Genomic DNA, 66,287 nt, shown 5'->3' with positions numbered 1-66,287 from the left:
CACTGGTTCTCATGTAATTTAAACTCTGTCTGTCTGTCTCTCCCACTCCAGTTAACCAAATATTATCAATATGCCTTTATTTGCCATTACTCCTTTTATAGTTTCCTTACCTAACTACATAAGAACTATACAGTGCATTAGTGGCACTGTCAGACTGGTCGAGTCAGTGTGAAAGGGCCACCAGCTGCCTTAAACATTGCCTGAAACCCTCTTCTGAAGGCATTTTCACACATGGCATCTAAGTCCCACTCACTAAGCTATTCTGCGCAGTAAGAGATGAAAACTTGATTAGCATTTACCAGAGAGATGTGTGTCTCTTTCAGCTGGCGCAAAATTATTGTCAGTGATGTTTGGGGTGTGGGTGAAAAGCAAATTCTGGATACATGTTCATTAAAAGAATAGATTTATTCTGTGGACAAGTAATTAGATTCTGTCCCTGGTGGGTCTCCTCTGTTGGGCCACTCTGTCCTGGTTATTAGGGACCTACGAGCTGAGGTGTCGGAGCTCACTGTGTACAATTACGTTGTGACGTGTGTATTCAGGAGAGGTATCTCAGAGAGGGCACTGGCCAGCCCAGCGTTAGTGGTCAGTAGCTTCAAGTCCAGCCACTTTGGAGACCTGCCTGTCATGGACAAGAGAGCCCAAGTGCAATATACAGTGCATTTACACAATGGGCATAGATATTAGGGGATACAATGACTGCCTATTGAGCTGTATAGAAATCCCACCCTAGAGGGTCACTCACTCTCCCCTGAATTAGTAAATCAGGATCTTACCTCTTTCGTGACACCAGATGGCTAGTATGCAGACTGGAAGCTGGTCAGTATTCTAAAATAGAAATAGAAATTCCTTTCTTATTGCTGCATGAAACTCTAGTGATAAACTGGAGACTGAAAATGTATAGATGCCTTGAAAAATGGATTTAAAAGCCCTGATGACAGAACCAATCCCTCCTGGAAATGAGTGCTAGCAGCAGCAGGAATGCAGTGGGATGTGTGGAATGCAGGGGTACTTTCTCCTCTCTGCAAGCCCAGATCCCCCCATACACCTACCTTGAAGCTTTCTGTGCAAGGACAAGGCAGATTCATCCTAGGGGCACTTTTATAGGGTCTTATCTGCACATGTAGCAGCCTCCTCCTCTTTCTTAGGTCAAGGCATTTTTGGCAAAGTATTGTTTGGCAAACTTGACTCAGAGCATGATTGTCATTCATATAAGACATGGATATATATAGAAAGATTTGTTGTCTTACCAGCTATGTGAATAAATCTCCTATAAATATTATGACGGGGAATTTGAAGAGGAAGTGCTCTGTAGTAGTTATAGCAGGGCACAGTTGGGACTGCTGGCTTCTAGTTCTGGCTGAGCCACTGACTTACTATGTGACACTTTAGATTTCTGTGTCATAGAGCTTGATAGAGATTAAATGGTTTATCATTATTAATTGTTATTATATTATTATTATTATTATTATTATTTTATTATAAAGACTTTTGGCAACTGTGGTCTGGGAAATCCTGCAATAAAGCAAGCAGAGAGAGGTTTGGAATAGTCCTGATCTCAGAAATGACAAACAGTATATCTACACTTGGAGCTACAAATTCCAACTCGAGGCAATATACCCACACTAGCTTGGCTAGCGCACTAATCAGAGCAGTGTTTAGCTGTAGCTAGGGCGGCCAAGTGGCGAGAAGGGCTAGCCACCCAAGTACATGCCTAGTGTCGCAAACAGATACTTACAGAAGAAGAAGAAGAAGAAGACTGTTTTGTGTAGATTTTGAGCTTTATAAACATTTTTGAATTTTTCAAAATACAATTTAAGAAAATTTTGAAACAAAAAAATGAAACCTTTTGTTTAGAAAAAATCAAATCAAAACATTTCCGATTTTTAAGGGTTTCTTTTGACCAAAACAATTCAGCAAAATCTTCATGAATTCACAAAATGTTTGGTATCAAAAAAGCTGTATTTTTGTGCCAAAAAATCCCCGTTTTGTTAGCAACATTTTGCCTAGCTGTATTTGGGAGCCACTTGCAAACACATTGAAGGGTGACAGTAACTTTATTTTTAATTCCACATTTTGTTCCTAACTTTTTAGGTGTCAGTCTCTGTAGTGAGTTGCATTGCAGAGACCAGCCATGGAACAGTATCACATCCCAGGTGCTCATATTACCCAGTAAAGGGGATGACATACAATTAACTCATCAGTCATGGCTAATCTCTTCTCCTGTCTTCATTCTGTCTTTCTGAAACTAAACTGAGAACGAAAGCAGTGCTCTTGTTCTCCCAAGACTTTCACCTCACTGCACATGGTGTGGCTCCGTTGTATCCAACTATGCCATCATGGCATCTCATGAGTTCTCTTGTGACTGTATAGTCTGATCTGTAGGGAGCAAGGTCATGAACAGATATCACACAGGAACGTGAAGGCTCCCACTGAAGACTTTGTATGATGCTTGGCCTTTTTTTCAATCAGTTTTTCATGTCTGTCTTTTTTAATCTGTTTACAACCTTTATTGATGGTTGTTTTCCATTCAGGCCTGGCCTTAGCTGTGTCTCTACAATTATCATGGACTCTACATGCACAATCCCCACATCACTCCATACTCTCCCTCCCAGGCCTGTCAGTATAGGCAGGGCTTTGGATGTGCCATCTTTCCTGTCAGCCACCACTGAGGAGGTATTGCTGTGAGCCACCCTGTTGCACTGGCCTGAAAGCTCATCTCAGCCATGCTGAAGCCTACAACCTGTACCACCTGTGCCCTCTTTCATCAACAGACATACCTGTTAATGCTGAAGGTCCAGAAATCTGGAGACTTCATGCAAATGACTAGTATATTAATTCACATATTTGGAGAATATGCTTGCGCTCTTTTACATAAACATCAGAAAGAATGCAGGTTATAACCCACCAGGGTTCAGAATACACTGCTGTCTATCTATCCTCAGATGTTTCTATCTCTCCGTCTCATTCATAAGCTTTTTCCTTACAATGGGAGTCATTCAAAAGTTCTGAGGAGGAAGCTACTGCTCAGTGAGGAGCTCATGTCCTCTCCTGCACCTGGCCAGTTTTGGGGTGGGAATTGTGGCTTGTTCAAAACACAACAAAACTGGATCGCAATTATACACCTCAAAAATATGTCTATGTTGCCAGATGAGACATAAAATTAAGATGCTATGCAGCTATGTGGGATGTTCAAAGATCTTGTGTGGCTTTTAGCTCCTTCCGTACAAAAATCAGGGCATGAACATAAGTGTCCCGGCCAAATCCCAGTCTCAGCGAGTCTTCCACATTCCCACATTTCCTTCAGATTTCCTCTGTGGTTAGAATAGTAGTTACCTTCCCCTTGCCCTCCTGCTGTGCCACGTCTGCTCTGAGTGACCACCATTTCCCTTCAAGCCACCCCTGTTGCACACCAGCTGACCTGCTTGGAATTGCTGATTTGCAGAAACCCTCTCCCACCAGTAGGGGCTGCTCTCCCTGTTTCCTCCCCCAGTATGTGTCTTTCCTGCTGCAGGGACTTTGCTGGGGTTGCTCTCTCCAAAATCAGTTGCTCTGTGGTTCCCTAAAGCCGCTCCCCATAATGGGAGTGAGGCCCCGGTGTGGGGCTGGCAGTCACTGAATGGTGTCCCGCAGGCAGTGCAATTACCTGTTACACTAATGGACAAGGAAGGGCAGCCCAATATGGGACCTAGTGAGCCTCGGCCTGATAAGATCCTGGAGGGACAGCCGTCACTTGGTCCATGCCATTGGCAGCCACCCAGTGGAGGCAGACTGGGACATCACCCTTTAGTGCTGCTTTTCAAGTTGCCATGTGACAGAAGAAGTCACTGCCTGCCAGTAGCAACGAGAGAGGCAGGCGTCTGACTGGGAGGCCTAGAGAGGGAGCCCAACCCCAGGAGTCTCCCAGGAAACCCAGACTCTTCGACTCCTCCCCTCCCCACCTGCCCTAGCCCACTTCCCACTTTGCTGTCAGACAGCAAGGTTCAAATAAGTCGATCTGAATACAGCCCCTGCCAGGCCACACTGCCTGGTGGTTGGAACCAGCATCACCACCTGAGCCCCTGCCCCCTGGCCAGACCCAGCGTCACCACCCGCCTGAGCCCCGCCCTATGGTCAGAACCAGCATCACCTGGTGCTGGTCACCTGGTGCGGGGGTCTCTATCTTATTCTTGACTGCTACATTGCATTAAAAGAAGCTAAAAATACATGACATTTTTTCTACTATTTCTCTTCCCTGTCAGCTATTGCTGTAGTTGCCACAAGACTGTTATGCAATTGCAAAGAGGAGACAGTACTTGTGGTTGTGAATGAAGAGGGAGGATTCCCTATGAGATCCTATTAATATATGGCTATGAAAAAGTTTAGCAACTCTTAGTCTAGGAGGAAGCTCTGGAGTGAATCAGAGAGAGAGGGAGGATATCAGGTTTTTTTCCTTATTCTAATTAAAATGTATTGTTCCGTGTTAAAAGAACAGGACTCTGTGTGATTCTTTGTCATTGTCACATGACAGTAACATTAAGTGGGCTTTGTAATTTCTTGTATAAACCCACATCTAGACTTTTGATCTAATTCCTGTTCAGGTCACATTAGAATTGAAATTCTCCAGCACTGCATGAAGACTGTAAGGAATAACTTCCACTCTGATTTTAATTTTGGTGAGGCGCACTGCAGTGCTTGTCTCTCCCCAAAAGCATCAGTATGATTTTGTTACAATGAGAGCACTAGTCTCCTCTTACACTCCTTCCTGGGTGAAACGGTTGTTAATCTGTGGAGCTCCAAAGATATATACTTTGGACTGCTAATCTGTACTCTACCTTTATGTTTAGTTTTAGCTAGAAACTATCTCTTATTTTTAAGCTTCACTTCTGGACTCCCTATGATAGACATAGTGTGTGTTAACTGAGGAGGATTATTCAGATTCCACTACACTGATTCAGAGATCCCACTTACATATCTTCTAGATCAATTTTAAATCTGATATGTAGCTTTACCTCCCAGGGCTAACTAAAATAATCAGGGAAGGCAACAGTTCCAAGAAGGAATGATGGATGCCTTGTCATTTTCTTGTGCTCCTACTCTCCTTCTGTGACACATGATAACAAAATGGGCATATTCTTGCTTGGAAGCCAGCACCTTGTGCATGTTCCTTGTACAGTGAGTGCATTAAAGAATTTGCTGGTAATTGAAGCTGGCTTACTACGCTGTGATCTGCAGGATGGATTTTTCTATGCTATCACATCTAGTCCTTTTCTGGCTCTGTGGTTAGGGTATTTGGCTATTCATAAGCTTTGACTTACATGCAGTGATGTATGTATGATTTAGGTATGACCCTGAGCAGATCAGCAATGACTACAGGGCTCTAGGATCGAGGGTGAAGGAATTGGGGGCACAGGTTGTGTTCTCATCCATCCTCCCAGTTCAAGAAAAGGGCGCAGGAAGGGATGTGTGCATCCTGGAAATTAATGTATGGCTGCGCAGATGGTGTTGACAGGAGGGCTTTGGCTTCCTCAACCATGGGATGCTGTGCCAGGAAGGATGACTGCTGGAAAGGAATGGGGTCCCCCTGACCAAGCAGTCGAAGATTTTTCATGCGCCAACTCACCAACCTACTGAGGAGGGCTTTTACTTAGGTTCAAAGGGGGCAGGTGATAAAAGCCCACTGGTAAGTGTAAAAAAGGCAACTTTAACAGACAGCTAGATGTTTGGGGAGAAATAGAAACTTACAGTAGGGTCATAGGAGCAACAAGAGTGAAATCAATGGGAAAATCTGCTCAACATCTTAGATGTCTGCACAAATGCAAGGCATATGGGGAATAAACAGGAAGAACTGGAAGTATTAGTATATAAGCTAAATTATGACTTAATTGGTGTCACTGAGACTTGGTGGGATCAATGTCATGACTGGAATATTGGTACAGAGGGGTATAACTTGTTCAAGAAGGACAGGAAGGGAGAAAAAGGGAAGAGGTGCTGCATTGTACATCAAGAATATATCCATATGTTCTGAGGTGCAGAAGGAGGTGAGAGGTAGACCAGTTGAAAATCTCTAGGTAAAGATAAAAGGGGGGAAAATAGGAATGATGTCACGGTAGACCACCAAATCAGGAAAAAGAAGTGGATGAGGCATTTCTAGAACAAATAACAGAAATATCCAAAACACAAGACCTGGTAGTAATGGGGGACTTCAGCTACCCAGCCATCTGTTGGGAACGTAATACGGCAAACCACAAAATGTCCAGTAAGTTCTTGGAAAGGATTGTGGACAATTTCTTCTTTCAGAAAGTGGAGGAAGTAACCAGAGGAACAGCTATTTTAAACTTGATCCTGACCAACAGGGTGGAATCGGTAGTGAATCTGAAGATGGAAGGCAATTTGGGTAAAAGTGATCATGAAATGATAGATTTCATGATTCTAAGGAAAAGAAGGAGTGAGAGCAGCAGAAAAAGAACAATGTACTTTAGAAAAATAGACTTTAACAAACTCAGAGAACTGGTAGGTAAGGTGCCATAGGAAGAAAGTCTAACAGATAAAGGAATTTAGGAGAGCTGGCAGTTTCTCAAGGGGACAATAGTTAAGGCACAACTGCTGAAAAAGACTTTGTGTGGATCGAAAGCTTGTCTCTCTCACTAACAGCAGTTGGCCCAATAAAAGATATTACCTCACCCAACTTGTCTCTCTAATATCCCGGGACCAACACAGCTACAACTACACTGCATACAACTATTTCGATGTTAAGGAAAGTTAGCAAGAATAGCAAGAGGCCAATCTGACTCCATCAGGAGCTATTTAATTACTTGAAAATAAAAAAAAAATCCTACAAAACGTGAAAACATGTACAAATTGCAAAGGAGGAGTACCAAAGAATAGCACAAGCTTGTAGGAACAAAATCAAAAGGCTATGCCACAAAATGAGTTATACTTAGCAAGGGACATAAAAGGCAATAAGATGTTCTTTAAATACATTAGGAGCAAGAGAATGACAAAGGAAGTGTAGGTTCTCTACTTAGCAGGTAGCAACGCTAACAACTGATGACATCAAGAAGGCTGATGTGTTTAATGCCTATTTTGCTTTAGTCTTCACTAAAAATGTTAATGGTAACCAGATACTCAGCACAGTTTAATGTTAACAACAAGGAGGAAGGAACGCAAGCCAAAATAGGCAAAAAACAGGTTAACCAATTTTTAGATAAGTTGTGTGTAGTCAGTCAGCGGGGCCTGATGAAATTCAATTTAGGGTAATTAAGGAACTAGCTGAAGCAACCTTGCAACCATTAATAATTATCTTTGTGAACTCCTGGAGGCCGGATGAAGTCACAGAGGAATGGAGAAGGACAAATATAGTACCTATCTTTAAGAAGGGTAACAAAGTATGCATCCGATGAAGTGAGCTGTAGCTCACGAAAGCTTATGCTCAAATAAACTGGTTAGTCTCTAAGGTGCCACAAGTACTCTTTTTCTTTTTGCGAATACAGACTAACACGGCTCTTACTCTGAAAAGAGGACCTGGGGAATTATAGATCAGTCAGCCTAACTTCAAGACCTGGAAAGATACTGGAACAAATTATTAAACAATCAATTTGTAAGCACCTAGAGGATAAACAGGGTTATGAGGAATAGCCAGCAAGGATTTGTCAAGAACAAATCATACCATACCAATCTGGTTTCCATTTTTGACAGGGTCACTGGCCTAGTGGATGGGGAGAAGCAGTATGCATGATGTATCTTGATTTTAGTTAGGCTTCTGTCACAGTCCCCAATGACATTCTCATAAGCAAACTAAGGAAATGTGGTCTAGATGAAATTACTATAACGTAGGTGCACAGCCGGATGAAAGATTGCACGCAAAGGGTACTTATCAATGGTTCAGTGTTAAACTGGGATGGTGTATCTATTGGAGTCAGTCTTGGGTTCAGTGCTAGTCAATATTTTCATTAATGACTTGGATAATAGAGTGGAGAGCATGCTTATAGAATTTGCCCATGACACCAAACTGGGAGGGGTTGCAAGATCTTTGGAGGACAGGATTAGAATTCAGCATTACCTTGACAAATTATATAATTGGTCTGGATTCAACTAGATGAAATTCAATAAAGGCAAGCACGAAGTACTTCACTTGGCAAGTAAAACTGAAAAATGGGGAATAACTGGCTAGGCAGATCTTCTGAAAAGGCTCTGGGGGTTCTTGTGGATCACAAATTGAATATGAGCCAACAATGTGATGCAGTTGAGAAAAAGGCTAATATTCTGGGGTGTATTAACAGATGTGTCATATGTAAGGGAGGTAATTGTCCCACTCTTCTTGGCACAGGTGAGGCCTCATCTGGAGTATTGTGTCCAATTCTGAGTGCCGCACTTTAGAAAAGATGAGGACAAATTGGAGAGAGTCCAGAGGAGAGCAACAAACATGATAAAAGATTTAGAAATCTGACCTATGGGGAAAGGTTAAAAACCTGGGCATGTTTGATCTTGAGAACTCCTGGAGGAGTGCTGGTCCCAGACTGTGGAACAAACTCCCCCATGAACTAAGCACCATCACACACAACCCCACCTTCCACTCCAAGTCCCAGAGGCACTTCTCCGGCCTGTTTTACCTAATGTAAAAACACCACCAACAAAAACCCTACCAAAAGTAAAGACTCCTCTGCAGAACAATTCCTTCCTGGAGAGAAGCTGAGAGAAAGAATAAACCACATGTGAGCAGAGTAAATCACATTGCTTAATACACTACTGGAAGATGCTCAGATACCATGTTGATGAGGATGGTATAAGAACCTGAATAGAATAGAATAGAATAGAATAGAATAGAATAGGGGTTTAGGCTGAACTTTCAACATTAACATTTGCAATTTCTTACTCTTGAGCACTCACTTTCTCAATCTTTGTGTCACATTTAACACTATTTGTCCTCTCAGCGAATAAAGTAATAATGTATAAGGGAGAAATACTATGTGATCAGGTAATTAAAGACTGTGTTGTAATGGATGCATGCAAAGGACAAGAGTTAAAATTAAGCATTCAATAATGCACAAACTTTAATAAGACCCCAAAGCTAATCTGTAAAAAACAAAAGCCCCGGCTAGTTCTTTGTATGCAAATATCTCTACAATCTTTATTTCCTAGACACTGAGGACAGAATAACCAATAAATACAACAAAGTGACAGAGAGATTCACATTTTGTGCATTTCTTCAGTCACTTTACAGCATGGTGACATCCTCACTCTTCTCCTTCAATCTTCCTGTGAATCTCGCGGCTCTTCACCCGCAGTTTGTTGACCTGGGACTCTGCAATGTCAGCCCGCTCCTCAGCCTCTTCCAGCTCATGCTGGATCTTGCGGAACTTGGTGAGGTTGACATTGGATAGTTCCTCCTGAGGATGGAGAGAGCCTCGTGAAAACCAAAGTGCTGACAGTTGCCCTTTGTCAGGAGTCAGGGTCTGCAGCAGACCCACTCTGGAAGCAGTGCCGGCAGTAGAGCCACTCTCTGGGCAACCTCAATGAATGCAGCTGGCCTAACGTAGGCTGCCTGATTGCCTACACACCCTGACTGGTTGGAAGGATCAGCAGACCTGCTCTTAAGCCCAGCAGCAGCAGCAGTTCAGCAGTTGCCCCCAGCATTCACATATATCTATGATATCTCCTGTTCGTTCCCAGCCCTGCTCCTGCCTTGCCTCACTCCAGGTAACCTGGACCCTTGGCTCTGATTTCTGACCTCTGACTCTGGCTCTGACCCTGGGCTCCAATTCCTGGCTATCAAATGCTGTTCTAATCTGACTCTTGCTCTGACCACTAGGCAGCGACTGCTCATATTCCAGTCACTGACCGTTTGAGCAGCCCAGCACAAAACAATACAAGAACTAGAGCTGTTGCAGGAAGCATGAATTCCACAAAGGCCAATATCTCTCTGAGCGGGAGAGTGGGAGCCCTATACCTTGCAGGCCCAAATTGCTACCCTGTAGGTTTAGCATGCAGTCCTGCAAGCTCAATCTGTGCTGTCTTCAGTTCCAACCCCCACTCCCCTTGAGAGCAACCTCCCCCTGCATGACAAGTTAAATGGCAATTGCAACAAATTTTGTGGATTTCTAAATCAGTGTCAGCTCCTATTTCTGCTATGCCCACAGTTGTACCCCACTGACAAAGCCTCTCACCTACACCAGGTGCACCAGGAGCTCAGAGAACATGTCCAGTCTGCCAATAAATATCATGCTGACTGAAGCCATCAGGGCCACCCCCAATCTGGTCATAGGGGGAAGGTGTGGTTCTCGGCCCAGAACTTTAAATTTAGCTGCCCATCTGCCAGACTACCAATTCCTGAGCCCCTTCAGTGTTATACAATGTGTGAATCCAATGCCTTTCAGGTTATGGCTGCCCAAGTCCTTGAAGATACACGCTTTCACATCACACTTTTAAACCTCTACACTGAGAACCCACACAGAGCAAACCGCTCTGACCTTCCACTGCCCACTCTCTGGACAGGAGGTGTACTTGGTCCACTGAATCCTCTGCTCTTGGCAAATTAGGGGAAGGCTCCAGAAAGGGGTGGACTGGGAAGGTTACAGAATGGACTAGCGGTCATGGGAATAAACATCCACACCCTGGCCCTATTGCAAGAGTTTTTCAGTAGTCCCCTGAGAAACCAGGCCCTGGGCCCGTAGGAGGTGCACTCGAAAGGGTGGTACTGTCAGGCATCAGGGCTTGTAGCAGCGCCAATCTGGAAGCAGGGCCCAAAGCAGAGCCAGTCTCTGGGCAACCTTAACGAGCACAGCTGGCCTACAGAAAGCTGCCTGATTGGTTGGCAGGTTCAGCAGCTTGGCTCTTAAACCCAGCAGCAGCAGCAGTTCAACAACCGCTCAAAGCACGTACCCAGAGCTGCAGTAGTGCCCGCTCCTGCCTTGTTCCCAGCCTTGCTCTTGCTTTGCTCCTGCCCTGGCTCCGGCCTTGTCCCTGCCTTACCTCACTCCAGGTAAGCCAGTTCTGCCCCTGGACTCCGACTCCTGACTGATGACTTTGTCCCTGACTCTTGACTCTGGCGTCTGGACTCTGGCTGCAGCTCCAACCCTGGGGGCTCCAATTTCTGGCTACCAACTAGGCTATCTAACCACTAGGTCTAACACCTGCTCTGACCACTAGATGTGACTGGGACTGACACCCTTTTCCTACATTTGGAACTTTAGGGGATACAACTGCTTGATAAGGAGAAGGCCCAGACTCTGTCACTCGCTTGCCATCTCTTATCTGAAAACCAAGTACAGACCTTCTCACACTCACCATTTTCTAAGTTAGAAAATGTATTAAAAGCGAGGTGAAATCCTTTTTAAATGTAGAATGATGCTGCACATGTAATTGCTACCAGAAGTCTATTCACTTAGGGACAGGGAAGTGACGAAAATCCAGAAGAGAAGTGCCATCCATTCTAGCTTGTGACCCTTTCAGGAGACAGTTTTAGGTCTGCAGTTTGTATTCTCCGAGTTCAGGATTGGACTATGAACAAACCACCTTTCATTACATCGTAGAACCAACAACAAGAGTGCATCCACCCTGAAGCTGAGTTCCAGGAGACACAGCCTTGATAACACAGTGTGTTTCGGTGAGCAGGACGGGGAGTTAGTGTTGCATCCGCACCATTAATCTACCATTTGAATACTGAGCTCCACAGAGTCAGATATGCCATGTATTGTGTGCACACAACTGAAATTTATGAAAGTGATATTTCGATTGGCAACCATATTCAAAGAGTCAGATTGCCCTGAACAGAATGAGAAAATGAGGAGCAGTTTCAAGAGAAAAGTAGGAATTTCTCATTCTGTCACAATCCTTTTCCTCCCTAAGAGCCTGATCCAAAGTCCACTGAAGTTAACTGGAGCCTTTCCAGTAATTCCAGTGAGGTTTGGATCAGGTCCTCACAGAGGAAGCACTTGCCTCCCACTCATTTTCCCTCTTCCCTCTCCCAGTCAGGCAGCATAGACTCAGATCAAGCAGCTCACTATTTCTTTCCTTCTCTCCAAGGCGGGCAGCTCCCTTTCAGTTGCTAACTATCCTCAGGCAGCTGCCTGGGGTCCCAAGGCAGCAGCATAACGCTCTTTCTTAGGAAGGATGGATCTTTGCGGAGGAAAATTAAATTTGATTCTTTGTTTAGAATGAAAGTTGAGAATTTGCATAAAATTGTGGAATGATGAAAAACATTCAGAGAGCTTAAATCATGGGATCCTCCATTCTGCTTAACCTTATTATCCTGCTGCCCCTGAGGTGAAGGCAGGGATTTGGAGGAGTTGGTGAGTAATGAGACATTCACAATCTCCCTCTAGTAAATTGTCCCATCAGCAGAGACTAGACATCCTTATCTGTACTGGGCCTGGGGCAGGCAACACAAGGAGCATGTTCACAGAGGCAAGGCCTCATCAGGCCAAGCTAACAACATTGGCAGTTGAGTTGCCAGCTGACTCAGGTGTGCACTTCCAATCATTTAGCACTTTTTGTTATTTTTAAACTTCCCTCCACAAACCCAACACGAAGAATCTGCCTCATGGTGGCCTAGGCACATGCTAAATCTGGAAGATTTTTTGTGCAACTGTGATTGAGTTATTAGTAGAGCTAAGCAAAGTATTCAGTAGAGTTGCTAGAATTTTTTGCATTTCAATGAAAAATAGTCTTTTTTCTAAACAAATTATTTCACAGATACCTTTCAAAGCACTTTTTCATTGAAACTGAAAATTTCAAAATTTTGAATTTCAAACTGTTTCACCCCACCCTATCCATTTTTCCCCCTTTTTCCCTTTTGCAAAATGAATGTGATCGAATGATGGATGTTTCATTTGTCTTTGTTTTTTTTTTCCTTTTGCCACTAGGTAACTTTTCAAAATGTTCTCAACTTTGGAAAAGTTGCACAACAGGAAAAGGGTAAAGGAGCTCGGAAACTTTGCAGTCTGTAACTTTTCCAAGGTTGAGAAGATTTTGAAAAGTTACGGAATAGCAAAAAGAAATTTTCAATGAGGTGAGAACTCTTCTGGGGATAGATGAAAAATGCATGTGCCTAGCACGTACGGTTTTCATCTGCACGAGTCAGTGAGCACTGATTTACGCACTGGTCCCTAACTGGCATGTACAAAAACCAGCAACATTTCTCCACTTTCAGCAAAAATGTAATTGCAAAATGCTGTAGAATTCTTATATTGCTCAGTTTTCTTATCATTTATTAAATCCTCTATATAATGTGCTATGAACTATGAACCTAAACACTGACAAATAAACTATGCTTATCAAATGTACTTATATATATTATTCTTTTATGATTTTTTATTGTTTCTTTGCTTACTCTTTCAGTAATTAGTTCCTCAGATATAAGCATGAACTATCAAGGTTCTGTTGATCTTTAAACCTTGTTCTCCTCAACAAATGCAACTTCATAATTTCTTAGATCCACTAGTTAGAATGGTTTCAGAGTACCATACGTGTTAGTCTGTATTCGCAAAAAGAAAAGGAGTACTAGTGGCACCTTAGAGACTAACAAATTTATTTGAGCATAAGCTTTCGTGAGCTACAGCTCACTTCATTGGAGTCCCGCCGCATCACCCAGCCCAGGCCACCGGCCACCCCATCCTGACCAGCCCGCCCCAAGTCCCAGGCTGCTTCGGGGAAGAGGAGCATCCTGGGCTGGGACCAGGGGGAAGAGTGGGAGGCAGGTGGGGGCCTTGGAGCGGAGCGTGGGCAGGGCCACGCCTGGCTGTTTGGGGAGGCTTAGCGTCCCCAGGCCTACAATACCCCCCACACATCCTATGCTAGTTAGTACAATTCCCACCTCGTTAGCAGGTAACTATCATTCCTCCTCCGACTGATACTTACAGACTCCTCGGCTTGTCTCTTGTAAGATTTCACTTTCAGTTGTAGTTTATCAACCAGATCTTGAAGCCTGAGAATATTCTTCCGGTCTTCCTCAGACTGAAAGCAGTTAATAAAGCAGGAAAGAGGTGAGTTCATTTGCCCATATGATAAAATAAAATTACCCCCTGCAGGTTCATATGTAAACAATTTGTGCTCCCCAGAGAAGGATGTGACAGCACAAGGGCCTCCCTCCTTACCTGATAGGTCAGTTCCTTTACTCTTCTCTCATACTTGCGAACACCCTTGATAGCATCAGCACTGCGTTTCTGCTCATTGTCAACCTCACCTTCCAGCTCACGCACCTGAAATAAGAAATGGATCATTGAGTTTCACTGCGACTGAACATAGGAAATGCTCCTAAATACACAAATATGGGGAATACATACTCTGGCCTCCAGTTTCTGGATTTGCTTCTTTCCACCCTTCAGTGCCAGCTGCTCTGCCTCATCCAGACGGAGCTGCAGGTCCTTCACCGTCTGGTCCAGGTTCTTCTTCATCCTCTCCAGGTGGGCGCTGGTGTCCTGTTCCTTCTTCAGCTCCTCCGCCATCATGGCCGCCTAGTGAGTAAAGAAAGGAAACTGGTCCAGAAAACCAGCCATTTCAGGTGCAAACACGGCCATGTTCTCCAAAGAAAGGTGCCTTCAACTCACATCAGTGATTGCCTTCTTGGCCTTCTCTTCTGCATTACGCGCTTCCTGAATTGTCTCCTCCATTTCACTCTGGATTTGGGAAATGTCTGTTTCCAGCTTCTTCTTCGTGTTGATCAGGCTGGTGTTCTGTTTAACAACAATAGATAAGACGTGGTTACAGTTAGTCCCAAAATATTGACTCTGGAGCATGAACTGAATATTTGTGTTTAATGTACAGGTTACTATTAACATTTTACTGCTGCAGAACTCTCCTCCAAATGTATCATCACTGCAGGACATTGACAGCTAGTCAGTGATGTCCTGTGAATATTTTAAAGGCACTCACTAATGTTACCCCCATAGCCTGTGACAAACCCTATGTGCCAATTGTTGTAAATCTGGTCCATTCCAAACAAAATAATCACTGTGTAGAAATACTTCCTGAATCACAGGGGATGGCAGAGATGACTTAAAAGTATCCAGTGATGGAAACTGTATAGGAGGCAGGAAAGCCACACCCAGAGCCTCTGAGACACTTGCCCCCCTCCATCACATCACTGCAATTATAACCTTCGTCATCCCTTGTCGCCTTCAACACAGCACCTAAGGAAACCAAAGATGGCCTTGAAGATTCTTGCTTTCTGTTTAACAAAGGTCCATCCTATGGACATTAGCGTAAAGGCCATTTCAAGAACAAAAATCTTCTAAACACCCCCTAGTGCTGCTCTTTGGAGCAGGATACCTACAGAGCAGTCTCCTGCTTAGGGATATGTGGGATTTCTTTTCACACTAGACCCTGACCTGGGTGTGCAGGAGCTGAACTCGTTCACTTGCATCCAGAAGCTCCTGTTCAGCCACTTTCCTGGCCCTCTCTGTCTGTTCCAGAGCTGCCCTCAGCTCCTCAATTTCGGCCAGCATCAGGTTAGCTCTGCGCTCAACCATGGCCACCTGCTCCTTCAGGTCTTCTTGGCTTCGGAGAGCATCATCCAAGTGAATCTGGGTATCCTGTAAAACAAGTGAGAGAAATTACCTGGAGGCGCAGACTCCTTTGGCATGCTGAAAAGACCAGCTGAGCTATCGCACTTGGCATGTGTGGCTTAGGGTACCTTGAGCACTCCTTGTGTGTTTCGCAGATTCTTCTGTGCCTCTGCAGCCAGGCGGCTGGCATGGCTCAGCTGGATCTCCATTTCATTCAGATCCCCCTCCATCTTCTTCTTTAGCCTCAGGGCTTCATTTCTGCTCCTGATCTCAGCATCCAGGGTGCTCTGCATGGACTCCACAACTCTGACATGGTTTCTCTTCAGCTGTTCAATTTCCTCATCTTTCTCAGCAATCTTCCTGTCAATTTCAGACTTTACCTGGTTCAGCTCAAGTTGGATGCGGAGGATTTTGCCCTCTTCATGTTCTAGGGAAGCCTTAACAAGAGCAAGTGAAGGGTCAATAAAGGGACAAAAATAGTTGTTTCCTTCCACATAATGTGTTAAATGCTCCCACAAACTGGAATGTAGTGCTGTGGGTAGCATGGGCACTGAGTACATAGCTTCCAGCACAGCATGTGCTGTCCTCCTGTCCCTGTGAATTATCCCACCATGTTTACAACAGGATACAGCTCCAAGGTTTTCTGACTCTCTCTTTGTAAAGCAGTGACTAATGGCATGTGTACCTCAGCTTCCTCCAGAGCGGACTGGATTTCTGATTTCTCTTGCTCAATCTGCTTCTTCACTTTCTCCAGCTCATGGATGGTCTTTCCCCCTTCTGCAATCTGCTCCGTGAGGTCAGAAATCTCCTCTGTTGGGTTACAGACAAATAACGCAATCAGACAAAGGGCCCAAAGAGAGAGAGGCTCCTTAGCAATGCCACAGGCACAGACAGATTCACTTTAGAGTGTTGACAAGCTTTCCAGAAGCCCCATGTTAGGAGAAGAAATCCGGGGACTTACGCTGCAAGTTCTTGTTCTCACGCTTCAGAGTTTCAAGTTGATCCAAGGTTTCCTCATAAGCATTCTTCATCTTAAACAGCTCCGTGCTGAGCGAGCGAGACTCCTTCTGGGAAGCTTCCAGTTCAGCCTGCGTTTCCTCGTATTTCTGCTTCCATTCTGCCAGAACCTAAAGAACAACAAGACCTTAGTCTAAGCAACGGAGATCACTAGCGGATGCTCCATCCAACACCCACAAGGCTGAAATACCTTATCGAAATTCTTCTGCTTCTTATCCAGAGCTGCGCAGGCAGCATTAGATCTTTCCACATCAATCATCAGGTCCTCCACTTCATTCTGCAGCCTCTGCTTCGTCTTTTCAAGGGAAGCACATTTGGAATTCACAGCTTCGACATGTTCTTCAGCATCCTGCAGACGCTGGGCAAGCTTCTTCCTGGAAGATTGTAAATACAGCTCCCACTTAGTGAGTAAATACGGCTCCCATTTAGTGAGCAATATTGGAAGAAATCTGTGTGCAGCTGCTCTGGGATTCACGAGAGCAGAAGTCACCTCTTCTGGGCTGTGACCCCAGTGCACACACAGATCAGGTCCTTTCTCAGTCGCTCTTATCCAATTCATATACAGTACATTGTCTCTGATAATCCGTCTGCCATCAGCTCACACCCATTAGCGACAGAGTACAGGGCCTCTCTCAGTCTTTCTAAACCTAATGAGCATGTTTGCCATTTTCCAACCCATACCACTAAATGGATATTCTGCATCTCCTCTAATCACCCTCCCCAAAGCACATCCTTGGCCTCTTCCAGTCCCTTCCTGAGCATATCACTAGCCTCTTCACATTTCCCCATTTAGTTTTTGGCCTCTTCCAGTCCTCCCCGCAGCACATACTTGGCCTCTTCCAGTTCCTCTGTGCGCTGAATGGCATCCGTCTCGTATTTGGTTCTCCACTGGGCAACTTCACTGTTGGCCTTGGACAGGGCACGTTGCAGCTCACCCTTGGCTTCCTGCTCCTCCTCATATTGCTCCCGGAGCAAGTCGCAGTCATGGCGAGCAGACTGCAAAGCGTGGGCCAGTGCGTTCTTAGCCTGGAGACACAACAGGAGTAGCACAGTGATGTAGCTAAATATCCTAGGGATCCTCCTGACAGTGAGTTCTGTCAGACTGTGGAACGCTATCCCGGGGAAGTGGTGCGAGATTCGATGGATGGTAAACTTTATGCTGGGTTTTGATAACTGCAGGTGCCTCAGGCATTAGCGCACCTCGATAACTCCTATTCTCAGCACACAATAGTTTAGTCTCTGGAGGCTTGTAACACTTCAGTCTAATTTTGGATGATGGGCTTAGTATGTGGTTGCTGATTTGTGTTGGGGGCCTTTAATATACAGGTCAGATTAAATGATCCAATGGTCATTTCAAGCCTGAAACTCTGTGACTCTATGAAAGCATTCATAAATATACTCTAGGGAACAATTCTGCATTGGCAGGGGCTGGGATAGGTGACCTAACAGGACCTTTCCCCCACTATTCTCTAGGGTGCTATGGTTTCATTTGAGGTTAAAGCATCTTGCTCACAACAAGAATCCAGCTTCACAGAAAAGGCTGTTGGAAAAATCCTTACCTTTATCTCCTCCTCTAGATGCCTCTTGAGTTCCTCAATCTGTTGGGTAAATGCCTGTTTGCCTCTTGAGAGCTGAGAAATCAAAGCATCTTTTTCCTCTACCTGGCGCGCAAATTCACCTAAGAAACATTCCAGATAGATTATATTAAATAGCAATTAAGTGAACATAATAAAGTCATTTATTATTTTAAAACAGATTAATTTAGGATGGTCTTCTCGAGGATGATAATCTGATATAATCAGTGCTAACAGCAGGTGTCAAATAGAAACTTTTTTTCATGAGAAACAGTCAAATGAAAAAAGTCTCATTCAATTACATCATGTCATGGGAGACAGCTAAAAAGTGACATGTTTTTAAAGTGCTTATATACCAATGCTAGAAGTCTAAATAATAAGATGGGTGAACTAGAGTGCCTTGTATTAAATGAGGATATTGATATAATAGGCATCACAGAAACATGATGGAATGAAGATAATCACTGGGACACATTAATACCAGAATACAAAATATATCAGAACCACAGAACAGGTTGTGCTGGTGGGGGAGTCGTACTCTATGTGAAAGAAAGTGTGGAATCAAATGAAGTAAAAATCTTAAATGAACCAAACTGTAACATAGAATCTCTATGGATAGTAAGTCCATGCTTGAACATTAAGAATATAGCGGTAGAGATACACTACCGACCACCTGACCAGGATGGTGATTAGAGATTAAAATATTATTAAAATAAAAATAAAAAATAAAATTAAAATTAAAATATTATTAAATAAAATATTAAAATATTAAAATAAATAAAATATTAAAATAAAAAATAAAATATTAATATTTTATTAATTTATTCTATTAAAATAAAAAACTCAGTAGTAACGGGGGATTTCAACTATCCCCAAATTGACTGGGTACATGTCACCGCAGGACAGGATGCAGAGATAAAGTTTCTTGACACTTTAAATGACTGCTTCTTGGAGCGGCTAGTCCTGGAACCCACAAGAGGAGAGGCAATTCTTGATTTAGTCCTAAGTGGAGCACAGGATCTGGTCCAAGAGGTGAATATAGCTGAACCGCATGGTAATAGTGACCATAATATAATTAAATTTAACATCCCTGTGGCGGGGAAAACACCACAGTGGCCCAACACTGTCGCATTTAATTTAGAAAGGGGAACTACACAAAAATGAGGAGTTAAACAGAAATTAAAAGGTACAGTTCCAAAAGTAAAATCCCTGCAAGCTGCATGGAAACCTTTTAAAGATACCATAATAGAGGCTCAACTTAAATGTATACACCAAATTAAAAAACATAATAAGAGAACCAAAAAAGAGTCACCTTGGCTAAACAACAAAGTAAGAGAAGCAGCAAGAGGCAAAAAGGTATCCTCTAAAAAGTGGAAGTTAAATCCTAGTGAGGACAATAGAAAGGAGCATAAACTCTGACAAATGAAGTGAAAAAATATAATTAGGAAGGCCAAAAAAGAATTAGCAAGTAATAGCAAAAAATTTTAAATACATCAGAAGCAGGAAGCCTGCTAAAGAATCAGTAGGGCCACTGAACAATCGATATGCTAAAGAAGAACTCAAGGACGATAAGGCTATTGCGGAGAAATTAAATGAATTCTTTGCATTGGTCTTCTCGGCTGAGAATGTGAGGGAGATTCCCAAACCTGAGCCATTCATTTTAGGTGACAAATCTGAGGAACTGTCCCAGATTGAGGTGTCATTAGACGAGGTTTTGGAACAAATTGATAAATTAAACAGTAATAAGTTGCTTGGACCAGATGGTATTCACCCAAGAGCTCTGAAGGAACTCAAATGTGAAATTGCAGGACTACTAACTGTAGTCTGTAACCTATCATTTAAACCAGCTGCTGTACCAGGTGACTGGAGGATAGCTAATGTGATGCCAATTTTTCAAAAGGGCTCCAGAGGCAATTACAGGCAAACCTGATTTCAGTACTGGGCAAACTGGCTGAAACTATAGTAAAGAACAAAATTGTCAGACACATAGATGAACATAATTTGTTGTGGACGAGTCAATATGTTTTTTGAAAAGGGAAATCATGCCTCACCAATCTACTAGAATTCTTTGAGGGGGTCAAGCATGTGGATATAGTGTACTTAGGTTTTCAGAAAGCCTTTGACGAGGTCCCTCACCAAAGGCTCTTAAACAAAGTAAGCTGTCATGGGATAAGAGGGAAGGTCCTCTCATGGATCAGTAACAGGTTAAAAGATAGGAAACAAAGGGTAGGAATAAATGGTCAGTTTTCAGAATGGAGAGAGGTAAATAGCGGTGTCCCCCAGGGGTCTGTACTGGGCCCAGTACTATTCAACATATTCATAAATGATCTGGAAAAAGGGGTAAATAGTGAGGTGGCAAAATATGCCGATGATACAAAACTACTCAAGATAGTTAAGTCCTAGGCAGACTGCGAAGAGCTACAAAAGGATCTCTCAAAACTGGGTGACTGGGCAACCAAATGGCAGATGAAATTCAATGTTAATAAATGGAAAGTAATGCACATTGGAAAACATAATCCCAACTATACATATAAAATGATGATGTCTAAATTAGCTGTTAGCACTCAAGAAAGAGATCTTGGAGTCATTGTGGATAGTTCTCTGAAAACATCTACTCAATGTGCAGCGGCAATCAAAAAAGCGAACAGAATGTTGGGCACCATTAAGAAAGCGATCGATAATAACACAGAAAATATCATACTGCCTCTATATAAATCCATAGTATGCCCAAATCTTGAATACTTCATGCAGATGTGGTCGCCATATCTCAAAAAAGATATATCGGATTGGAAGCGATTCAGAAAAGGGCAACAAAAATGATTAAGGGCATGGAATGGCTGCCATATGAGGAGAGATTAATAAGACTGGGACTTTTCAGCTTGGAAGAAAGATGACTAAGGGCAGATATGATTGAGGTCTATAAAATCATGACTGGTGTGGAGAAAGTAAATAAGGAAGTGTTATTTACTCCTTCTCATAACTTCTCAAGAACTAGGGGTCACCAAATGAAACTAATAAGCCGGAGGTTTAAAACAAACAAAAGGAAGTATTTTTTTACACAATGCACAGTCAACCTATGGAACTCCTTGCCAGAGGATGTTGAGAAGGCCAAGACTATAACAGTGTTCAAAAACTAACTAGATAAATTTATGGAGGATAGATCCATCAATGGCTATGATTCAAGATAGACAGGCAGGATAGGCTGTTTGCCAGAAGCTGAGAATGCGTGACAGGATGGATCACTTGAAGATTACCTGTTCTGTTCTTTCCCTCTGGGACACCTGGCATGGGCCACTGTCAGAATACAGCATACTGGCCTAGATGGACTTTTGGTCTGACCCAGTATGGCTGTTCTTACGTTCTTATGGTGGATCGGATGTTGTGCGTATGATGGAAATTTCCTCCTATCACAGCATCTCCTGTATGCGCTCACAGTTGTACAACATGTATGTTTTACCTGATTCTGTCTGTAGACGAGCTCTTTGAGCACTGAGGTCATTGATCATACGCTGATGCTCTTCTTCTTTTGTCTTAACCTCGCTAAGCTGATCTTCCAGAGTGCGGCACATCTTCTCAAGGTTTGCCTTTGTGTGAAATGGACAAAAAGAAAGAGGATTAAACACATGGGCTCTCCAGCATTCTGAGATCATTGGGATTTTTGTCATGACAAACTACATGTGGGCTCAATTAGTAAGGAAACCTCACCCTTCATAAAACTAAATATTATGCAAATAGTAAAATAAAAATCGTATTATATCTGTGACATAACAACAGCAATAACATCAGTGATTTTTTCTTCTTTATTATTATTTAAGACTACCTCTACAAAGTGCAAATCTGAAGGTGCAGTCTGTTTTCTGCAATAAACATATATATTTATATATATATATATATATATATATATATATATTGTTTCTGTACCTTGGCTTTGGAGACAGTCTCCAGGTTACTAGCCAGGTCGTCAATCTCCATCTTCAGTTCACTCTTCTCCTTCTCCAGCTTCTGCTTGACGCGTTGCAGGTTGTCGATTTGCTCCCCAAGCTCTGCCGTGCTGTCCGCGTGCTTCTTCCGGAGGGCGGCGGCTGTGGCTTCGTGCTGCAGAGTGGCCTCCTCAAGGTCTCGGCGCATTTTCTGGAATTCTGCCTCACGCTTCTTGTTCATCTCAATCTGAACTGCTGTGGCTCCACCAGCTTCTTCCAGACGCTCACTGATCTCCTCGAGTTCCCTGGAGAGATCACCCCGCTGCTTCTCTGCTTTCGCCCGAGAGGCACGTTCAGCCTCTATCTCCTCCTCCAGTTCCTCAATACGAGCCTGGAGAACAACAGGAAACACTAAGACTATGGCTTCAGTCTGGGGTCAACACCAGTATGGCTATCGGCAGAGTTCTGCTGGCATAACTCCGTAGAATAGATGCAGCTTACACTGACAACAGGGGTTCCGGTTGCAAAGAAACATCACCTCCCTGAACTGGGGTAGCTACATCCAAAGACCCATTGAGAGAAATTTGGGTCCCTGATACATCACGTTCACTAAGACCGATGCCTTCCTTTAAACTGAACTCCCTCTTGGGCTGGAACAAAGATAAACTATGACTTACCTGTAACTCTTTGATCTTCTTCTGCAGCTGGATGCCCAGGACTTGCTCATCCTCAATTTTGCTTAGGAACTGACTGATTTCAAAGTCTTTCCTTTTCATACGAACGGAAAAAAAAGAGTTAGTTCCTGAACAAAATGTATCTGCATGATACTCCCTGCAAACCATACCTACTTCTTCAATTTTTCCTCCAGCTGCTGTTTATCATTTTCTAAATCCATTGTGGATTCCTGGGCCAGCTTCAAATCTCCTTCAAGTTTCCTCTTCGCTCTTTCAAGGTCCATGCGAATCTTCTTCTCTTGCTCCAGCGACCCTTCAAGCTAAACAGAAAAAGGCCATAAATTCTCTGCGAACAAGAGCCTAATGTCACACTGGTTTTGTTCTCTCCATATGTTATTGTGCCTACATCGTCCACTTGCTGCTCCAGCTTGGTTTTAGCTTTAGTCAGTGAATTCACTTTGTCCTCTTCTGCCTGCAGGTCATCCAGGGTCTGCTGATGGGCCTCCTGGAGGGCTTTCTTTTCCTTTGTCAGTTTAGCAATGGTCTCATCCAGGACTGCCATCTCCTCAGTGAGGTTTTTCACCTTCAGAGTTGAATAAAGATGGTTAAAGAAAATGGATACAAAACATTATTGTTTGTGAAATGACAGTGTCATTTAAAACTTAGATTTATTAAATTTGATGTTTTTATCCAAAATTTTATAAGATTCAAGGAATAGATACTGGCTGCATGGAAATGTAATATAATAAGCAGAAAGAACTGTCATGTCTGAAGTCATAGCTACTTCATTATCTTTTCTCTGAGTGAACTCAGAAAAAACTGGGAAGAGATTCTCATGAAACTGTCATCACTTACAGCTGAAAACTCCCACCTCTGCCCTGCTAAGGTCTGGACTTGTCCCATTTCAGTCAGTTTGTTCCCTCAACAATAAGAGACCAAATAACAACTTAATTCCTGCGTTTCAAAAGAGGTCACGTCTCAATTTTTAGGCATTGAAATATATGTTCGTGTTCAAAAAAATATATTTTTAAAAATACTAAGTACTCAGCAACAACCTTTGTTCTGGGTTGACAGTTTAGAGTTATGAGGGCTTTAGAAATTTCTACTCCAATTGGGGTTCTGGGCAGTTTTGAAAATTTGTCTGTTTACCATTGAAATATAAATTAGAATGGCAGCTACTCAATTGGTGGCATATTATACCTCATAAATGCATTAATGTATTTATTATTCCTTACTTGGAAAGTAAATGATAAAGATAAATAAATACATTTATTATGTATTGATCTTTTTTATTAAATGAATGCAAAGTATAAACTAAATATGTAAATTAAGAAAGTGTGTGTGTATATATATAATTGTCTCACACACAAAAACAACGTTCAAAGAAAAGTAAGGTTTCAAAGTCAAGCACTCCAAGGTTAGGAAATTCCTGAATTAAGGTTGCCTGTGCAACATATCTATTATGATAGAGTTTTTAATTACGTGATTACATACTATTGTTTACCATAGGACCTCCTAGGACTCCTGCCTCATTCAGTACACAGAATAGATGGTGCACTGTCTCCTTGCCCAGCCAGTCCCATTTCTTCCCTTCCCAGTTCTTCATCTGATCTGTCTTTCCCTCACCCCCTTGTTCCTCCTGCCCACATTCCTCATCCTACTGGCTGCAAGTCCCAGTCTCCCTCCAGGCATACATGCACAGATCTCTCTCTCATTCATATATATATGGCCTTTACCTTGTTTTCTGTCGCATGTTTTTCCTTTTCAACCTTGGCCAATGTTAACTCAAGGTCATCAATGTCTTTCTTCAGCTCAGAACATTCATCCTCCAGTTTCCTCTTTTTGGCTGTCAGCTCAGCATTCATCTCCTCCTCATCCTCTGCTCTTTCAGTCACCTCCTTAATTTTAGCTTCAAGTTGGATTTTGGTTTTGATCAGCTGGTCACATCTTTCCTCAGCATCAGCCAAGCCTTCAGATTCCTGTTGGAGAAATGTAGTTTTTCCATTTATTTGTGTTTTGGTGACTTTTAGTTCTATCTTATATCACACTAAATAGTGGTATTGTAATAAAAGCTGAAAAAAAAAATATTTCATCTCAGCACAAAATATGATTGATTTTAATTGTTTACTTGTTGGTGAGAGGATAGGTCCATCAATGGCTATTAGCAAAGATGGTCAGGATTGCTATCCCATGTTCTAGGTGTCCCTAGCCTCTGATTGCCAGATGCTGGGACTGGATGACAGGGGATGGATCACTTGATGATTGCCCTGTTCTGTTCATTCCCTTTGAAGCACCTGGCAGTCACTGTAGAAAACAATATACCGGGCTAGGTGGACCACTGATCTGACTCAGTTTGACCATTTGTATGTTCTTATGAGATGTCTGATCATGAAAAACAGCAACTAGATTAATTTATTTTAGTCTATTAGATCATTAGACAAAAATTAAGGTAATAACTACATATGAATGTATATAATCTGTCCCTAAACCATTAAGGCCCAGATCCTGCAAACAATTTTGCATATGTTCAACCTGAAGTATGAGTATTCCTCCTGACTTTCCATTGCTTGTATGGCGGTTTATGTTAAGCATGTGAGCAGGGTCAGAGCCTAGACGTGCCTATAAACATCCTATATAATTGCATACGCTGACTTGTTTTTAATTTTATCTTCTCATCACTGGTTTCTTACCCCACTGTTGGTTGGTGTCACCTGTTGTATTTGCATATGATTTGGATTTTAATGGCCTAATTTTCTAAAATGCTGAGCACCCAGCAACATTGATTATTCTCAGTTAGAAGGTTGTCAGTTGAGAACAATGGGAACTGTTTTGAATACTGAGCTCTTTTGAAAATCTGGCTCTTTGTGTCACGGGTCTTGCATTTTTTTATATGTTTGTAAATTTCTTCACTCACATTTGAGCATTGTAACCATAAAAATTACAATTTTACCAATTAAAAAGAATGTAGACACTTTTTTGTGTGCTCAGCCACCTCAAAAACGGGTATGCTTTAAAATATCATACTTGACATATACTGTACATAGTATTATTTGAAGATGAAAGACTTTGTTATTTTTAAAAGAATTTAATTTAGAAATAACTAAATTACGGCTACATAAAATTACGACACTTGGTATCTGCAGTATTGTGGTAGCCCTGCAGGTCCTGGGATATTAGAGAGACAAGGTGGGTGAGGCAGTATCTTTTATTGGACCAAATTCTGTTGGTGAGAGAGACACGCTTTTGAGCTTACACAGAGCTCTTCTTTAGGACCCAAAGAAAAGCTTTGTGACCAGAAGTTGGTCCAATAAAAGATATTACTTCCCCCACCTGGTTTCTCTAACACACTTGAAATATGTGACTTTCTCTTTTAGCCACTTACTTATGTTTGATGCTCCCAATCTGTAGTTTTTATGGGACAGAGGTTGGGTTGAACTATGCATTTTCTTAATGCTGGGCATTTTGTTTAGTATTGTGCTGAGGCACCCCTTAAAGAGCTTGGCCGTCTCACTCATTGTGAACAAAGCAAATCATCTCTTCTTGTAAAAAAAACAAAAACAAAAACAAAAAAAACCCACCCTTCTTAGCTTTCAAAATGCTACCTGTCTCATGGTCTATAGAGTAGTACAACAAATAGAACTAACAGTGCAGCAGAAGTATAAAGATCTAGGATAGAGTCCCAAAAGTTACACCATCCAAAACAAAAATAGTTTAATTGGTCTGCATCAAGAAAATACAAAGGATTCAGAGGTCCCAAGTTCCAACCCCACAGATGACCCACAAAGGGGCATCATTATATATGCTTATGTATGTGTATACTCCAGTTATTTGGACCCATACATTTTGGATAATCCCCAAATGAACAAGCTTAAATTTGAAAATGTAACATTTAATCCTTGTATTTTAATTTGATTTGCAACATTTTTCTAGTGGAAGGTAACCGTCAGTTTATGATTCTCTTGCTGGGAAATTTGCATTTAGAAATTTCAGGTTTAGTTTCCCCTGTGCAATAAGGATTGAATGCATTGGTGATACTCACAGATTGCACTTGGAGCTGCAGGTCGTTTTTCTCTTGCATCAGGGTCACCATTTTTTCCTCCAGTTCTTTCCTTTTTGCCTCAGACTTAGCAAGCTCCTCCTTCGTTTTCTCAAACTCTTCCTTCATGTTGGCCATCTCCTTCTCAGCTTCAGCACTCCTCAGCAAGGGCTTGATCTTGAAGTACAGCTTCATCCAGGGCCAGTGCTTGACATTCATGAACGAGCGAACATTGTATTGGATACAGAAGATGGACTCTCTATGATGTAATTAAAATATATGTTAAGTGTTATGTGTGTGATGAATATAGATGCAATAGCCCAAACACAACGAGTCCCATGCAAGATGAGATATTGCTACCTCCTTTCCACCATTCTTTGATACTCCATTCTCATCAGGAAGCCACGACATCTGGCTTGTGTGCGGGTCATAATCTCTGCCAGTTTATCATCTCTCATCTCCTCTAGAAGACCCAGAAGTCCCGCTTTGAAGAACACCTTGAAAAAGGGAATATTACAAAACATCACTTTCATTCTGGACAAAATACAAATAGACGGTGTTTGAATCAAAGAGTGTCTGTACCTTAGTGTGACCAAATTTATACTGAGTGTGATCAATATCAATGGATCCAAGTAGTTTCTCAGAAGCCTTCTTGCTGTCCATGAACTGTCCCTCTGGAACAGCACTTGCATTTAAAATCCTGTATCTGTAGGAGAAACCCGAATATAAGGATGTTCCTATCACCAAAACCACCATCACCATTGACACTAATTGGGTCCCAGTAACTGGAAGCCAGAAAAAAGGCTGACTGGACCAGTTCTCATGCCTAGAGGCTGTCCATCTGTTTGGCTGAGGAACAATTTTAGGGTAGTCTGAGAAAGCTTGTACTGCAATTATATCCTACCACATATGTTCTCTGGAGACAGGACCTTAGACTCCGAAGATATCAATCTCATTGTTAACCCACAGTAAATTACTTTAATTTGGTATTTACAACAGAGTAAAGAAAATATATGCTAAATACTTCAGTGAATATAGTATTTGAAATAATTAGGAAATACAAGCTACTCAGCATAAACATAATGGGGCAGTATAGTAGAGCTCTCTGACCTCTGTTTAAAGTCTGCGTAAATAATTCTGCTGGGGAATCCTTTCCTGCAAATTCTGATCCCTTCCAGCACGCCGTTACACCTTAGCTGGTGTAGTACGAGTTCATGCTCCATGTCACCTTAACAAATCACAGCATGAATTAGTACCTTATTGTGCAGCCCAGAGGGAATGGCTGCATCTCACTAAGATCTCTGTACACTGGCGCTTCTTACCGGGTGTCTTCGTTTCATTGGGAATGATGCACCGCACAAAATGAGGATGAGTGCTTCTCAGATTGCTCATCAGCTTGTTTAAATTCTCCTGTGAGACCATAAACAAAGGTTTAGGTTAACCAATGTTACACTGCATATGCACTGATAGATGCAGTAAACTCATTATAATGGGATCGTGCACGTTTCTCCTGGGAAGAGATGTATTCTGTGCCAAAAAAATTTAAAATTCTGCCAATTTTATTTGTCAAAATAATGCAATATAAGCTTACCAGTTTTAATTATTTTAGTAAGTTATTTAAACTACAATACAGAAAAAAGTCACAATGACTATTCAACATTTCCTAAACACATGTAAGTTAAGTTACGAACACTTGGTAACTAATACCCTGCAGTCCAGTAATAATGCTGAATTTTCATTTAAATTACATTACAGAACACCAAACTGCAAAAAAAAAAAAAAAAGCAGAATGTCATTTTAAATTGCTCAGACTTTCACACATGAAAGTCATACAGTTTGTTAATCATTGTCCTGGACCTTTGGGAAGTGCTTGCTTCTAATTGTCCTGACATTTTATTGACTGCTTGGTAAATGTTTTATTTGCACTCAAAGTCCGGGTAAGTAAAATAAATCCTGAGCCGTAATCTAACCCCATTGTGCCTCTTTGGCACAGGAAAAAAGTGAGAGAGCGCATAGCTCTTCCTAGCAGATTCCCTTACTGTCATGCATGAGGCTTTACATCACTCTGGCAATGTAGGGGCCTTAAAACTTTTACAGGTTTTATGCTCCTGAGGGAATTGACTAAGAATGGGAACAGTTAACTAACAATAGAAACATTAACAATGTTACTATGCAGGCAGGCTGGTACATTTCTGTCTCAGGGAATGAGATCAATCAACAGCAACATTAACAAAATGTGTTTTTATTTATGAAAGCAATTTTTTTAAATTTAAAAACAGTTTTCACTAACATGACACTTATATTTAATTGGATGTTTTTTCGATTCTCAAGAAGTCACAGACATGTTACTCGGCAGGCAGGTTGCTGCATTTCTGCCTCAGAGAATGAGATCAATTAACTAACAGGGAGGCTGCTGCTTTTCTGCCTCAGGAACAGGGCTTTCCTCATGCATAATAAAAAGCCCTAACACCCCTCCCCCCCCGACCCCCGCCCATGCCCAGTGAGCCACAGTAGCAAGCGAGAGGGACAGAGTCTCTCTTGCTTGTTGGCCAGCCCTGCCCCCTGACAGTGATCAATGTCTCCCCCAGAGGCATGCATGCCCAGGCCCCCTTCCCCCACAGAGATTTGCATCTCTGAAGCTGCTCCAGGCATGCTGGAACAGATGTGCTGCTGGGGAAGAGGCGCATGTCCCCTGCAGAGTTCTTTTGCATTTTTCTGCACGGGGTGGGGAGCACAGAAATATGCAGACCATATGAATTCTGCGCTCCCACAGCAGTGCAGAATTCTGTCAGGAGTAGCACATAACCATTGTAGGTAGACTAGCTTGCAAAACATCCCAGCTAGAATCATTCTGACCTAAGTTCTCGTCTTCCTTTGGATCCTGAATGTGGTCCTTAAAGTGAGATATAAAACTGTAGAAATAGCGCTACCTAGAAGTGTGGAATGTAAAGTTCCCATCTCACAGTTTTATCATGAGTCTCACTATATTTGGTGTTTTTCTTATGCCCCAGTTCCTGGAATCAATTGATTTGGAGGGAATGTCAGTTTTTAACTGAAAAATAAAAGTAAGTTTCTGAACCTCAGGGTTGAGGAGAAAAGCTGGAAAATGTGACAAGTGTGTACTAAAGGCTCAGAGAGCAGAGGACAAGGAAAAAGCCAACACTGATTCTTTCTTGAAATCATATTTCACTCTCATGAGTTTTGGGGGCCCAACTCATGGCTTTTGAATGCCACAGGTTGGCAATACTGAAAATGTTCACCAAGACAGGACAGGAAACCAGTGTCAGAAAGGGCATCATATCCTGGGAGCCCTGGAGATCCTTTGTTTTTTTATGGGACATATGTGAAGGAAAACACAAAGAGTATAAGAATGGAAAGGGGCAGAGCAGTGGGGGAAGTGAGACATTTCTAAGTTTTCAGGTTTAAATGTAAGCAGTCTGGACCTGTAACAATAGGATGCTCCTGGGGCACATGCATGTGTCCAAGTATCCTGGTTCAAGACTTTGGCCAGCAGATGAGCCAATGTCATATGATGGTGGCTTGTGAGTGGTAATTAAGAGGGAGCGAGTTCGTAGAGAGGAGTGTGACCCAGAGCCAGGAGAAGGACCTGGCAGGAGATATCTTCAGGGAGAAGGAATAGAAGCCTTGGCTGGGAAAAGCTTTAGGAAAGGCCAGACAGCTGAGGCTGGCATTGGGAAGGAATTGTAAAGTCCGTGGGGAAGATTTGTCGTGAGTTGAGTTGAAATGATGTGTTATAAACCACACCTCAAGAAGGAGATGAATTTGAATCACATAAGTCTACATGCATTCTTCAGAGAGCAGAGTCAGGGAAACTAACCTACAAGATCTCTATCAAGCATTCTTCAAACTACAATACCCACCTGCTGAAATGAAAAAAACAGATTGACAGAGCCAGAAGAGTACCCAGAAGTCACCTGTTACAGGACAGGCCCAACAAAGAAAATAAAAGAACGCCACTAGCTGTCACCTTCAGCCCCCAACTAAAACCTCTCCAGGCATCATCAAATATTTACAACCTATCCTGAAAAATGATCCCTCACTCTCACAGATCTTGGGAGACAGACCAGTCCTCACTTACAGACAGCCCCCCAACCTGAAGCAAATACTCTCCAGCAACCACACACCACACACCGAAAACACTAACCCAGGAACCTGTCCTTGCAACAAAGCCCAATGCCAACTCTGTCCACATATTTATTCAAGTGACACCATCATAGGAACTAATCACATTAACCATGCCATCAGGGGCTTGTTCACCTGCACATTTACCTATGTGATATATGCCATCATGTGCCAGCAATGCCCCTCTGCTATGTACATTGGCCAAACTGGACAGTCTCTTTGCAAAAGAATAAATGGACACAAATCTGACATCAGGAATCATAACATTCAAAAATCAGTAGGAGAACCCTTCAACCTCTCTGGCCACTCAGTAAAAGATTTAAGGGTGGCAATTTTGCAACAGAAAAGGTTCAAAAACAGACTCCAATGAGAAACTGCTGAGCTTGAATTAATATGCAAACTAGATACCATTAACTTGGGTTTGAATAGAGACTGGAAGTGGGTGGGTCATTACACATATTGTATCTATTTCCCCATGTTAAGTATCCTCACACCTTCTTGTCAACTGTCTAACTGGGCCATCTTGATTATCACTACAAAAGTTTTTTTTCCTACTGATAATAGCTCATCTTAATTAATTAGCCTCTTACAGTTTGTATGGCAACTTCCACCTTCTCTGTATGTATATATATATCTTCTTACTATATGTTCCATTCTCTGCATCCGATGAAGCAGGCTGTAGCCCACGAAAGCTTACGCTCTAATAAATTTGTTAATCTCTAAGGTGCCACAAGTACTCCTGTTCTTTTTGCGGATACAGACTAACACAGCTGATACTCTTAAGCAGATGGGGGAAGTGAGCCCCATTACAGGGCCATATACAGCCCTGAATCCAGAGCTGGTGCAAGGAGGGCCTGTAACAATCTCCTAGCAGCATTTCTTAGAAACTACTTTTGTTTAACATCATTGTTTTTTATATCATCCTGGGGGAGGGAAAAAAGGACAGACTCTGCACTCAATGAAATGGAGATACAGCAGGTTAACTTCCCATAAGAATCAAGGGGCTTTTACCACAACTGAGCCAGCTGGAAAATAACCTTTTCAGATTTAAAGTGAGATTTCTCATTGTCTTCACAGACAACATGATAATGAACACTGTACTGTACCCTGAAAAGAGCAGAAACGGTCTGAAAAGAAGAACCCTTCTTCTTGCCTCCCTTCTTGCCACCACCGCCTTCTGCACAATGAAAGAGAAAGAAAACACGTTTTAGATTTTTTATGTTCCCTTTTGTGATTCTAGAAGAAGTATTTCTGTGTATATTGGATATTGTGGATGAATACAAATACCTGCATCTCCACCATACGAGGCAAAGAGAAAAGCCAGTGTTTTCATTGATGATTTCTGGTACAGCCCAATGACGGTTTCATTCAGGGGATCTTTGTTCTTCTCAAGCCAGCCAGTGATGTTGTAGTCCACAGTGCCAGCATAGTGCACCAGGGAGAAGTGGGCCTCAGCCTTTCCTTTGACAGGCTTGGGCTTCTGGAAGTTGTTGGACTTGCCAAGATGCTGGTCATAGAGCTTATTCTTGAAAGACACATCAGTTGCCTTGGGGAACATGCACTCCTCTTCCAGGATGGAGAAAATACCCATTGGCTGAAAGAAACAGCAACAAATAAGTAGAAAGAGGGAGAGATTGATTACAAACTGCCATCCTGGACAATGTGGCCATCTCTTGGTCAGAAGACTGACAATGTCCAGAGGTTGAGAAACAGGTGAGAAAAGGATGTACTCTAAGTATATCTCCTGACAAACTGGGAGATTAAATAAGCTAAATTTCATCTATTTCAGCTTTGAATGTAAAGTAATGGCTCATGGAAATTTTATTTTTTTGTAACAAACATTTTGACAGGTGCAACAGAATTGTCATGTTTACATAAAAGTCCTTACCCAAATGAGCTCACAGAACATGGAGATATCTTGCTAAAAGAGCCTGTTGTTCTCCAGAACTGTAGACTTTCAGCAAATGTTCTGAATTCTATGTGCCCTACATTCAAAAGCACCACCTCCTCATTGTTGCACTCAGAAGATGTATATATTAGAGAGAGAGAACATATTTGCCAAGAATTGTATTTTTCCATTTTCTATATTCACCATGCACAAAATTTCTTAGCTACAACTGTTGAAGATGACGTCAAAGTGATCAGAATATTATATTTCTGCCTTCCTCACCAGTCTACCCAGGAAATGATTAACTGGATATGACTGAGGGCCTGTAGAGCACAAATGTAGAACATTCTTTTAATGAAGTTATCATACTGATATAATCTTCATGTTACTGAGGCAATAACATCAAGAAACCAAAATATACTTCTTTTTCAGATTTCTCCATGGTTTGCTTTGAAGAATGAATTCTTTCAGTACTAAAGAATACAGAAGCATGCTTTAAATTGGAAACTGTGTCCAGGTTTCTGAAAAGGGTCCTGTTATAAGGTAATTTAGGTCATCTTTCCATTCTGGAGAAGGATAAACATACAACCCATCTTAAAAAGGGGACCAAAGAGGACCTGGGGAATTGCTGAACTGTCAGCCTAACTTCGACACCTGGAAAGATACTAGAACAAATTATTAAACAATCAATTTGTAAGCACCTAGAAGATAGAAGGGTAATGAGAAATAGCCAATATGGATTTGTCAAAAACCATCATGCCAAACCAACTTCATTTCCCTCTTTGACAGGGTTACTGGCCTAGTGGATCTCAAGGAAACTGTAGACAGGATATATCTTAATTTTAGTAAGGTTTTGACATTATCCCACCTGACATTCTCATAACCAAACTAGCGAAAAGTGGTCTAGATGAAATGACTATAAGATGGATGCAAAACTGGTTGAACAACCATTTTCAAAGAATAGTTATCAATTGTTCCTTGTCAAACTGGGAGTATGTATCTAGTGGGCTCCCATAGGTGTCAGTCCTGGGTCTGGTACTACTCAATATTTGCATTAATAACTTGGATAATGGCGTGTATAGTATGCTTATAAAATTAGTGGATGACACCAAGCTGGGAGGGGTTGCTAGCACTTTGGATGACAGGATTAGAACAAAAAATTACCTTGACAAATTGGAGACCTGGTCTGGAATCAACAAAATGAAATTCAATAAAGACAGATGCAAAATACTCCATTTAGGAATTAAAAATCAAATGCACAATTAAAAAATGGGGAATAACTGGCTAGGCAGTAGTACTGCTGAAAAGAATCTGGAGGTTATAATGGAACACAAATTGAATGCAAGTCAACAACATAATGCAGTTGCAAAAAAGGCTAATATTCTGGGATGTCATATGTACGACACAGGAGTATCATAAGTAAAATAGGAGTATCTTAAGTGGGAAGTAATTGTCTATTGTCTATGCCACTCTGTTCAGCATGGTGAGGCTTTAGCTGGAGGCCCACTTCTGGGCACCACACTTTAAGAAAGATATGGACAAATTGGAGAGAGTCCAGAGGAAAGCAACAATAATGATGACAGGTTTGGAAAATCTCACGTGTTTAGCCTTGAGAAAAGAAGATAAAGAAGAAACCTGAAAACAATCTTCAAATATGTTAAGGGCTGTTACAAAAAGGATGCTGATCAATACTTCTCCACGTATACTGAAGGTAGGACAAGAAGTAATGGGTTTAGTTTGCAACAAGGGAGATTTAGGTTAGATATTAGGGAAAACTTTCTAACTATAAAGGTAGTTAAACTCTGGAATAGGCTTCCAGGGGAGACTGTGTAATTCCCGTCATTGGTCCTGCCTCAGCGCAGGGAGCTGTACTAGATGACATCTCGAGGTCCCTCCCAGCCCTAAAGTTCTATGATTCTATGACTAATGTTTTTACCCCAAAATATATTCAATTGTGGGTCAAGGTATTTTTAATAACTAAGGCCGAATGTATCAACCTGAGCAGGGAAGAGTCCCTCTAAAATTTAATACGACCCCCAGCAACTAAAGAATTCTCAAATGAATCAGGCACTTGAATTGAAAAGATACCTTCTCAATGAGCTCAATGCAGGCAGCCAGGTCCATCCCAAAGTCAATGAATGTCCATTCAATCCCTTCCTTCTTGTACTCCTCCTGCTCCAGCACAAACATGTGGTGGTTGAAAAACTGTTGCAGTTTCTCATTGGTGAAGTTGATGCACAGCTGCTCCAGGCTGTTGTACTACACAAAGGGAAAGACAAGTGTACGTGTATTAAAGACGTTAAAGATGTAACAGCAACTGTGAAGCTGTGGTGGCACTTCTAATCCTAAAGTGGGCTTCCCAGTGTAAATGTAAAGAGTTTTATTGACAGGGCGCCACCAGCTCAGGCCCTGTGTGCAATTCCCTTTGTGGGATTTGTGCATGCATATGGGAGAGCAAAAAGACCTTGAATTCATTGTTCCCAGGAGAGCTCTTATTATCCTTTGAAGTCAATAGTAAGGTAAAATCTATTATTTACTATACTATCATATCTCCTGGGACATTTCAACATTTTCAGTGCCTGCCCACACCGGAATTTCTATGCTTTCAGATCAAGGCCATGCTTGTTTGTAGTCATATTTCTCTGAATTTTCACACCCCCTCAGAGTCCCTTCCAGGAACCTGCTGTCAAATCTTTGCTCCTTACATCAAAGATCTCAAAGCCAGCAATGTCCAGGACACCAATGAAGTACTGTCTGGGCTGCTTGGTATCCAGCTGCTGGTTGATACGAATGACCATCCAGAGAAACATCTTCTCATAGACCGCCTTTGCCAGAGCACCCACCGCATTGTGCACCTAAAACAGTGGGAGAAGGACTGGTGTTACCATACAAAGCAGAGAAAGAAACCTGGTGTGTTAATTCAAACCAGGAGTTCCAGATCACCAATTGTTACCTGCTGCACAGTTTGACCTTTGGTCACATATTCATTCCCAACCTTGACTCGGGGGCAACACAGAGCTTTGAGCAGGTCAGCTGAGTTCAGATTCATCAGGTAGGCTGCTTTGTCAGCCACTAAAAGGGCACAGTCAGAGGAATCAATTATTGGACAAATATAGAATGTGGTGTATGTGATATTCTCTCAAAAGCAACTGTAATGTTAAATGTTCTATTAATGCAGTTCTATTAATGTAATCTTATCGTAGAGATTTTGTAGGCATAAAAGACATGAAATTCAAAATCAGGCTTTTTTGAAAGTCAGTGAGAGTTAAGCATCCAGTGCCTTTGAAAATGTACCCCTAAGCCCCTAAAAATAAAGGATAGTTTTAAAAGAGACTCCTCAACCAGAACTGAAAGCTAAACCTTGACATTTTGACATAATTCACCTTCTATGGATTGATTTATTGCTTGCATTATTGAGAGTGTCATTTCTGCTAATACCTTCTGTGCCATCTGGCTCTGCCTGTTCCTCACGCTGCTTCTGCTTGAATTTCATGTTCCCATAGTGCAGTACTGCCCCTGTCAGCTTGTAAATGGCTGTTTTTTCCTCAGAACTGAAGCCCAAGATATCAATGGCGCTCTGTCAACAGAATAGTAAAGTAAAGATCTTATCTAGTAAAGTTAATACTTCACATAATAATTATCATGTGTGACTCACATCTGTGGCCATGAGTTCTTCCTGGTCATCGATGCTGGCTACACTGATCTCACCTTGACTCACAAAGGGGAAGTCATATGGGTTGGTGGAAATCAGAAGCATCTCTGAAAACAAGAATAGATCTCAATTTTTACCTGCTGCAGTTTGGTCTTTGGTCACGTATTTATTCCAAACCTTGCCTCAGGGTAACACAGGGCTTTAAGGGTATATCTACACGCCATTGTAAACCCTGGTCTGTGGGCCCCATGCCTACAGACTCAGTGTTTCCAAGCTTACGCATATGCATCATGCTGCATTGTAAACCCAGATTTACAATTGATGGACCCAGTTCTCAGAACCATGCTGATGCGTCCATACTGCTCGCAGACCCGAGTCTGACCTTCTGCTTCTGGGGACCCAGGCTTGTGCAGGGTCCACACTGCAAAATGATGGAGCTTGGTTCCCAATCAAAATAGGATTTGGGGTTGGACCTACCGCCCCATGTGGGTCCTAGGACCCTGGCCCTGAGGACTTACTGACCCGAGTCAGATAGATTTGAGCGTGAACTGTAGAGGAGGGGTTGGGCTCAAATCTGAGTCTGAGCCTGGGTTTACAATGCGTGTAGACATGCCCATAATCGCCCATGTAACAAAGCTCATCAGTTGGTGTTAGTCAGTGACCAGTTCCACCAAAAGAGTTAAAACGTTTCTTACCAATTAGTTCTGGCTTCTTGTTGGACATGATCTGATAAAATATGTGGTAGCTTCTTTCCGCCTTGAGCTGGAAAGTGACTCTAGATTTCTCCAGTAGATCTGGCAAGGCAGGTAAAGTACTATTAGCCACAAGAAAACACCATGAGAAAGAAAGAGAGACAGAGAATTGTGACCCTTAAAGGGTGGTCCCTTACATGTTTCAATGTCAGCAGAAGCCAGTTTCCCTGTGGTACCAAAGTGGATTCTGATGAATTTACCCTTTAAAGGAAAAAAAAGTTATTTCATTTAAACCCTCAGAGACAGACTAGGGATGAAATCCTGGCCCCACTGAAACAATGGGAGTTTTGCCTTTTACTTCAGAGGGGCCAAGGCTTAATAGGTAGTGAGATTTTTAGCCTATGTCACTGCTAAATATTTAGGTAAAGACCTATGCTAAATTATTAACATCCATAGTGACCAATATAGCCAAAATTGTACAGTTCATATAAGTTACATGCAGGGGAGGAAGGAAGGCCTGAATGCACAAAAGTACCCAGGCACCTAAGTCCCTTTTTTAGGCACTTAAGTCCTGGTTTCATCAGCACTATGACACACAAAACTCCTGCTGAACTCTGTTGGTGCCTAAACTCCCTTGACACCTTTGTTTTTTTCAGTAAAAGTTCCCTACATCTATGCTCTTGCCTCTGGGTGTGCACATTTCTGCCTCCCTCTAGCCATAGGTGTCTATCTCCTGCCTACGCCCCAGAACGATTGATGTACCTGGGAAGACAGGCATTCAGCCATTTAAATCGCATGGGGCCTGATCCTGCAGGCATGCTCAGAGGACTCCTCCTGGATCAGGCCCCTCAGCTGAGTTAACACAGAACAGCCAGGGATGAAGGACTTCCCTCATAATATTTAGCCCAGTGGTTAGGGTGCTCACCTGGGATGTAGGAGACCCTCCTCTTCCTGAGGGAAGAAGGGTTTTGAACAAGTACCTCCATTCAGGTGAGTATGTTAACCACTGGGCTGTGGCCTTTTCTGATGTGGAGCTTCGTCAGTCTCTCCTGTTGTCACTGTTGCACTCTGGATAAAATTAAAGAGTCACTAGAACAAGGGGACTGGATCCTGGGTCTCCCACCTCCTGGGTGAGTGCATGAACCACCAGGTTATAGAGTCATTCTCTCGCTTCCTCCTGCCCCACACAGAGAGCAGAAGCATGAGAATGACTCAATAGCTGGGTGATTACTGCACTCACATGAAAGGAGGGGAGACCCAGGGTCCCACTCCAATGACTCTTTAATTATTGATCCAGAATGAGACAGCTTCAACAGGAGAGACTGAAGGAGCCCCACATCAGAATAGCCCCAGGCTAAATGGTTAGGGCTCTCCCATGAGAGGTGGTAGGTCCTGTTCAGTTCCCTTGTCCTCATCCAACAGTGGTGGGACTTGAACTGGGGGTTGTAGTAGGAAAAGAGCATGAGACATAAGCCCTTGTATCATAAGCCTGGTATGTGACCTGAGGCCTGGGCTAAAGTAGTGGTCAAAGCTTTGGAGATATCAAGCAAAGTCAGGCTGTGAGCTAGAGGCAGGCCGTGCTTACAGAATCTGGCAAGAACAGGGCTCACATTGCAGAAACACGCATTCCTAAGAAGTGCTACACACAGGCCATGCACACAAACACATTCCAGAAGGTGGTACCAGAACACTTAGATACCAAACACATTCACCAAGATAACAGGAACATGCTGACCCATCCTAAAGATAACATCAGGATGTCAGCATGATGGATAGAGATGTTTTAATTGAACCAACAGGTACAAGGTGGTGGGTAGCTATGTCAGAGGGCAGTATCTAATCACGTCAGAGGGGCAATACGTAACTTGTATGTATTGGTGTATAAAATGGAGTCTCAGAGGGAGTGTCTTTGGCCAGTCTAGAGGGGAATGGAAAGTCCTGCCATTAACTGAGCTGCGTCCATTGCCACAGGCATATATGCACTGAGTGTACTTGTAGCAAGTATAGGGCACCAATACCGTGCTTTGTCGACAATAAACCTGGCTGGGTGCCTTCAGACCTTAACAGATCTTGTGGTCATTGGGCTGTTTGCTCAAGGTCTGCTGCCCCAGCTCTGTGCACTAACTGCCTCAATAATAACTATGTGGGTGAAACCAGACAATCACTACCTGTCAAATGAACACTCACAGGAAAATGATAAAAGACAAAAACACTCTATCACCTGTGAGTGAACAATTTTCACAGGGTGATCCCTCTATATCTGACCTCTCAGTGCTCATCCTCAAAGGAAACCTGCACAACACTTTCAAATGATGAGCCTGGGAGCTTAAATTCATCACTCCGCTAGACACTAAAAACCATGGACTGAACTATGGATTTATGGCTTATTACAACAATCTGTAACCCACTAACCTCTATCTTTTTCCTATGACTGCAGAGCTATTAATGGGCTACTCTACCTTGAATGGGTCCTTACAATATGTGTTAACTACTTATACTAAACAATTTGTTCCACCTTGCGTTTAGCTGTGATACTCAAAGTACCTTTCCGAGACCTGAAGAAGAGCTCTGTGTGACTGGAAAGCTTCTCTCTCTAACCAACAGAAGTTGGTCCAATAAAAGATATTACCTCATACACCTTGTCTCTCTACTATAATTTCTGTTATTTATATGTATGTTTAATCTGTCATTGTTTGAAAACCAGTAAAGACATGATAAAAAATTCTAATTATATGAACATAAATTGTCCCATCACTGCATTTGAGTGCGTGGCAGACACCGTACCCTCATGTTTGCCTAGAACTAAGAGCATTTCTGACAAAAAGACTTACAAAACGAGAGGAGTTATCATTCCTCACAGTCTTGGCATTACCAAAGGCCTCCAGCAGGGGGTTGGCGCTGATGATTTGATCTTCAAGGGTCCCCTACAAAGTAACAATTATTGTCAAATTAAGGTTGTTTTAAACATTATATACGTGGCAGTTTCAGAAAAGAGCATTTAATCCCATCTTTAGTGACCAACTTACTTGCATTTTGCCTGGCTCTTCCTTCTTCTTCTCCCCACTAGCTGCAATTGTTGCAAAGTACTGGATGACACGCTTTGTGTTCACAGTCTTTCCAGCACCAGACTCTCCACTGTCAAATCAAACAGAGAAGCAGAGAACACATAACCAAAGAGTTTCTTCCTGCAGCGCACAGCAAAGCCAGCAAAAACCAGGGCAAGGAAATATACATACGTGATGAGGATCGACTGATTCTCCCTATCTGTGAAAGAGACAGAACCAAAAAGACTTTTAAAAGAGTTACTGAGTAATATTGAACTGACTGAAATGTGTTTGAAGTAAATATGAGACTGTCAAAATTTTTATCTGAAATTTTTTCAACAAAAACTAGCCTTTTTTCAAAACTAGAAACTATCTTTAGTAGCTTCCGATTTCTTGACATTTTTTTTTTAATCAGAATTGGGAATTTTGGGGGTTTTAGGAGATCTTTTTTTTTTCCCTTTTGTTTTCTTTTTTGTCACTGAATGCCAATAGAATGAATTATGTCCAGAATGGGTTTGGGAGGTTTCTGGTCACTTTTTCTGTTTTCTTTTTCTCTTTTGTTCATTTTAGTACTAGTCTTACCCTTCCCTTCATTTTACCTATTCTGTAAGTTTCCAGAGTTGAGGAAGTTTCTAAAAGTTACAAAGTGGGAAAAGGAAAAAACAAAATGAAAATGTGAACATAAAATAAAGCTATGGGCATCATCCATTCTACTGCATTCAGTGGTAAAAGGAAAAAAAGTGAAAAGAAGAAAACAAAACCAATATTTTAAAAATCATTTCATTTTGTAATGAAATTACTTCAAAATTTTGATTTTTTCAGGAACTGTTCTCTCTCTCTCTCTCTCTCCCTCAAAAAATCAGTGTATCCATTCCATGATATTTAGGTTTTGAGTTAAATTCAGATGCACTGAAAGAACCACAGTACACATGGACTTCAGACCAACTTATACACATTTTCCTTTCATCAAATTTTATTATTCAGAAATCTGAAGAAGTGACTTAAATCTCTGTAGGGCAAACGATTATAGAAACAATACTCTTAACTAAAAGACAACTAAAAGTTCGCAAGTTCATCCAAACCTCTTGGAGCTGAAATTTCATGAGATCATAGTAGTTTCTGAATCCAGCTATGCAGGAAATACCATGAGATCAACATTTTATCAAAGCATTTTGCACTTTTGATCTAGGCCTGATTGAAACCTGGGAACAAAGAACAGTTATTTTTTTAGAAAAATTAACCAAACTTTCCAGAATATCAAAAAAGATTTGTGTGAAATTTTGGGTCAGGTTAGATTCAAGTGCTGGACAAAGTTTTGGTCAGTTTCAGTGTAGGTTTCGATGAATTCTTGTTTCATCTGAACCATTTTATCTAGCACTATTCTTAGCACTTTCAATGTCTTTGGCTATACGTTTTGGGTTTGATTTTTAGAAAAACGAAGTGCAAAAATATGTGTCATTTGCACTGGTACTGATGATGTCTGTGAAGGAAATAAGGTTCACAGATATTTGCTCACCAGTGCATGCCCCTGATACTGCTAAAATTCAGCCACTGTGATTCCTCATATGAAATTTTCACTCTATAATCACTTTTCAGGAGTTGAGCCACTCACCAGTTAACATGAACTGATAGGCGCCATCAGAGATGGAGAAGATGTGGGGCGGGGCCTCTTGACGCTTTTTGCCCCTGTAGGCAGTCACAACTTCTGGGTTGTACACTGGCAGCCACTTGTAGGGGTTGACAGTGACACAGAAGAGACCCGAGTAGGTCTGAAAGAAAGGGAGATAACGTGATGGGGTTCCACATGATTTAGTGTAGCTGTTAGTTTGGAAGTCCAGGAAAGGCTTCAGCCTGTACTTACATAGATCATCCAGGCTGCGTAACGCTCTTTGAGGTTATACAGGACACCAGGTTCATGGAGATGGGTCATCATTGCCATGTCCTCGATTTTATCATACTTGGGAGGGTTCATGGAGAAGACTTGATCTTCCTTAACAGTCAAAGTCTGGAAGGAAAGAAGAGACCCATTTCTATCAGCTAAGAACAGAGGAGGAACAAAATGCTGTTCCTTACTCCTTGTTTTTACTCACTTCTCCTTTTTCAGTCTTGACTGTGACCTTCCCTCCTTCCCTGCTCTGGATTGTGCTTTTCACAAAGGATTCCTTGGGATGCACCACAAAGACCGAATTCTTAGCATCGAAAGGCTTGTTCTGGGCCTCAATTCTCTCCTTCTCCGACTTTCGTAGGAAAGGAGCTGCCACCCCAAAGATGGCCATCTCACTATCTGACGACATGGCTGCGGTTTATCTAGGGCAGCTCAGCAGTGAGCTCTGTTGGGGAGAAAATGTTAGACTGATGAATCAATAATATTCTGCATCGGTTGGGACACCTCTGACATTTTCTACCCTTGAGATGGTTTAGTGGGGGTAAATTGTAAGGCATCTGTTGAAAATCAGTGGGAGTATGGCTCCTCATGGGTGTGAGGAATGAGTAAGGTTCTGAACTACAGTCCTGAAGATTTAAATCTTGCCTGCTTCACAGTAAAAGACCATCTTGAGTTCACTTAGCTGCAGACTGTTCCCCATTCCATTGGGTTGGTGTACCTCAAGGTAATCAGACATGATGCTGCTGCATTGCTCCCTTGTGTACTGTTAGCTATGAAACTAACATGCCTTAACTACATCAGCCTGATGAGCCATTGGCTTGCGGAAGTTTGACTCCTAATTCAGTTAGGCATTTCAGAGCAGAACAATAGTTTAACAATCTGGGCCTAAATCTATGGAGGAGACGCTTGCTATTTTGCACTCAGTAATTCAAACAATAAAAAAAAGTGAACAAACAATAAAAACCATGGATAACACAACTTTTTAATGAATTGCAACTGTTCAATTTTAATTATTTATTATAACGCTTAGTACAATTGTAAATGTGCTGAAATATAATTTATAAAAATAACTAAGGCCAAGATTTTCAAAAATAGGAGTTGGAATTCTAAACCCATTATTAGGCTCTTAAATAAACTATGGATTTATAACAACAGGGAACTGCTGAGTTCTCCGCAGTATTGAAAATGAGGCCTTTGTATTACATGTTACAAAATGACTTGTATGTTCAGATGACAAACTTCTTCAATAAAATTTGGTTCAGCAAATTCCTGACAAAATGATTGTTACAATAATACATATATCTGAGGAAAAAGAATAAGATTTTGCAATATTCTCTCAGCTGGTGGGCTCTAGGCACCTTGGATACAATCATATCAAAGACCTAAAGTCTAGAACTGATCAAACTGATTGGTTAGAAGTGAGGATCCAGGACAGGGCACTGGCCGGCCCAGCATCAGCAGTCACTGGCTTCAAGTTCAGTCACCGTGGAGACCCTGACCGCCATAGGCAACACAGCCCAAGCACAATATGTAGTGCATTTGGCATAAATACTGGGGAATTCAGCAACTGTCCATTCAGCTATACAGAAACCCCACCCTAGATAGTCTCTTACTATCCCCTTGGAATTAGTAAATCAGGATCTTACCTCTTGTGATGCCAGGTGGATAGTATGCAGTCTGGAAGCTGATCAATACTGTAAAATAGAAATAGAAATTCCCTTCTTATTGCTGCATGAAACTCCAGTAACAAATGATAGATTGAAAATATATAGGCACTTTGAAAAGCAGATTTAAAATCACTGCTAACAGAGCCAATCCCTCATGGAAATTAGTGTTAGCGGCTTCAGGAATGTAGCTGGATGCGTGAAATGCAGGGGAAATTTCCCCTCTCCACAAACCCAGGTCCCTCCATACGCTTACCTTGAAGCTTTCTGTGCAAGGACAAGGCAAATTTTTCCCCAGGGGTGCTTTTATAGGGTCTGATCTGCATCTGCAACAGATCTTCAGTCAAAGCATTTTTGGCTAACCTTTCTCTGGCAAAGTATTGTGTGGCATACTTAACTAAAGGCATAATTGTCATTTGACATGACTAGATATAATTAGAAATTTTTGATGTCTTACCGGCTATATGAATTAATCTCCTATAAATAATTTGACAAGGGAATCTGGCCTAATGGTCAGCTAGAGAACTGGATCCAAGGCTCCAAAATTCTATTGCTGGCTTTCCACTGACTCTTGGAATGTCCTAGGGGAGATTATTTAGTATTGCTTTGCCTCAATTCCTCTAGCTATAAAAGTGCCATAATAATATTTATCCACATCAAAGGCGGCTGTGAAGTTTATGAAGAAATGCTTTAAGACCCTTCTGGCCTTAACCTTGAAACTCTCATAATCTAGGTGTTCCTGCCCCTGGCATTGTGCTGGGACCTCCTTTCTTTCCCTTGTTCTTTCACCCCCAGACATTCCTGGTGATCTCTAAAGTAAATAGAGCAAATACTTGAGTTACAGAGCTCAGCCCATAGAAATGTATCACATCCTAAAAGCTCATGTTACTTACTAATGGAGGATGTTACACAGGGACCATATAATTCAAAATTCTTTCTGCTGCCTCTCCTCCTATCCTTGTATTGTCTTTCCAGAGGAAAATCGATTCAAGCATAAAGATGACTCATGCAGTGGTACAGACAGTCCTCAAACACATGCTTAATCCACAAACATATAATAACATAATCTCCTCTTAACACACACAAACACAGCTACTCCCTAAACCTCCATCTCACATATCTACACTCCCACTGTTAATCCACACAAACAACTCCCTCAGGCAAATCACCAAACACCAAAATCACATATACCCAGTCCCCACACCCAACACTCATAAACACCTCATCCATCCCTACATGCACACACACAAACACACAACTCCTTGTATTAATACACCCTCAAGCCAACACTTCTGCCCCCCACCACATATACCTTGCAGACTTACTCACAACTTCACACAATCCCATAAACACATACACACATAAGAAAGCTTGCCATATTGCAGGAGCATACTATCTAGAGAGCAGGATTAGAGAGTAGCACTGATCCTTCAGAATACTAATACTATAAGAAAGGGGCAATTTGAAGACAGAACATGAGAGTACTGCTGTAGTTTTAAGAAAACGGCAGACTCGCTTGAGTGGTTTTAATTCCTGTCAAGCTATAAACAAGTTGTTCTCCTGCTCATTAATTGTTAGGTTATTAAAATAGTTCCAATACCAAACACATACAAGAGCAGAACAATTATCTATCAAATCTAGTACAGTATTACAGTGTTTTGGCCCTACGTTTCAGAAAAGCCTCCCACATTACTCACTTAGCCAATTATCAAATGCTGCACATAGGAATGGGGCTTGAGAGCTCATAGGACCATGCACTGCTAGGTTTAGAACAAAATTAAATTAGCTATAACTATGAGCAGTGCAAAATTCAATTAATGTCAAGATCCACACTTGAAGCTGAATGTGGTGCTTACGGTATTTTTGTGAAATGCCTGTAAACTGAGCTCAGCTAAAACTATGAAGGCATCTTGTAAAAGAATGCACCCTGCTGCTTCCTCCAAAAGCCTCATAGTGTGTACAGGACGGCACTACCACTGGGGTCTGACCTTGAAGTGAGTCGCTTGCCTGGTTAGTCCTTGGGGGCTGAGTGAAATAAGCAGCAAGATCCATTGTTGCCAGGATCTAACAGAGGCTAGGCAGGGGAAGGAAAGAGTAACTCACACTCTCTCCACCCCTCTCGCTGTTATTGCTGCACCTCTGCTCTATCCCCACGCTATGTCAGAGCAACTCTTCTCTTACCCTTCTCCCCATCCACACAGCACACAACAGGGAGGCAACACTTCCAAGTAGATACGTGTGACTGTGTAATCACAGCAGGTCTGTACAAAATTATTAGAGACTAGCTAATGGTAAAATAAAATAGAAATGAAGCTTCTTTCATACAGCAGGCACAAAATGAGCCCAGGTGGCAAAGCTACTGTGCGCACTGGTGTCTCTCTTCAAGGACAGATGCCACTTAGTAAAATGTGGAAGAGTGGAACTGGGAGCTGCTTAGATTGAAGATCAGTCTGCAAACAGAGGTAGAACGTGTCTACGGCATAGGACACAAAAGACAGAGACTATGATGAGGTGTTAATTGACAGGATTGCACTAGGGATATGATACATCGTATTGAGGCAATCCCCCAAAAGACATGTGCACTTAAATCAGATTAGCACTGAAAGAGAAAATAAAAGCTGGACCTGACCAGGTAAATTAGATATTAGTGAATGAATTCAAACACTCGCTGAGTGGGTCTAACACTATTGTCACTGTAATAAACTCAGAAGAGTTAAGGATTAGTATAGATCCAAATATTGTAAATGAGGCTATCAAAGTGAGTGCCTGTCCATGAGAATAGTTGAGGAGGTCATACCTAGGCTACACAAAGCAAGAGTATTTTCAGTTTTAGATGTAAGGGTTTAGACATGTCTGACTTGATGTAGAAAGTCTAACCCTGTGAGCCTGGACTCCCCTTTGGATCTATGTGTGTGTGAGAAGCCCCTTGCTCCACATGTCAGCAGCAGTGCTGTGAAGACCTGAAACCCTGATTGGTCAGGGGATGGGCCTCTTCCCCCAACCCACCCCTTAAGCCCTGGGTTGGCCATGGAGCTAGCAGGAAATTCCACTCCTAGCTCCTGCTGCCAGCTTCCCGCCCCCATCCCCTGCAGGATAGGAAAGCCAAGCTAGAAGAGAGGGCAGGCGTGAAGCACAGAACAGATGGACAATGGCTGTGCCTCACACACCTCCAGCCTGACCCTCCTCTCCCCACTCAGGTGTCCCCACCACCACCACCAGCCTGACCTTCCCCGCCCATGAGCCCTACATCCATTCCTTCCCAGGAGCCTCAGCTCTTGAGGGAGCCCCTCTACCACTGGGAGGGCATGCTAGGGGGCTCCCTTGAAGGCTTCAGGAAGTGGATCGACCTCAGGCTTGCCAACAAGGAGCGGTAAGGAGCTGGATGGGTGAGACTGGAGTTCCGGAGGCTCCTTGCCCCTCCTTTGGTGAGCCTTGTCCCACTTCCCAGAGCCCTCAAGGGAGCCCTCCGTGCTGCCATCTCCCACGAGCCCCCACCTCCTCCATCCTGCTCCTTACCTTACCCTCCCTGCTGGTGAGCCTCGCCTAGCGTTGCCAACTTTCTAGTCACACAAAATCAAACACTTTAACCCCGCCCCTTCCCTGAGGCCCCACCATCCGCTCACTACATTCCCCCTCTCTCAGTGGCTTGCTCTCCCTCACCCTCACTAACTTGCACTGGGCTGGGGCAGGGGGGTGGGGGTGCATGAGGGGATGAGGCTCTTACTGGGGGTGTGGAGTGTGGGATGGGGCTGGGGATCAGTGGTTTGGGGTGCAGGAGGGGGCTCAGGGTTTGGGGGGCTCAGGGTTGGAGCTTGGGGTTGGGGCATGGGCTTACCACGGGCAGCTCCCAGTCAGCAGCGCGGTGGGGGGGGCTAAGGGGCAGGCTGCCTGCCTGTCCTGGCACCACGCTGGCCGCAAGCGCCAGTAGCAGCCAGCAGGTCTGGGTCGTAGGCAGGGGGGCCAGGAGGCTCCACGTGCCACTCTCACCCACAGGCACTGCAAGCCCCCCAGTTTGGAGCTGGTGCTCAGGGCGGGGGCAGCGCACGGAGCCCCTGGTCTCCCCTGCCTAGGAGCTGGACCTGCTGGCTGTTTCTGGGGTGCAGCACACTGCCAGCCAGCACAGGTAGGGACTAGCTTCCCTTAGCTCTGCAGCACTTTGTGGTAGGTGCACCACAGAAAAGTCATCTAGGAACAAAGAATACAGGCCATGTCTACAGGATTGGGGACCGCATGCTGGGAAGCAGGGACCCTGAAAAAGATTTAGATGACATAAATGGTAAACCCAGTGTGTTGCTATGGCAAAGAGGGCTAATGTGATTCTTGGGCCTATAAACGGGGGAGTAGTGGGTAGGAGTAGGAAGGAGATTTTACCTCTGTGTACAGTATCAGTGAGATCAATACTGCTATGCTGCACCCAGTTCTAGTGTCAACATTGTTAAAGGGATGTTTAAAAATTGGTGAGGGTGCAGAAAAGAGCCACAAAAATTATCTGAAGGCTGGAGAAAATGCTGGGAGATGTACAGACCACAATCTGTTTAGTTTATCAAAAAAGAGATGGAGCGTGACTTGATGACAGTGAGTAAGTACCTTCACAGTGAGAACCTATCAGGTACTAAAAGGCTCTTTAATCTAACAGAGAAAGGTCTAACACAATCCAACGGCTGGAAGCTGAAGCCAGACAAATTCTGATTAGAAATAAGACACCAATTCTTAACATTGAAGGTGATTAACCATTGGAACAAATGGCCAAGGGAAGTGGTAGATTCTCCATCTCTTGACCTCTTTAAATCCAGACTAGGTGCCTTCCTGGAAGATATACTTTAGCCAAACTGAAGTTACCGGGCTCAATGGAAGAGTGTCTGGTTGAAATTCTATGGCCTGTTTTGGACAGAAGATTAGACTAGATGAAGATCTTAATGGTCCCCACTGGTCTTAAAATCTGTTTAGGTTCTACAGTGACCTCTCACTGGATGAAGAACTAAATGTTCACATTGAAAAGGCTGCCACCACCTTTTGCAGACTAACTAAAAAAGAGCATGGAACAACTCATAGCTTACCATCAAGACCAAAATACTAGTGTACCCAGCTTGCATCCTCAGCACTCTCATGTATGGTATGGAAACATCGACAACTTATGCTCATCAGGAGAAAAGGTTAGACAGTTTTCCATCTATGGTGTTTGCACCACATACTCAACACCAAATGGCAAGATAAATTCGCCAATGCAGAAGTTCTTAAAAGGGCAAATTTACCAAGTGTGACAGCCCTGCTCAAGCAAAGACAACTGCGCTGGTTGGGCCATCTGAGTAGGTTGGAAGATGGACGCATACCCAAGGACATGCTATACAGGGAGCTATCAGAGGGAACAAGAACAACAGGACATCCCAAGTTTTGCTATAAAGACGCATGCAAGCATGATATGAAGGAATTTGGAATTGATCCTGACCAATTGGGAAATCTTGGCAAGTGATCATAACAAGTGGCGCCATCGTCTCCATCAGGGTATTAAAGTCCATGACAGAAGCTGGCTCCTACAGCTTGAAGAGAAAAGTGCATGTAGGACACAAGCAGCTCCCAACCAAGATACATACATTTGCAATAACTGCCAAAGACCATGCAAATCTTGGATTGGACTATTCAGTCACATGAGACATTGCAAACCATCTACACCATAGGATGGAATTCCTATCGTCTCTTGCAGACGAAAGGATGCCAACAACATCCTTTAAGTAACACATTTTGCTTGATCCCTTCAGCCATTAACTTAAGACAATTGTCTCGGTCTAGTTGGTTGAACTATTCTCCCAAACAAGGCCCAGGCATTCTTTTAAATTATCCTACCTCTTAGATTTATGTGTAGCAGATAAGGGCTTGTCTATAATGTGCGTTAGGGCATGGCAAGCCAGGGCGTAAAACTACAGTACACCAGTCTGCCCTGCAGTAACTCACTGTGTGGACACTGCTCCAGTGCAGTGAAAGACCTGGAGTGTGGCTTCTAGGTTAAGCTGCACTCTGGGACTTTCCCTGCACTGCAGCAGTGTTCAAATGGGCCGTTACTGCATGGGCAAACTGGTGCTCTATAGATTCACACCATGGCTTGCCACATAGTAACTCACCATGTAGACAAGTCCTAAATGAGCTGCAGCATCAGATTCTGGAGAGACTTGATCCATACTTCATCCCCAATACTAAATCTAACGTGTTTCCTGCCTATTGTAAAATTGAATTGGCTTTGTTTAGACATATGAGATATTTTCATGTACTTTATAAATCATTATGTTTAAAAAAAGTCTGATGATGCTCACATGGACCCGTATGGTGGGGAGTGGAGGCTACTGTCGTGTGTCCAGACTTTGTGTTGTGTGATTGTGTAAGAATAGAAAAAAGAAAGAAAAATATTAACAGAGCAAATAGAATAGACTCAAGAAAAAATGCTTTTGACTAGCCTGAGGGAAACTACCTGTGTCACTGACTCTTCTCTCCAGAAGCGCTCAAATAACCAGAAAATGGATTTGTGAGGATTTTTCTAAATAAAGGTCTCGTTTAGGCTCGCTCTGATTTGTGTAGTGATATTATTTGTTTTTACAAGTATTTGGAGAGCTGCTGAGTATTTGTGAAAGTCTCTGTGAATCCTGAAAGCTTCATTCCTCATTGCCATAGCTAAACTGAAATAGCCTCAATTAAACTGGAAACAGAGTATCCACCCAGGGATAGGTGTCAGTGTCAGAAACCAGGTTTAAAATCTCACCTTTAGTGAAACAAGTGCAACTTTTTCATGTAGCCCCAAAACGGCGTGTCCACATGCCCTCTTGGCCCCGGGGAGAGTTATGTTACCCTCAGCGGGGAAAGTGCAAAAATAGCTGGAGCGGATGGAGCAGTGGGGTGAGACAGTCACATAGAGGTGCCCCTAACCAGTCGGCCACCATGCTCATGATGTGCAAAGCTGGTGAAAGCATAAAATCATGGGTGGATGTAGCTTAACTCAGTGAAAATGTTTGTAGGACAAGACTCGTGTGCTTCACTGTCGATGACATGTGGGCTCAGCTGGCAGGAGCAACAAACTACTAAAGGAATTGCAACAGCGGGGGCTTTTTCAAATACCGCTGCACAGAGTCAGAGCTGCTCATTACAGCCCTCTGCCAATATTATTTCCACCTGTGCCCTGACCCCAACTCCAACTGTCATCTCTTCCTTGGTCCGGTCTTGTCAGCATTTCCCCAGGTGTTTGCCCACCATAGCCCAACAGTAACACAGCTCACGGGAAGGGAACATCTTTGCCCAGGCCTTATAGGAGAGTGGGGATTCAGGCTCCAGAACCTCTTTTGCCTTCTGTTCTGCTCTTTTCAAGGTTGCCAGTGGCTTCTCTTCTCAAGGATGGACTGGATGAAGCTTCTACAGACTCAACAGCATATCTCTTAATAAGAACAAGATTTAGTAAAAACAAAGGAAATTGAGCAAGAACAAAATAAACAACGTGCTTAACATACGAACCCTCACTCTGTATCAGAACAGCCCCCACAGGGGAACCAGGAAATGCAGAATTAAGGAGACACTTTGCACCCAACATGGCTTTAACAAACTTCTTGCTGAAACAACATGTGCTTCCATATGCCCTCTTCTGCTGCCTGCACCACAAGAGAACAGCTGTCTCTTCCCCCTCCAGCCTCTTGTACTGTACCTCGTCCTTTTCTCCAGTGAGAGCCTACCGCCAAGCACTTGCAGTTACACAGCACAGCTTTAGTTTAACTAACCTTCATAAACATGTACAAAGAAAATACTGTACTAGCGAGCTATGTAAATACCAACACTAAGAAATCAAGTGACCTCTACTGTATCCTTTACTCTTCCTGCTCTACTACTCCTGCAAAAATCACCTGGTTCACAGCCATGTATGACCTGTAAAAGGGTTGGTTTGTTTGGTTAATTTATTTCTCATTAATTATGTGACCAATTGTCCTTATGATGAAAAATTTAAGTATTTAAAGATTAAAAATAGCTTGTGGGAGCAACGAGTAAAGAGTGGGCATGCCAGTCTGAAAGTACTGTATTAGAAAAGTGCAAATACAAAGGAAGGAGAGAAAGTACGGAGTGTGAGATATGGGATTTAATTGAGAGTAATGGGATGAAATAAAGGAGGGGAAAAATTAGGCTGATGCAAAAGCATTAGGGGTTAAAACAGTGTAAAGATCACTATAAGCAATTTTCATTCATATTTTAATGTCATATTCATTGTATTTCAGGTGACTTTGTGCAGGCTTGGGTACAGGCTCAAGAATTCTAGTAAATCTATGTGTTAATACTCAGAATTTCAAGTTAAATAAGAAATTACAGAAAATAAAATAAAAATGGTTATATTATAGTGTTTAAAAGCTGCAAACCTATTAATTTAACATTAACTGTTAAATTGTGTCAAGCACTAACAGATCAAATCACAGTAACCCTAAGTCTTAGCACAGTGGCAAATTAATGCTAATTCTTTACTGTTTGGTTCCGGAGAGGTCATTTGATACCAATATGGAACTATGGATCTTTAATACAGGCCTATATGGATTTGCCAGTCATACTTTATCATAATCAAAAGTAATGAGACTGTCAGCTATAGTTAAACCAAAGACAATACTAAATTAGAATTTTATAAATTAAACTAATTACTTAATGATTGGAATGTCAGTCTAACCCAACATTGCCTCCCCAGATAATTACACAGAGTCCAGCCTTTCTCATTCCCCTATCTACATAAACATCACACACAACCTCCCGCTGTGCACTTACCCCTGGAGCCTACAAAGACATGTACACATGCTGAACTTTGTGCACGAGTACAGTCACTGAAGTCAATGCACAAAGGTAAGCACACGTGTAAATCTTTGCAGGACTGAGTAATACAAACCCACCTCCAAAATATCTTGAAATCCACCAAGAAGTGTATCTGTAGGTAATTTTTAGCCCTACCCAAAGTTTTCTATAAGATCTTATGATTAATGTAACCAAATGATAAAACAACAGGGAACTCTATCTTGTAGCTCATTACACACTAATTCAAGCATTGTTTTTTTTGCCTGAGAACCTCTCAATATCATATGACACCACAAAGCGTGCGTTCGCTGAAAATCCGTAGGCGCCAGTGTATATAGGCAGTTATACTTTCTTCCAGCTCGCTTTTTACTGCATGTGAACCTGTGGAAGGGATGCCATGCTGAACAGTGAGATAAAGCTTCTCATGTCAGCACTCCCAACCGCGTATGGACAGTTGGGCAGCTGGGGGAACGTGTGAGTGAAACACACGTAACCATTGGGGAAGGGGGGGAAAGGTGGATTTGCCAAAGGTTTCACCCTTAACCTATCTGCTCCCACTGAAGTCAATGGTAGATCTCCCATGGACTTGAATGGCAGTAGATAGGCCGACGCTGCACACTTTGGAGAATCTCAGCCTGTACACTGAAGGCAGTTACAGGCTGGTTGCAGCTCAGGAACACTCTTTGGTTCAGTTAAAGGTATTTGTTATTCATTCCCATCCCATCAGCCGGGGAGAGGGGTGGCCCAGGGAAAATCACCACAAAGGCAGTAGAGAGGAGATGGAATTATAGCATCCCCCCTCTCTGCATCAGTTTGCAGAGCTGGATCACCACACAGGGCACAAAGTGTGCCATTAGAAGGGCGGGGGCAGCAGGTGCACGCCTGCAGGGCACTTGGCCCCATCTCTCCCACCGCTCACCCTATGGTGCAGCTCGAGTCTGCACTAACCCTCACACAGGCACTGTATAAAGTACACAGCACGGACCAATGCAGGGAGATTCTAGTGCCTCATCCCCTTACCCTAGCCACATTCTTACAGACCCACCTCTGTCACCTTGCCTCTACTGATGCTGGCTCGTTTGTAGATACGTCATTTATAAGCTGCCTATTTTTATGCCTCTTCCCCGAGCTCTGCCTTTAGATTGTGACTCCTCAGAACAGGGACTGTCCTGGAGTGTTTGAAAGTGCCCTGTGCATAGTAGGCACTACGCAAATACATAGTAAATAATGTTCATTTTACGTTCTATTTGACCTAGTGGTTTTGATGGTAGCAGTTCTCTGTCCATTGCAAACTGTTGGTAACACCGAACAGGAGAAACTAATACTTTAGTCGGTTGCATTGAACTTATCTTGGGTGAAAGCTGTTGACCTTTTAATTCTGAAAATTTATTTTCGCTCCTTGTCAGTGTCTCTCACCAAAGAGCTATAAGTTACTGTGCATCTTATCAGGTGTCCATGGCTATGCTCAAGTTACCCAAAGCCAAGTTACGCAGAGAATCTAGGAGATCTGAAGAGCTCCTTTAGTTAGGGACTTTGAATGTGTCCAACCAGTTTAAAAACCTAAGGCAAATTTTCTGACAGAATCTCTTCTCCCTTTGAGCGAAATACTCACAGCCACATTTGCTGGGATAATTTTTAGTTGAAATGGAGACATTCTTCCATTCTTTAAGAAGAGCACCAGGCACACAGAGTGTAGAGCAGCTCAGTATCATCTCAGGCTAGCATAATTATTTGTATTGGCACACACTGTGATGAAAGTAACAGCATTAGATCTGTTACTCACTTCCAAATACTACACCTGCTAATTAGAAGTTGATGTTTTAGCAGCTACACCATTAGTCCAATACGAATGGAAATGCGTTTAGAAGGCACTATCTGTGTCTATCAGTTCATCGCACTTTGAAACAGACTAGAACAGAAATTAGCTGTTATTCAAAATATTTTAAAAGCCTAAGAAAACAAATTCCAAACCCATCAGAAAAATGAGTGCCAAGGTTACAGGACTTCCTTTAAGGACTGACCAGTTTGACCCTTGATGCAATCCGCTTGCTTCCCTACCACAGTGAGAAACCCAAGATGCAGCTCACTCACCCCATTGATAAATTTTCTCAAAGCTGTCTGTCCATTGCATAAACCTCCTCAAAGTTATCCTCACCCAAGCAACAAGATTGCAGAACCCTTCATGCTTCCATCCATCCCTGCAATACCACTCGAGGCTTGGTTGAAATCTCTTGCCTGTTTTAAAACATACAGACTTCCTGTCAGACCACAAGCACCTTGCTGGAACAGTGTACACTTTACTTACTAATAACAACGTGTAGATTGTGCACTTTCAAATGTCCGTAATTTTATTTCAAAGCTGATGCTTTTTAAGCCTTGCAAAGACGACACTGTTCAATGAGGTTCCAAGGCAAAGCCATTCTTGAATCATCTGAGAGGAAAAACTATCTGAACAGTTGGGTTCTAAGAAGGAAATTCTGCTGCACCCTTTCTCGAGTAATTCCGTTTGGATTGAGACCAAATATCTCATTTTAAAAGAGACACCTAAAACAAATGAATCAGAAGATGAAAATAGGTATTTAAACTAGAAAGAATGGGCTCCACCTTAGCTATAACAACACAGCCAACTGGGCTGCCTATAGGGCACCAGGGGAGAACAGGACTGCACCATTTTTCATGAGGGGAAGGCAACTGGAGACTCTGGACTCTCTCGATTCACAAGAGGGACTTTGGTGTCTAATTGCCCCTTTAGGTGCCTAAGTCCAACATCTAGGTGCCACTAATATTCACAAAACCTCTGCTCAGGTTCTGGCTAACCCTTTAGGGGCCTACATTTCTACCTATAAAGTCCCGCAAGTGCCTAAATTTCTGTTGGTGTGCATATGCAGATCTGCCTAAATCCTGATGGCACCAAGCATCTCATAAACTTAGCCTTTCCTCTTGCCAGTCTCCTCAGCTGGGCCCAATCTGGTAGGCATGCTGAGAGCCCATTTCAGAGTATGCCTAATAGATTGGGCCCCATATAAAACATAGTTATCATAGCAGTGCCCTCCCCTTCCCCCAATAGCCCAGTGGTTAGTGCACTGATACACGTAGACCCAAGTTCAAATCCCTATTCTGGTTGATGTGGTGCAGGGAGTTGAATAGATAAGCTATTCTGAGTGGAGTCTCTCTCAGCCTTTCATGTTGAAACTGTTCCAACTTGTATAAATAATTAACTGTTCACTGAGCCAGAGAAAGATTGAATCTATCAATCAGTGGTTCAGGTCTTCACCTAAGAGATCAAGTTCCTACTCCAAATCAGGCAGAGTGGGGTTTGGAACCCAGGTCTCCCACATCCCCAGAGAGTGCGTTAATCAATGGGCTATTGGGTGTAAGGTGGACACAGTCACCAGGGCCTCAGTTTTGTGAGAGTGTGAGAAACGGCTGATCTGGCTTAGATGCCTACTCCAGGAGAGAGCTCATGGTTGAGAATCCCACGTAAGTGGTGGACCTCCCTCTGGCCCAGATTTAGGCACCTAACTCACTTAGTCCACACCCCTCTCCTCAGCATTTCCTACTGGCTAGCTTAAGTGGCTCCCTGCTCAGCATGCTGGGTTCTGTGAATCCCTCTTTTGGGTACCTAACCCTCGCAATTCATTGTGTAGGGAGCCTGCGTGCCTAACTTGGGGCTGAGGAGTCCACTGAAAAGTTAGGCATTGCAATACCGAGTCTGAGTCTCCTTTGTGAATCTCAGCATGGGCAGATAAGTAGGAACAAGTTCTGTGGTCAGGGTCAGCGACTATAAAGCTGCTTAGTCCAAGTTCCTCTTGCACTTGCAAGAGATTTAGCTCAGCAACCTCTGGTCAATGGAATTGCAGATTCCCTTGGGGTGATGTTCAATGCAATGTTAGTGGGTAGTAAGACAGACCCTCTGATCTGGATCAGACTGGCACATCTTAATCTGGATGAGTTAATTCTTCATCAGGCAAGGGGGAATTATTTGGGTAATGGTACTGCTGTGGTTTTCTTCTGAATACAGCCTTATGAGACATGGGACCTAAAGAATACAATAGCCTCGTAAAGCTCCTAAGACAGGTTTTGTATTCAGAATGCTTTTGCTGTACCAATCTGCTCAGTTCACTGCAAATTTCCTGAAGATATCCAGGAGCTACTTTCTGTTTTGATGGTGGAGCCTCCTGGGAGACTGTGACCTCTGTGTAGATGACGGCTCATCTTCATTGGCCCATATGTTTATGAATGCCATGCCTTCATGCACCGTGATTGGCCAGGATGTCCCTTTTTCATGGCCAGCTCATTGTCTCACGTTGATAAAAATCAGGACATCACACCTCCTAAAATGGTGGCTTTTGAGCCAATTCTCAGGCACCTATCTCTTGCCCCATAGGGAACTTGGGTGCCTATCTCAGCCTTTATGGAGCCCACTGATTTTCAAGGTGCCTAAAAGTTAGGTGTGGCAACCCCTAAGACCCTTTGTTGACCCAGAGCTCAATGTTAGATTATGCTGGCCATGAATATATATATATATAAGGCTTTGGTCTTTCCTATGGAGGAGATGCCATCTAGGAGCCCCTACCCTTCCTTTAGCCTCTGAGAAATCATTGGTTCAGTGAACAGCAACAGGAGATGAATTTTGGGACAAGATGCTCCAGAGACAGTGCAATGAAACTGCTCAGCATCTGGTCAAATACTCTGTTTCAAGCCCATGCAGATGCATTTGTGTGTGTGGTGTCTAACTGCTTATGTGCCTGTCGAAGATTTTTTTATATCGATGGTATAAATGTGCCATGAGCATGTCTGGCCTCTTCACAAAAAGGGCAGTCATCCACCTGGCATGTCTGTTTTGAGCTCTGTGCACTCTGCTCAGTCCCAGCAGCTTGTGGTCTGGGCTCTGAGACTCGCTGCCATGGGCTGTCACTCACTGTGTACTTTCCCACTCAGAGAAAATAGTAACTGGCCAGCTCTAGGAACATCCAACTTAGTGAGGACAGATTTTCCTTACATCTTTTGAACAGTCTGCAGCCTGTGCCATGGCACTGGGAGCCCTGATTCGCGTGGCTATAAATCCCTGAAGGCAATGGCCAGTAAAGAACCTGCTTCCATTGGCTGCTTCCATTAGCTATTTCTGCACTCTTCAGTACCATTGGCTATTGGGGGTTGATAATAAAATGGGAGTCCATGCCAGGTGATCATGGGGCTGTTCTCAAGTGGCTGTGCTCTTTCCTGGAGGTGGATATGGGTACTCGATAGATTTCCCCTTCGGAGTTTTTCCGGTGCAAAGAGGTGGGGTTAGAGCAGTGGAAAATCTGTTCCACAGAAAATTCCCACCAGCATTAGCAGAGGTGCAGTTGTGCTGCTGGAGTAGAGAAGGTGCCATTAGTGGTTTTACCATTGTGTTGTCTCACACCAGCACTCTTACCAGGGCTGCACTGGGGGGAGCAATATCTAGAACAGAAACTTTGTGCCACAAAAAGTGGGGTGTTCAGTCATGTGGCCACTCTACTGAGGATCGCCCTGGGATGCCAGGCTGCACAGTCCTGCTGTTTTCCAGGCCTGCTGATTCTCAGAAGGAAAGACTCTGGCCCAATGTCTCCACATAATGTATCCAGGTGAGGGATGGGCCAGTCACTGCAGGGCTCATCTCTTAGGTCGCAAAGGGAATGCAAAAACAAAAGAGGCATGGTTCCTGACAGCCATTGTTTGTGTTCCAGTTCTTGTTCCCTTATGTCCAGGCCAGATACTGGTGCTCTGCTGATGCTGGCACTCAAAGCACAACAAATGTTAAAACAGAAGTGGCAGAAGAAGAAAGGCTATGTCTAGCTACAGAATGTCCAGCAAAGCAATGCCGTGTGGGCAAGTGGCTGGAATGCTGACATTCTCCACAGAGGAGAGGGGATTCAGATGTGCTGAAAATAGATCCCTCCTTGAGACGGAGATCAGCCAGCTGCTTTGCTTACTGCCTGCTGTAAAATGAGAATTCCCCCTCCCCCGAGCCTTGAGATTACAAGGGAGGCTAGAGGAAAGTCACGCTTGCTAGCATGGAGGCAAAGCATAAGAGGGAAGGTGGATATATCTCCAGATTCCCAGTCTGTGGCCTTCTACTCAGCCCCGGCCCACCCTGTGTGTTTGTTAGGTATCATTCCCATCACTGGAAGGAACCCCTCTACTGATAACACATCATTATGGAAGGAGCTTTCACACACTGACACTGAGGGGACGGATCAGTGTGCCACAGCTCCAATGCAGTGGTTTGCCATATTTTCCACACCAGAACCTTGCTGGTACTTCCACTTCTTATAATCAGGACCTCCGTCCCATTTAGCACCATGGGAAGGGTAGGGTGATCACAACTCTGTGACTCCTGTTTGCAGCCCTATGGCATAGTCTTTGCCTGGAGAGAAGTATTTGGAGTAAGCCAGCACTGGGCAGTGATGCATTTAGCAAGGGAAGAACCTCATTCAGCCAGGGAAATCCCTGCAACCTTCAAATATGTGGTTCAAGATTCTGCCCCATGAAAGAACTCCAGTGTGGAAAAGGAGCTGCCAATGAGCACCCATTTCTTCTCATCTAATAGTGCAGCGGTGGCATGCCTCAGGCTCAGTCCCCCAGGCATCCTCTTCCCACCAAAGCTTCCTGGAGAGTGGGTTGGAAAAAGGGACAAATATTTCACAAAAATGTTTGTGAGATTTTGTTTGTTTGTGGGGTTTCCTGCCCAGTGGACATCCTGTCAGTAATAGCATAACAGGAAATCTTTGTGTATGGATGCATCTCACTCAGACTGGGAAAATATTAAGTTAGGCAGAAGAAGACATCTGCAGTTTCAGCCCAATGCCTCGAGAAGTGCTGGCTCTACTGAACATCGGTACCTATGGCATCAGTTTGTCACCAGACTGCATCTTCAAAGAGGAGAATTGATGTGTCCTGACTAGCAGCAGCAGACCCCAGCATAACACTGATTGTGCCCTTTGTCTCAAATGTCATATCACCACTTTCCCTAATTACAGTCACACTTGGTGGTTCTTGCCATTCATAATAACACCAAGTCTGAGCTCAGAGGACCTTCCTGTTTGCATCATTGCCACAATAAAACAGTCTCCTGATTTTGAAAATTTTAAGATTTTGCTAGAGGAATTCCATGGGTTCTTGTGCAAAGATGCTTGGGCTCAAATGACCTAGTGTACCTCCTTCTAATGGCTGAATGAGTGTCCTGTGCCAGCTACAGCAACAGCCCTTTGAAGTGCAATGTGGCTGACAAGCATTCTGGGGTGTGTTTTGATCTGATCCACCAGATAGGAAAATCAGGCTGCAAGCAGTGGCCCAGAGCCACAAAAGTATTTAGGCTCCATTGATTCTATGATGCTATGATTTTGGTGGAAGTTAGGAGGCTAAATACCACCTTTGTGGTTCTGGTCCAATGGCACCATCAGAAAGGGTAAAATAGGGAAAGTAGAGGTGACTCAACCGGCTCGTGGTTTCATGGATCAGTGCAGGGAACATGCATTGTAATACAGTCAACTCCCTTTGTGGGGAAAGCTGGAGGGCAAGAGTCGGCTGCGGGCAGGTCCCAGCAAGGCAGGGAAATAAACCAAAATGTTGGGCTCCCAGTACAGAAAAGTGACACCTTCCATGGCAAAAAAAAAAAAAAGCTCAGTTCCACATAAATGAAAAATGCCACATTTTTTGGCTGCAAAATGGCAGAGTCCACAGGCATCTGAGTGAAAAGAATGGAGCAGTTCGCACCTCTTAGAACTATTGTTTTAGGCTCTCTGGAGATTCAGGCAAGGATCACTGCATATTGAGAGTACTTATCAGTAACAGAAAGGTAAAAAAAACATGACAGGGCTACTGTTTTTAATCACAAAACAAGCATTACAGCAGCAGGAAATTCACAGCTACGGTTACACTTAAAAGAAATGCAAACAAGTTAAGCTCCGGAAATGCACAGTTACAGTCTCCAGACTAAATTAACTCTGCCCTAGAGTGATGCCATACAATAACTGTATGATTAAGGCATTATTTTGTTTGTGGACCCAGAGTACATTAAACTAGTTTTTCAAGACAAATATGGTTGTTTAAAATATGTTTCCCCTTAGAGTAACAGCCGTGTTAGTCTGTATTCGCAAAAAGAAAAGGAGTACTTGTGGCACCTTAGAGACTAACCAATTTATTTGAGCATGAGCTTTCGTGAGCCACAGCTCACTTCATCAGATGCATACCGTGGAAACTGCAGCAGACTTTATATATACACAGAGAATATGAAACAATACCTCCTCCCACCCCACTGTCCTGCTGGTAATAGCTTATCTAAAGTAATCGTCAGGTTAGGCCATTTCCAGCACAAATTCAGGTTTTCTCACCCTCCACCCCCCCACACAAATTCACTCTCCTGCTGGTGATAGCCCATCCAAAGTGACAACTCTTTACACAATGTGCATGATAATGAAGTTAGGCCATTTCCTGCACAAATCCAGGTTCTCTCACTCCCTCACCCCCCTCCAAAAACCACCCCCATACACACACAAACTCACTCTCCTGCTGGTAATAGCTCATCCAAACTGACCACTCTCCAAGTTTAAATCCAAGTTAAACCAGAACATCTGGGGGGGTGGGGTAGGAAAAAACAAGAGGAAATAGGCTACCTTGCATAATGACTTAGCCACTCCCAGTCTCTATTTAAGCCTAAATTAATAGTATCCAATTTGCAAATGAATTCCAATTCAGCAGTTTCTCGCTGGAGTCTGGATTTGAAGTTTTTTTGTTTTAAGATAGCGACCTTCATGTCTGTGATTGCGTGACCAGAGAGATTGAAGTGTTCTCCGACTGGTTTATGAATGTTATAATTCTTGACATCTGATTTGTGTCCATTTATTCTTTTATGTAGAGACTGTCCAGTTTGACCAATGTACATGGCAGAGGGGCATTGCTGGCACATGATAGCATAAATCACATTGGTGGATGTGCAGGTGAACGAGCCTCTGATAGTGTGGCTGATGTTATTAGGCCCTGTGATGGTGTCCCCTGAATAGATATGTGGGCACAATTGGCAACGGGCTTTGTTGCAAGGATAAGTTCCTGGGTTAGTGGTTCTGTTGTGTGGTATGTGGTTGTTGGTGAGTATTTGCTTCAGGTTGCGGGGCTGTCTGTAGGCAAGGACTGGCCTGTCTCCCAAGATTTGTGAGAGTGTTGGGTCATCCTTTAGGATAGGTTGTAGATATTTCCAAAATACCTCTGAACAACATACTAATCCACAGAGGTCTCCCTACCAACACTACAGAAAGAAGGATTCTAGGTGGACTCCTCCTGAAGGTCGAAACAGCAGACTGGACTTCTACATAGAGTGCTTCCGCCGACGTGCACGGGCTGAAATTGTGGAAAAGCAGCATCACTTGCCCCATAACCTCAGCCATGCGGAACGCAATGCCATCCACAGCCTCAGAAACAACTCTGACATCATAATCAAAAAGGCTGACAAAGGAGGTGCTGTTGTCATCATGAATAGGTCGGAATATGAACAAGAGGCTGCTTGGCAGCTCTCCAACACGAGTTTCTACAAGCCATTACCCTATGATCCCACTGAGAGTTACCAAAAGCAACTACAGCATTTGCTCAAGAAACTTCCTGAAAAAGCACAAGATCAAATCCGCACAGACACACCCCTGGAACCCCGACCTGGGATATTCTATCTACTACCCAAGATCCATAAACCTGGAACTCCTGGGCGCCCCATCATCTCAGGCATTGGCACCCTGACAGCGGGATTGTCTGGCTATGTAGACTCCCTCCTCAGGCCCTACGCTACCAGCACTCCCAGCTACCTTCGAGACACCACTGACTTCCTGAGGAAACTTCAATCCATCGGTGATCTTCCTGATAACACCATCCTGGCCACTATGGATGTAGAAGCCCTCTACACCAACATTCCACACAAGATGGACTACAAGCCGTCAGGAACACTATCCCCGATAATGTCACGGCTAACCTGGTGGCTGAACTTTGTGACTTTGTCCTTACCCATAACTATTTCACATTTGGGGACAATGTATACCTTCAGATCAGCGGCACTGCTATGGGTACCCGCATGGCCCCACAGTATGCCAACATTTTTATGGCTGATTTAGAACAACGCTTCCTCAGCTCTCGTCCCCTAAAGCCCCTACTCTACTTGCGCTATATTGATGACATCTTCATCATCTGGACCCACGGAAAAGAAGCCCTTGAGGAATTCCACCATGATTTCAACAATTTCCATCCCACCACCAACCTCAGCCTGGTCTAGTCCACACAAGAGATCCACTTCCTGGACACTACAGTGCTAATAAACAATGGTCACATAAACACCACCCTATACCGGAAACCTACTGACCGCTATTCCTACCTGCATGCCTCCAGCTTTCACCCTGACCACACCACACGATCCATCGTCTACAGCCAAGCTCTGCGATACAACCGCATTTGCTCCAACCCCTCAGACAGAGACAAACACCTACAAGATCTCTGTCAAGCTTTCTTACAACTACAATACCCACCTGCGGAAGTAAAGAAACAGATTGATAGAGCCAGAAGAGTTCCCAGAAGTTACCTACTACAGGACAGGCCTAACAAAGAAAATAACAGAACGCCACTAGCCATCACCTTCAGCCCCCAACTAAAACCCCTCCAACGCATTATTAAGGATCTACAACCTATCCTAAAGGATGACCCAACATTCTCACAAATCTTGGGAGACAGGCCAGTCTTTGCCTACAGACAGCCCCGCAACCTGAAGCAAATACTCACCAACAACCACATACCACACAACAGAACCACTAACCCAGGAACTTATCCTTGCAACAAAGCCCGTTGCCAGTTGTGCCCACATATCTATTCAGGGGACACCATCACAGGGCCTAATAACATCAGCCACACTATCAGAGGCTCGTTCACCTGCACATCCACCAATGTGATTTATGCCATCATGTGCCAGCAATGCCCCTCTGCCATGTACATTGGTCAAACTGGACAGTCTCTACGGAAAAGAATAAATGGACACAAATCAGATGTCAAGAATTATAACATTCATAAACCAGTCGGAGAACACTTCAATCTCTCTGGTCACGCAATCACAGACATGAAGGTCGCTATCTTAAAACAAAAAAACTTCAAATCCAGACTCCAGCGAGAAACTGCTGAATTGGAATTCATTTGCAAATTGGATACTATTAATTTAGGCTTAAATAGAGACTGGGAGTGGCTAAGTCATTATGCAAGGTAGCCTATTTCCTCTTGTTTTTTCCTACCCCACCCCCCCAGATGTTCTGGTTTAACTTGGATTTAAACTTGGAGAGTGGTCAGTTTGGATGAGCTATTACCAGCAGGAGAGTGAGTTTGTGTGTGTATGGGGGTGGTTTTTGGAGGGGGGTGAGGGAGTGAGAGAACCTGGATTTGTGCAGGAAATGGCCTAACTTCATTATCATGCACATTGTGTAAAGAGTTGTCACTTTGGATGGGCTATCACCAGCAGGAGAGTGAATTTGTGTGGGGGGGTGGAGGGTGAGAAAATCTGAATTTGTGCTGGAAATGGCCTAACCTGACGATTACTTTAGATAAGCTATTACCAGCAGGACAGTGGGGTGGGAGGAGGTATTGTTTCATATTCTCTGTGTATATATAAAGTCTGCTGCAGTTTCCACGGTATGCATCTGATGAAGTGAGCTGTGGCTCACGAAAGCTCATGCTCAAATAAATTGGTTAGTCTCTAAGGTGCCACAAGTACTCCTTTTCTTTTTGCGAATACAGACTAACACGGCTGTTACTCTAAGGGGAAACATATTTTAAACAACCATATTTGTCTTGTGCCACAAGTACTCCTTTTCTTTTCCCCTTAGAGTGTTACAACAGGACTCCCATGTTTCCCCTGGGGGCCGCTCATGGTTCCCCTGGGGGGTGACTACAGGACTCCCCTGGTTCCCCTGGGGGTGTTACTACAGGTCAGCCATGATTCCCCTAGGGGGGTTACTACAGGGTTCCCATGATTTCCCTGAAGGTGTTACTATTGGGCTCCTGTGGTTCCCCAGAGGTGTTACTAAAGGGCTTCCATCATCCACATCTGCATCTCTGTTCAGTGCAGCCCTCAAACCGAACTCTGTATGAGTAGCGGCTGCCTTCATCACCAGCCCCATACTGGCTTCCCCCCACTCTGATGATTCACTGGACACCGAGGGTGCAGCCCACCACACCCCAAGCCTCTGCCATTCCACTAGCATTGCACACCGGCCTCCTCTGCCACTACCTGCCTGCTGCTTCCTCATTCATTAGCATCTACTGCTACTACCAGACCTCGTGACTCTATCTCAGCATCTGGGGGAGAGAGAGGGGCCTGGCTCATGCCCATACCCTCTTTCCACACCCCCTGGCACTGCCTGCTTCTGTTGCTGTCGAACACCCTGTTCCACAATAGAATTCAGAGCAGCCGCCCTGTGCAACAATGCTTTCCCCCACCCCAGTCCTTTGGCTGTTACTGTTTGACAGCGCTTCACCCTCTCCAGGGTCTCCTCCCCCAGCCTCTCCAGGCTACTAGTCCTCCTGAACCCCAACATCGTGCCCTATCCCCTGACCTACTCACTCCTCTCAGGAGCCCTTTGGTTTACTGGCTGCAAGAACTATCCCTGCTGGGGTAGGATCCTAAGAGAAGTCCTTCTCCCCACTCCCAGGCTTAGGAGATGGGCACCTTCTCTCCGCCCCAGCCCTCCTGGGCTGCCCCAAACTTCTCTCCATAACCTCCCCAGTGTGCCCTTCCATTACCCCCACCATTCCTAATGCCTCCTCCTGCCCTCCTCCCTTCTTCCTCCTCTTCCTTCTTTTCCTTCCCTCTCCTTGAATAAGAACATTGCAGGAGGGGACAGATCTTCCCTGTAGATCTCCCACCACCCTCGAGCTGCAGGGTGACTGCAGGCCCTCTTGACTCAGCAGCTATCTTGCCCCTCTCACCCAAGTCCTCAAGCACCCAGCCTACCTGTGACAGGCTCCACTAAGGAGAATGAGCCACCCCAGAGCCACCTGTGAGTAGTTAATTGCCTGGGTGGCTGGGTGGAAGTCAGTTAGCTAAGGAACATCTGGGCGTAAAGAAATGGTTATGAGAGCTCAGGCAGAAAGCCTGCAGAAGACAGGAAGCTCCTGAGAACAGGGGCTTCTCAGGGAAGCTGGTTAGGGAGCTCACCAGAAAAGGGGACCTAGGAAAGGTCCTTCTGGAGAGAAGAGATTCTGAAAGGGGAGAGCTATGAATGTCAAGCCCTAGGGAGGCCTGGTCCGAGCGACAGGATCTTACCAGAGAGCAGCAGATGGTACAGATCAGAGAGGACTTTCACACAACTCTGCAAAAGAGCTTCGGAGGTTTGACCTCTACAGGAGCCCTGAGTCCGGAGAGGGAACCCTTCCCACTTGATGGCAGGAGGCCTTGCTCCAGAGGAAGTCCTGAGCTGAGAGAGCTTTACTGGTAAGGAGCCTGGACTGAGGAGATGGATGGACTCATCGGAAGCAGACAGACTAAGTTTAACTCCCCCACCTCCAAGCTAGAATGCTGGGACAAATGCTTGTTTGTGTACCATATTTTGGCCTTTGGTCAAATAAATCAGGTGCTTGAAGGGGCACTGTTCACTATGTAAAAGCTTCATTGAATGTCCTCTAGGGAAAACTGGAATGCAGGAATGCAACTGCAATTCTGCACTGGGCAACAAAGGGGTGCTCCATTGGTAATTGCCCACCATATCAGGGTGTTACTACAGGGCTCCCTTTGGTCCCCTGGGGGCGGGTTACAATAAAGCTTCTCCCAGTGGCTTCCCACC

General features: G+C 43.4%; 1 protein-coding gene across 1 annotated transcript; it reads right to left on the bottom strand.

Moving 5' to 3' along the window:
- Positions 1 to 9,215: 9,215 nt before the first annotated feature.
- Positions 9,216 to 42,416, bottom strand: LOC144274301 (myosin heavy chain, skeletal muscle, adult). Its single transcript, XM_077833019.1, has 38 exons — positions 42,213 to 42,416; positions 41,984 to 42,127; positions 41,735 to 41,891; positions 40,315 to 40,342; positions 40,105 to 40,213; positions 39,910 to 40,002; positions 37,276 to 37,339; positions 37,082 to 37,180; positions 36,390 to 36,493; positions 36,173 to 36,311; positions 35,688 to 35,806; positions 35,440 to 35,589; positions 34,823 to 34,993; positions 32,134 to 32,440; positions 31,953 to 32,023; positions 28,026 to 28,113; positions 27,814 to 27,931; positions 27,286 to 27,409; positions 27,064 to 27,200; positions 26,707 to 26,962; positions 24,404 to 24,646; positions 23,074 to 23,250; positions 22,842 to 22,987; positions 22,671 to 22,761; positions 21,995 to 22,384; positions 21,531 to 21,657; positions 18,059 to 18,177; positions 17,329 to 17,525; positions 16,690 to 16,873; positions 16,444 to 16,609; positions 16,168 to 16,292; positions 15,611 to 15,919; positions 15,306 to 15,509; positions 14,526 to 14,651; positions 14,262 to 14,432; positions 14,073 to 14,177; positions 13,837 to 13,932; positions 9,216 to 9,368 (listed from the first exon to the last, which is right to left on the bottom strand). The coding sequence occupies exons 1-38, from the start codon at positions 42,414 to 42,416 to the stop codon at positions 9,216 to 9,218; spliced, it is 5,811 nt and encodes a 1,936-aa protein (XP_077689145.1).
- Between the last annotated feature and the right edge of the window lie 23,871 nt (positions 42,417 to 66,287).

This window comes from Eretmochelys imbricata, chromosome 14 (genome assembly GCF_965152235.1).
Source record: "Eretmochelys imbricata isolate rEreImb1 chromosome 14, rEreImb1.hap1, whole genome shotgun sequence".
Lineage (NCBI taxonomy): Eukaryota > Metazoa > Chordata > Testudines > Cheloniidae > Eretmochelys > Eretmochelys imbricata.
Note: the sequence above shows the minus strand (reverse complement) of the source record. Positions and strands in the feature narration are given on the sequence as shown.

Coding starts and splice junctions, on each gene's coding strand:
- LOC144274301 (XM_077833019.1), bottom strand. CDS start 42,416: ATGTCGTCAGATAGTGAGATGGCCATCTTTGGGGTGGCAGCTCCTTTC. Junction 41,892..41,983: donor ACGCAGCCTGGATGATCTAT/GTAAGTACAGGC, acceptor CCTTTCTTTCAG/ACCTACTCGGGTCTCTTCTG. Junction 16,293..16,443: donor TGAGAACAAGAACTTGCAGC/GTAAGTCCCCGG, acceptor GTAACCCAACAG/AGGAGATTTCTGACCTCACG.